The sequence below is a fragment of the Camellia sinensis genome, chromosome 3 (assembly GCF_055761805.1).
Source record: "Camellia sinensis isolate YWXY chromosome 3, ASM5576180v1, whole genome shotgun sequence".
Classification (NCBI taxonomy): domain Eukaryota; kingdom Viridiplantae; phylum Streptophyta; class Magnoliopsida; order Ericales; family Theaceae; genus Camellia; species Camellia sinensis.
In genome coordinates this window covers 211251524-211322603 of record NC_138963.1, presented here as the reverse complement: position 1 = coordinate 211322603, position 71080 = coordinate 211251524, and the positions used below count along the sequence as shown (strand labels likewise).

Below are 71080 nucleotides of genomic sequence, written 5' to 3'. Positions count from 1 at the left end.
CAACTCCTCCATGGAACAAGTCTTGAACCAGATTCAACAAGATTATCCTCTAAAATGGCCCCAACCGTCACGATCTCCTTCCAACCAGCAAGATCAGTCCAAATACTGCCGCTTTCATCAAGACCACGGCCATAATACGAAGGAGTGTGTTAACCTCAAAGACCAGGTCGAGGGCTTGATACGTCAAGGACATCTCAGTCGATTCATGGAAGCCCGTCCCCAGCAGAGGCAAAGGACTAAACCCATCAGAAACAATCGCTGCCGCACCCCTCCTCGACAACCCGCACAACCTAACCAAGGTCATGATCGCCCTCCACAACAACCCCGGGCACAAGTTAACCCCGCCCCCCTGTTGGAGAGATCAGAGTTATTGCTGGCGGGCTTGCTTGTGGAGGACCATCCCGCTCGGCTCAAGGAGTAGAACTCAGAAAAATAAGGCAGGGCTCGGATAAATAAGTTGTCACATTGAACCGCCCTTCCAAACAGTCCAAGCAGTGGATGTAGCCCATCACCTTTACGGAGGCCGACTGCACAGGCATTCGTTACCCCCATAACGACCCCCTTGTCATCTCTGCCCTCCTCTCCAATTACAAAGTCAGACGGGTTCTCGTTGACAACGGCAGTTCTTCAGACATCATCTTCCCAAATGTCTTTTGCCAGCTCAAGGTCGGGGAAGAAAGTATGTCCCCTCTCCAAACCTCATTGGTCAATTTTATTGGCTATCGGGTGACCTCCATCGGCTCCATCAATCTTCCCATCACAAACGGAGAATACCTGAGACAGACTACAAAGTTGCTCACTTTCATTGTCGTCGACTGTCCCTCTGCTTACAACATCATCCCCGGCCGCACCGCCCTAAATACTTTTCAAGCATCACATCCACTTTCCATCTTGCCGTCAAATTCCTCACCGACCTTAGGGTCGGCACGGTGAGGGGAGAGTAGACCATGGCCAGAGAATGTTACGTCGCTTCACTTAAAGAGGTCCAGCTAAAGGAGGCCGTGATCATTGAAGGGCTCGACGTTAGAGACGGGGATGAGCTTGTCAGAGGGGAACCAGTGGAAGAGCTTGTCGAGGTCCTCATCGATCCCACCAACCCGACAAAAACTGTCAAGATTGACAGCCAACTATCCTTCCAGGCCAAGGCCGACCTTACGGCCCTCATGATTGAGCACAACGACGTATTTGCCTGGACCCACTCCGACATGCCAAGTATTGACCCCTCCTTCATCACCCATCGTCTCAACATTGAGCCCCATTTCCGACCCTTCTGCCAGAAACAGCGCATCTTTCACCCGGAGCGCAATACTCTTATTGCTTCTGAAGTAGATAAGCTCCTTAAGGCATAGTTTTATCACAAACGTGGACTACCCCAGATGGTTGTCAAACGTGGCCCTGATCCGTAAAAACAACGGCAAATGGCGACTCTGTGTCGACTACTCCGACCTCAACCGAGCTTGCCCCAAAGACAATTATCCAATTTCCTCGCATAGATTTGCTTGTTGACGCCACGACCGGTCATCAAATGCTCAGCTTCATGGATGCCTTCTCTGGGTACAACCAAATTCTGATGCACCCATCTGACCAGGAACACACCTCATTCATCACTGACCGGGGAACCTACTATTATCATGGCATGCTATTTGGGTTGAAAAACGTCGGAGCCACTTACCAACGGTTGGTCAACGCCGTCTTTCATCATCAGATAGGCCGGAACATAGAAGTATATGTCGATGACATGCTAGTCAAAAGCAAACTCTCCACTGATCATTTGGCCGACTTGCGAGAGACCTTCGGCACCCTACGAAAGTATCAAATGAAGCTCAATCTGAAGAAATGCGCATTCGGCGTAGGATCTGGGAAGTTCTTGGGTTTTATGGTCAGTCAGCGACGCATCGAAGCTAACCCCGAAAAGATCAAGGCCTTGATAGAAATGTAGTCACCCAGAACGGTTAAGGAAGTTCAGACGCTTACTGGCAGAGTCGCCGCTCTCAACCGCTTCATTTCCTGCGCAACGGACAAGTGTCTCCCCTTCTTCAAAGTTCTTCGGCAAACTTTTAAGTGGACGACCGAGTCTGAAGAGGCTTTCCAACAATTGAAGCAGTGCATGGCCAACCCTTCCTTACTCTCCCAGGGACAGAACAGAACTACCCATTGCTAGAAAAAATGTCTTTGGCCCTAGTCACTGCCTCAAGACGACTCTGTCCTTACTTCCAAGCCCACTCCATCGTGGTCATCGCTGACCAACCTTTGAAGAAGATAATGCAACAACAAGAGCTGTCCGGCGGACTTATGCAATGGTCGGTCGAGCTCAGCCAATTTGACATCTCGTACTGACTTCGAACGGTGATCAAAGGGTAGGTTGTTGCCAATTTTTATCCTGGAATTCACCAATCCCACTCCAATCACGGCTCCCCTGCCCCCGCAATCCCATACTGAGGCAAAAGACCCCCACTCTTGGACTCTCAACGTCGACGGATCATCCCGCAAAGAAAGCAGTGGGGCTAGTCTCATCCTCACCGCCCTCGAGGGTGGCTATTTCAAGTGTGCTCTCCGTTTTTTGTTCGACGCAAGCAATAATGAGGCTGAATATGAGGCATTGATCGCAGGTCTCCGCCTCGCCAGAGACATTGGTGTCACCCATATCCAAGTGTTCAGCGGCTCCAAACTCATTGTCGGACAAATCACTGGGGAATCCGATACCAAGGAAGACACAATGCGGGCTTACAGGGATATTGCACTCCCCCTTGCTCGTCTCTTCAATAATTTCCACATCAAGCACATCCCTCGAACGGAAAACTCCAAGGCAGATGAAATGGCTCAGTTAGCTTCTGCTGACCAGTCAGACCTCAGCCATGGCGTTCGCCTTGAATAGCTGGCCCACTCGGCCATTTCCCCACCACAGCAGCAAGTACACTTCCTCCAAAATGAACCTATCACATGGGCGGTAGATATCCTGCTATTTTTGACAAATGGGAAACTGCCCGCCGACAAGCACCAGGCTGCCAAGGTCAGGGCCAGGTCGTCCAATTACATTCTCATCAGCGGCCTCTTGTACAAATGTGACTTTTTACGCTCATACCTACGATGCCTCAATCCTGCTCAAGCGGCCTACATGATGAGGGAAGTCCATGAGGGTATATGTGGCAATCATTTAGGTGCCAGGTCACTAGCCCACAAGATACTTCGCACTGGTTACTTCTGTCCTACTCTCAATCAAGATGCCACTAAATTCGTGCTTAAATGTGATAAGTGCCAACGCTTTGCCAACATTCCTCATGATCCTCCTACAGAACTGATCACACTCTGCAGTCCTTACCCATTCGCCAAATGGGGGATCGACTTAGTTGGCCCATTGCCCACGGGCCGCGACCAAACCAAATTTGCAATCATCGCCATTGATTACTTCACTAAATGGGTGAAGGCGGAACCCCTTGCCACAATTATCGAGCGGAACATAACCAGATTCATCTGGCAATCGATCGTGTGCCGATTCGGTATCCCTCAAGCCATCGTCTCTGACAATGGAAAACAATTTGACAATGCCAAGTTCAGGAAATTCTGTGCCGAACTTCAAATCCAGCCATGTTTCTCTTCCCTAGGTCATCCCCAAGCCAATGGCCAAGTTGAGGTTACCAACCATTCTCTTCTGAAGATCATCAAAACTAAGCTGGAAGCTGCTAAGGGACTCTGGGCTGAGGAATTACCAAACGTACTCTGGGCTTACCGCACTACCGCCCGAACCCTCACTGGGGATACCCCCTTTCACTTAACATACGGCGCTGAGACGGTCATCCCAGTGGAAATCAGTTTGCTTACCCCGAGGGTTCAACACCCAAATCCAGAACTAACTGAAGAACTGCGTCGGGCAGACTTGGATGTAATTGAAGAACTCTGAGAGACCACTGCTGTCAGGCGGGCCTCATATCAACAGAAAATGAAAACGTACTGCAACTGCAAAGTCCGACCGAGGGAATTCGCCGTGGGGGACCTTGTGTTGCGCGAAGCAACTCTTGCCACCAAAAATCCGGTTAAGGGCAAGCTGGCAACCAAGTGGGAGGGACCTTACGTTGATAAGGCCAAACCTCGTCCGGGTACTTACCAACTTCAGGACATGGAAGGTCGAGATCTCCCCCATCCGCGGAACGTCGAACACTTGAAGCGTTATTTTCAATAAAGCCCTATTTTTGTATTGATCAATTGTTGTATGTTCTTTTTGACAATTTACGCACTTGGATGTTTTTGTTCTTTTCTCACATGGTATAAATTTGTGATCAATGGACTCTACTTTAGATGACATCAATCTTATACCTCAGTTATCTGCATAGTATTTCAAATAACACCATGCTTAAAGCCTAGGCCAGACTGAGTTACTTAAAACCTCAGCCAGACTAAGCACAAAGAGCTCGGCAAGACTGAGTTACTTAAAGCCTCAGCTAAACTGAGCACGAAGAGCTCAACCAGACTGAGTTACTTAAAGTCTCAGCCAGATTGAGCATGAAAAGCTCAGCCAGACTGAGTTACTTAATTTTAATGATTTAATATTATAGCATGGTCGCCATACTTAGTCAAGATCCAACCCATTTGTGCAGTGTCTATATTTTTAATCTCACATTTTCCACATGGTTAAAATTCAGGTTCGTCGTTGTCTAAATCAATCTTACATCTTTCATTTTTTCACATTTTCATGTACCCCAATTTTTTAATGATTTTGGCATCATGACTCTCTCACAGGTTAGGCTAATCTGCACAAAAGTCTAAATTTCATACCCATTTTTCGTTGAATTACTCCCAACTTTACAGCTCAAAATAAATAAGGGCAACAATGATACAAAAGATTTGTTTTATTCCCAAACTTGTGCCTTACATACAACTTTCTACAGAAATTACACGATCAAAAAACAACAAAAATAACAACAACAAAAATTTTATTTGCAAACAACATGCACAAATTTTACTTCAGTCATTCATCCTCGCTCGAAGCAAGGTCTTCTTCGTCAACCCCTTCATCTAGGGAGGTCTAGGCTATGTCCTCTTCGTCTATTCTAACATTGCTGAAGTCCAAGTTTGGGAACAGCTTTTCTACTTTACGTTTAAACATCTTTCAGCTGCTGTCCCAGAACTCAACCATCTCATGTTTATAGAAGTTCGACCGTTGGAAGCTCTGGATCACTTCCTCTTCGCTCCTACTTCCAGCGGTCGCTCCCGACAGGCCAGCCCCCCTATCCTCCTCTCTTGCCAAGCTACTGGCGATTACGGCATCAATGGCCATCTGGAAGTCGGCGGACCCCTTGAACTGCTCTACTGCTATAACACACAGGTCAGGGTACGCCGCCCTCTCAGACGCCAACTTGGTCTTCTCCTCCTCCAAGGCTTTCTCTAGCCCTGCCTTCTCAGCCACCGACTTGGCCCTCTCGTCCGCCAGCGACCGCTCCAACTCAGCGATCTTCAGATATGCTTCTTCCTTTTCTTTGATCGAATGAGCGTACAGGTCTTCATTGCAGACCGTGGCCTCGTCCCACTTTTCGTTGGCGACGGTGCAGGCTTTCTGGGCCTCTTCCAGCTTTTTCTGCTCGCCAGCTAGTTGGAACTCGAGTGACACCACCGTGCGGCATTCCATCTTTAGTTCTAACTTGGTCGCGAGCAGCTCAGCATTGGCACGGTTAGCTGAATAGCCCTGCACCATCGCCAACACCTCCATCTTTTTGGCGTTTTGGGCATACTCCAGACCCCTCACCCACGCGTTCCGTGTGGCCTTCCTCCACCCCCTGGTCTTCTTCCTTAAATTTTCAAGCTGGGCCTTCACCTCCTCCAGATTTGCCTTCAGTGGCTCAACTTCGCCTTTAGCGAACGTCGTTTTCTTCAGTAAGGCACCTGCTAAGGTCGTCGCCTCCATTTGGGCCGAGCACAACCCCCTTAGCAGTTCGGCATCTGTGAAGCTCGCCAGCGAACGTACGGCCGCGTCCTCCACTACTCCCAAAAGTCAATCGGTAGCAGTCCTGGCTTCGCCTCCTTCTCCCTCCAGTCACCCGGATACTGCTGGAGCGTGGTAAATGGCGGTTTTCAACCTGACCTTCTCTCCTTCTCCTTGGGGCGCAGGACCCCCCTTGGATTGTTGCTCTGCTCCCTCCTCAGGGCCAGTCACCCCACCTTCCACTTGTTTTTCAGGGCCAGTCGCCCCACTCTCCACCCCATTCTCTGCCTCCGCCAACCCCACTTTGGGGGTCTCTTCTGCAATCATCTCCTTCATCCTCTTTAAGGCTGGTCCGTTCTCACTCTACCTTACTCTCTTCTTCTTCTTCTTCTTCTTCAACACAACCTCCACCTCATTGTTGCCCATTTTCTTCAATGGATCGACCGAGGGAGGTCGTGGCTCAAAACCGCCCAAGTCTTTTTCCCCTAGCGACTTGGGGCGCGGTCAAATTCTTTCTCTCGTGATCGGTTTTGGCAAACGGCCTAACTATGCTTCTTTGAATTTATTGACCTTGGCAAAAATTGTCTTATCCTCCGCCTCTTGCGCCTTTCTCTTCGCCTCTAGTTCCGCTGGTCCCAGATCTCCGCCGGTCGGCAGAGGGCCCAGTCTTAAGGCAAACAAGGCTGAGGGTTTCTCCCTCAATGCCTTCACTTTCTTCACCCTCTCCTCTGCCGTTGTCCCCAACCTTGGCTCCACCGATTTGGTTGGCACCCTCCACACAGTGCGTACTCTTACTCCCCTGTTAGCGGACACATAGAACCACCGCGGCCTCCACCCCTTAATTGATGATGGCAACCCCGCCACCAACCATTTTCCTGTCGCCGCTTGTAACGTGACCCAAGTCTCTTGCTGGCCTGAAGCTTTGTAGCATGCAAAAAACTCGTTCACCGTGATTGCAGCCCCCTCGTTCTCCCGCGGCCACGCTTTTGCACAGGCCAGTAAGATCTTCCATGTGTTGGGCATTAGTTGACCCGGCGCTACCTCCAATCGGTTTAGCACATCCACTACCACTTGCGGAAGCGGTAACCTCAACCCCCCCTTCAACGCCTCTTCGTAGAGGGCAAACTCCTCTGGTCGGGCGTCGGATGGCCTCTCCTTTAATATCTGCAGCTTTAACTCTATTTCTGCAGGAATCTAATATTTCTCGCGTATACCCTTCAACTCCTCCGCGGTAACGGTCGACTTGTCGGCCTTCATGTGCCAGTGATCTGGCTCAACCTAACTAATTGGCTTCGCAACCACTATCAGAGTCGACGAGCGGGGTCGCGCTGCCGTCTCCCCCTCACTCTGTGCTCGCTTCTCCGTCCTATATTGCTCCGCCAGGTCCATCGCGTTGTCGTCCCCCAAGGCATCTAGTCTCACGTTGGACACTTCCTCTCGAGCCATCTCTCTGGAATGCCTGCGTATCGCTTCAGATGCTGATACAAGGTAGTTCACAAAATGTTACAAAGGTGTATCACTCGACACAAAGGAGTTTACTCTTGGAATGTTTTGGTTTTTTGCAAAAAGATAGGTAAAGCGGATAATACCAAAAGCCCAAGGCTTGCCTGTATTCCAAGGGTCACGATTAAATTTTGCCAGCTTGAAAATTTTCAAAAAATTCGCCAAAACTGCCTTTTCAACACCCTATATTAACCTACTATTTTGTTTCTTGCCCAACGCCTAACCTCCCCCGTCATGGGATTCCGCCACGTGTATGACCACGATCCACTGCCCCTTTTCCCTACCTTGTCTTTTTCACTTCAAATCACCACGTGCCTTGCCACTCCTCGAGCCCCGCGCATCGCCACTTACCCCTCCTCTAGGCCACCCTTCGTGGTCGGCCCTCCTCATGGTCGGTCCCTTTACTCAGCCACCCATCGTGGTCGGCCCTCCTTATGGTCGGTCCCTCATCTCGGCCACCCTTCGCAATTGGCCCTCCTCATGGTTGGTCCCTCCACGCGGTCATCCTTCGCGGTAGGCCTTCCTCATGGTCGGTCCCTCCACTCGGCCACCCTTCGTAGTCGCCTCTCCTCATGGTTAGTCCCTCCACTGGGTCATCCTTCGCAGTCGGTCCTCCTCATGGTCGGTCCTTCCTCTTGGCCACCCTTCGCGGTCGGTCCTCCTCATGGTCGGTCCCTCCACTCGGTTAGCCTTCGCGGTTAGCCTTCGCTTGGCCACCCATCGCCGTCGGCCCCACCCCTCGGTCGATCTTCGCCCCGTCGATCTCTCACAACTACTATTTCCTTCTTTATTCCCCTCGTTGGGGGACTACTGACACGGGTAAGCCCACAAAGGATATAGCCCCCCACTTAGGGCCCAATACATAATTCAAATACTAAAGCCCAACGTGCTAGAGCTCAACATGGTATTAAGGACTAATGACATCTAAACATGTGGCAAGAAAATGACAAGCCGCATAAACAGATAAAGATCCTGCAAAGTTATTGGACTGCACATAAGCCATTAATGAAGTCCCTTACAACATTTATTGCAATAACCCCTCCCCGTCGAGACAAAACGGCCTCACCATGAACAAGGCAAGCTAGAGCATAGACTTTCGGCCAAGATGACAGGTCGGAAGGGACAACGAAATGATTACCAGAGGATATAAGCTGACGTCAAAGACAATAAGAAGGTTAAGCTTTCTATCACTAATCTATCTCTACATTCTATCTCTCTTTCTAACTTGCTCGTCGGAGGGTTCGTTGGGGGACTCCCAGTTCCCCGTTGAACTCTTGTGCAGGTCTCTCCATGGGTTTGGTACCTCAGGCTCCAGTTTGGGAAGTGTGGATCAGTCCGACCCGTTCTATCTGGAACACGCTGTATCATAAAAAATAATCTTATTGAGTCAAGTCGAGTCGAACTTGAGTCTAATTACTTATCGAACTAAGCTCGATAAGCAAACGAGCTGAGCACGAGCTTAACAAAGCTCAGCTCGGCTTGGTTCGTTTGCAGTTGTAAGGGGTGGTTTGGGATGATCTAAATAAGTGCACTTTTTGACTTTTTATGAAATATGGGTTGTATATGGGTTGGGTTTGAAATGATGTGGTAGAGATGTGATATGACTTAAATAAGATGATATGATTTTAAATAGGATAGTGATTTTTTGACTTTTTTAGGTTATGACAAACAAAACCTAATTGTAATGCAGATGTGCCTGTCATTATTGGGAGCAATTTTTATATGTGGATATGACATGTATCACGTAATACTTTTTATCATTGTGATTGGATTTGATAGTAGGGTCCATTATATTTATGTCATGTGTTTAGAGAACAATAAGAGACATATATTTGTGATTTGGTGGTGCCACATGCACCAATTAGTGCATATAAAATTATTCTTTGTGATTAGTAGAAGGTAATGTGACGTGATACTCTATTGACATATACAATTTTTTTCCATTATTAGCCACTCTAATAAGAATCCTTTTTACCTAAAATAAAAATTAATGATTTACTATTCACTATTATGAGTGTATTTTTAGTTATTTAAGGCCTCGTTTGTCATAACCTAAAAAAATCAAAAAGCCAAAAAGTCACAATCCTATTTAAATCACATCGTCTTATTTAAGTCATATCACCTCTCTACCACATCACTTCAAACCCAACCTATGAGGTTGTTTGGGGTGTCCTAAATAAGTGCATTTTTTTTTTTTGGACTAAAAAGTTGAGAGAAAAAATATGGATGTTTGGGTTAACTTTTTGATTTTTTACGGAAAATATGTATCAAAAAATTATATAAATTAGTATGTAGGAGAAGATAAGAATTATGAGTTGTATAGCCGTACCGTATGCGCAGGTTTGATTGATGTTAAGAAATGCTTGCCTACTTTTCGGGCATTGTATTAGACGGTGCTGTTCGGCCCGTGAGGGCCATCATGGGTCCCGTTTTAATAATTTGAACCGTTCAATGTGTAGAACTCGTCGAATACGATATGCCTTTCAAAAAACGCGTTGATCGGATATCGAGAGCTATCTGATCGGATTAGTTTTTTTTCCAACCGTTAACTATAACACCATTCTTTTTTTATACAAAACTGATTTGATCATATAGTTAGCAATATCTGATCAATGTAATTTTTTATAGACATATAGTACTCGACGATTTCTACACATTGAACGATTAAAATTATCAAAACGGGACCTGTGATGGGCCCCCACGGATCGAACAACACTGTCTTGTGTAAATTTGTTGTGCACCCGTGTGTAATTTGTACCGGGACAGACATCACTATGTCATACATTCATGACTTGTACTTTGCATCAATGTAAATTTATTTTTTTATATTTTTAATTTTGTGAATAGTGATAATTTTTAAACTTTTTAACCTTTTGTCTTTTTTAGGACATGCCAAACCAGCCTTATATTTCATAAAAAATCAAAAAGTGCACTTATTTAAATCATCCCAAACCACCCCATTATTCCTCATTGCGGATATAATGTTGGTTGATTTTGTACACAAATAATTATTCAATGTAATTTTGTTATAAATGTTATTTTATCGATTAAAAAAATATAGGGCAAATTTTACTTTACCTCCCATGGTTTGAGCTGGGTGCGGTTTACCCCCCTAACATTCAGATATCACTATATAACCCCCTTGTGGTTGATGGACTAAAACGCACACTAACTTCTGTTAACAGAAGTTGTAAATTGACAATTATACGCTCATATATATATATATATTATTTCAGGAAAAACCCAGTTCTTTATCTCTTCATCTTCATCTTCTTCTTCTTCTCTCTCTCTCTCTCTCTCTCTCTCACAATTTCTGGATTCAAATTCGAAAAATAGTGTGCACTTTATTTTTTACCTTGCATTTTATATTTTATTGTGTTCAACTTGGTCTCATAAATAATGTGCATCTGCAGCAACTTTTAAGAATTTTTGAGCCTATTTTGAAGAATGCCAATAAGGAACTTATTTAAGGAAGTCATACAAGATCTATCTCCATCTCAACTCCTTCAAATAGTGGCATAATGAAATTTGCTAAGAAGCAACTTAGTTTCATCGGCTATAAGGCTCTAATCAGATAGAGTTCAAATGCTATGTTGTTTCCATGTTTCGTTACTTCATGTGAGGACTAAATCCTTCCATTGTTTTTCTAATTTTTTTTTTATACTCCTCACTACTGTTAGATTTTTTTTTTTAAAATTGAAAAATAGCTTCAACAGACAAAGACTATAACGCTTCAGTGATTCCTATAATAATCACAAACATTTTTTGGGTTCTCTACTTTTTGGTTATGTTTTTGTGTGCGTATGTGTAAAATATAATTTTGGGGATGAATCAATTTGATGTGGGAGAAGGTTTAAGGATCACGTGTGAGGAGAGTGGCTGCAATGGTGGTGTGATTCCACACAAGCTATGGAGCTCATTCGAGATGGAGCAGCAACAAACTCACCTTACAGAGCTCATATTGAAGATGCACACTTTCTCCTATGTAGATGCCAGTGTTCCATTGAAGCCATACCCAGGAAAGCCAACACCAGTGCAGATGCTATGGCTAACTTGGGAGTTAACCAGCAAGAACATCTCACAGTCATAAAAGATCCACCTAGCTCCATCTCTGCTTTGTTAGTTGCTGACATGTTGCATGTTGGCTCTAGAAGGGCTTAATTGTTCAGGACCTTGGCCCTGTTTGGTAGGGCTTATTTCTAGTTTATTTCAGCTTTTAGCTTAATTTAAGTTATTTTGATGTGTTTAGTTCAGCTTAACAATACAACTTATAGCTTTTTGTAAGTCAAAAATCAACTTATTATTTGAGTGGGGAGGAGAAGCTTAATTTATAAATCAAAAATCAGCTTACGTTCACAATTATAAGCTATTAGCTGTTAGGCTATAAGTTATAATCATTTTCCCACGGCTCTACCAAACGGGGCCCTTATCTTGTTAAATTTTGCTCTGTTTCTTTATTTTCTGAATGAATAATAATAAAAAAAGGATATGGTTGGTGGTTTGAGGAGAGGAGAGAGAGAGAAAGAGATAGAATGACATATTTTATAAATTTGAAGAGATAGAAAATGTATTTTCGTCATAAAAACAGACTCACTCCCTACAGAGACATGCGACTTTCACATTATGTTATCTTAGACAGAAAAGTTAATTGTGCGTTTTAATTAATCAACCACAAGGGTTATGTAATGATATTTGAATATTAGGAAAGTAAACCGCACCTGACCTAAACCACAAGTAAAATGAAATTTGTCCAAAAATATAAAGTAGTATTTATTTATTTATTTTGTAAAAAATTTAGGAATCTTTTGAAAATTGAGTTATAATCTATTTTTTAAATTATAATTCACTTCCACTAAAAAAAAAAAAAAAAAAAAAAAAAAAAACCCTGATTATAACCTCTTCCTTTTGACTGCTGTTATTTCCACGCACCGACAAAAGCAGATCGCGTGGATATAGTTAACTTTTCAACTCGGAAACCTCAGTTTGACTGTTGGTCCTCTCCGGAGCTCGAGTTTGAAGAGTTGAGAGAGAGATAGAGAGGGGGAGAGAGAGAGAGAAGGCTATGGCGAAGTCGAGCGCAGACGACGAAGAGCTCAGGCGAGCTTGCGAGGCTGCGATCGAGGGCACCAAGCAGAAGATCGTAATATCGATCCGAGTCGCCAAAGGCCGCGGGATCTGGGGCAAAACCGGCAAATTGGGCCGCGGTCACATGGCTAAACCTAGGGTTCTTGCTATTTCGAGTACGCACTTCCCCCCCTCCCCCCCCCTCTCTCTCTCACACACACACACACACACGCAGAAGACCGATTTCTACTATTTATGCAAAATAAGTAAATTCCTGTTCCTTCAATAGGAACGATGATCCTGAGTTGTTTAATGCTATACTTTTTTCTGCATTAGATCTTGATTGTTATAACGAATTTATGTTTCTGTAAAAATCTTAAGCAAAATATCCCAAGTCGCGCTCCACGTAGAAAAGAGCTGTTGGCAATTGGTGTTTTTGGTCCCCAAAATCATAATTCCTACATGTTTTGTTGTGCTGTTAGTTGGAGCACTTTGCTATAGCAGTGGCTGTATGATCGATGCAGAGAATACTACTAAAGGTTTTAGAAAGATTTACTTGTGTTCACTTCACTTTAAAATCTGTGATCAGGCAAGCTAGAGCTGAGGGAAGTGGTTTACCCATTTACAAATGGATGATTAACGAACTAATGAGATGGGAATGGAATTAATATAGGTAGTAAACATGATGAGATTGCCGAGCAACTGTTTTTACCTTGAGAAGGCACCAGTAATTTGTCCAGAATTGGCATGAAACCCTCTTTTTAAATATTTTTTTTAAAGGAATCTGATGTCATTAAGGGCACTTGGGCGGAGGGACTTCTGTTACTAAGAATGTTCTGACCTTTGATTGTGTCAGTCAGGCAACAAGCTATGACCATCTTTCACACCTGGGTTTCGGAATTGTAGCTTGTGCTCAGAATTTAATTTCTTTAGGTTTTTGATAGCCAAGAGGATGCTTATACTGTTGTTGCAAGATCGTTACAAATATTCTTTGATCTTCAATAATGTCTAAAAGTGCTGAATTCAAAGCAAGTCAAATTGACTCTATGGCTGCTATGGGAGTGTGAAGGATCATTTGGTGATTCCTCTAACGGCCATTTCAGCATATCTTGTGAGTTAGGCTGTATTGCATGGACTTTTCTACTTCTTCCAGTGTAGGCATACCCCTTGGATATGACAAGGTTAAGGGTGTGGAATGTGTACTTAATTTAGATAGTTGAGTTTTGTAATTTTATATGACATTTGAAGAAGAAGACACTTACATTTGCTAGTAAAGAAACACTTCTAGCTTCTTGCACAAATGATACATATATTTCATATTTTTCTTAAAATCTCATTTAATTTGAATTTTGAAGAACATTTCTATTTTTGTTTACAACATCTAACTTAAGCATATTATACAATATGCAACATAAATAAGTGTTTTAAGATGTGTTCCTGTTCCCATACCCAACTTTTGAATGTATATTCAAATATTCTAAGATTTAGGAAGATCTGATGCTTGGACATGAACATGCACCCACTGCTGCACCTGATACTAAAAAACGAGCGCCTGTAATATAGGAGTTAGATAGACATTGAATTGTTCATTGTAATTATTACCATTGGGACGAGAAAATCTCCATCCAAGCAGAGTTTAGTATAACTCACAAGACATCCACTTCTTGTTTTGTTTGTAACTTGATGATCATTTACTTACTTCTGTATTTGCTGCCCTATAGTTGGTGTGAGCAAAAAAATGCTTTTGGTTGAATAAATGATAATTCCTCCAACCATTGTGTTGTTATCATTGTTTTGTCCTCCTTTTATGCAGCTGAATCAAATGGTCAACAGTCTAGAGCTTTTCTTCGTGTCTTAAAGTACTCGACTGGAGGAGTTCTTGAGGTGATTCCTGATTATTATCATCATCATCTTTGGTTGTTGGTTGCTCTTCTCATCTTGCATGCTGTTTATTCTATTTATATAAGGATTAAGAAGTGCTTTGTGAATTTTGAGATTCCTGAAAGTTAAATATAAATCTTGATTTGATGGTAACTGCATAATACCTATGACATCGCTTCATATTTAATAATTGATTTTCTTGAACTTCAATTCTACCTGTAGCCTGCAAAATTATACAAGCTGAGGCATCTTTCAAAGGTGGAGGTTGTAACTAATGACCCCAGTGGATGTACATTTATGCTGGTAATGTTTCTTCACATAAGTAACCATAGGAAAACTTTCCTTTCTATGATGATTTGAACCTCACCCAGGCATAGGATGACATGTATTAAACATATGTTTTGAGCAGTTTCCGTGAATTGATATTTCAGTTTCTTTCTTGAAAATTGTAATTCATGTGTTTCTCCCATCTTATTTCTCTAATCTTTGCTTTTGACTGAACTTTCTTTAGGGATTTGATAACCTTAGAAACCAGAGTGTTGCACCTCCTCAGTGGACGATGCGCAATATTGATGACAGGTAGCATTACAGGACACCTTTTACACATATGATATCTTGATGCTGTTTAGATTTATATATATATTCTACCTTATGAGGCGTCCACAATTTTTTTAATATTGTAGGAACCGTCTTCTACTTTGTATCTTAAACATCTGCAAAGACATTTTGGGTCATCTTCCCAAAGTTGTTGGTATAGACGTTGTGGAGATGGCTCTTTGGGCTAAGGTGCGTATGATAATTCCTTAATTTTTCTGCATTGAAATTTATACAGTTTCTGTCTCTTTGTATCATGTGTTTTACCAAACTTAAGTTCTTTGGAGTCTGTGTCATCTTAGAAGGTGCTAACTTCCGACAGCTGGGATTTTTTGGGGTGCCACTTTGGTTCTCTCTCTATATTACTGTATTTGCATACTCCTTGAGGAAAATAGTCATTGTCACCAGTCGTGCATGTAGTTTAAAGTCCATTACGAAGTGTTGGCCTGCCAATGTATACTGTTGAGAGGGGCAGGCTAGGTATAGACCTCACACCTTTGACATTATTGGCAAAAAATGAATGCTCGAAGATTTCAACCTAAGTTCACACTTGACGGCTTGAGGTTTGCATTGCATCGAGTACATGTCTGTGGTTCGTATAACACATAAGATTGAGGGAGCATGCTATTAAAAAGTGTTTTTATAACTTGATTTGCCCTTTGTTTTAGTTGTGAAATTAAGTACATGATGGCCAGACAATTTTTTATCTTTGAAAAGCCTATGAACCTACTTATTCATTTATTTACGCATTTAGCTTTCTAACTTCAACATAAAATCTGCATTCCAAGTTAGATGGACCATAGCGGTAGTTCATATGTTAGTTGGTTATATAATTTGTTAGCTGTAGTTCATAAGTTGGTTATATGATTTGTTAGCTGTCGTTCATATGTTGGTTATATAATCTGTAATACTACCTCGTTTATCATTTCAAAGTTCTCTGTGAAGTAGAAAGTTGTGGTGGGGGACTTGTTTTGCAATTTAATTTAATTAATTTGTTTTTTGTTTATAAGTTTGTTAAATGACTAGTACCCTTAGGTTGTTGTTTCCAGTTTGTAGTTTTTATTTACTTTTGTCTTTTGTAGGAAAATACTCCCACAGTCACTAATCAGAGGACTATTCAAGATGGGCCTGTTGCAGCTACTGTGACAGAAAGTGACTTGAAAGTGACTGTTGAAAAAGAACTTGTGTCTCAAGCTGAGGAGGAGGAGGACATGGAGGCTTTATTAGGCACGTATGTAATTTTTTTCCTTTGTCCAGAGATGGATTTGTTTACTTGTACATGTCTGTACAAGTTAATATTCATGTCTAAGAAAATAAACATATATGGCAGCAGATTTCTTCTATGGCATTCAACGCAAGAGTGAAAAATTGAGGAGGAAAAAAGAAGTAAATTAAATTTTATTGTTTTGAAAATCTGCTATGCTGAGGTCCTTGAAGCTCCTCAATTTGAAGTTTTTTGGATCAAGATCACGACACTTGTTACTAGCGTTTCGACTTCCCATGATTTATTTATTTATTTTTGTAACAAATAAAAATATTCACTTAGATGGGCCAAAGGGGTGTTACTCATGTATGCAGAAGTATACTAAAAAAGAAAAAAGCAAAACCCTTATAGTATCTTGTAACTGTATAATTTGCGTTCTTCACAAATCAAAAAAGATGTATTGTATGTCATATTAACTGTATCTTGTTGATTCTCCTTTTTCCTCAAGCTTTGCACATTATTTCCCAGACATCATATATATTTTTGAAGTTAATAAACCATATGAAGTTCTTTGTCTTCTTCTCTATTTATTTCTATCAATTACATAAGTAGGAGATTTGTTTCATGCTAGATCTTCTGAGGTATAAAACCTAGTCAAATTTTCTGAAAACCTTTTTGTGTCTTAATCTTTATGCAATTACTCTATGTTAAAGTCCCATTATATGGTTTATAAGTTTAATTCCACAATTATTATTGTGAATTTGTGTCACCTTATTTTTATAAATAGTAGCTACTAAAGTGAATTTTCTTTTTTTTATCAGATGTATTCCTAGTTTTAGAAATATTGTCAAATAAATTAATCAACTAAATTGCTCCATCACCATAACACTTTCAAGCCTAAACAGGAATTTCATTGTGTCCTACAATAAATTTTATTTTCATTTCCCCCCATTAATCAACTAAATGGTTCTTCCTTCACCTAAAATTTCACTCAACTTGATAGGCCAGCAGCAATTCCTTTTTCAAGCTTATACACACTGGTGTATGTATATATATATATATATATATTTTTTTTTTTCCTTCTAGAAAAAAATGCTTTAATTTAATTTTAATTATTTTCTCATCTTACTAGTGGGGAAGTTAGACCTAGAAGTTGAGTCAATTTTTCATAATCTTTCAAAAGGAATGGATTATTATCATTAATTTGTTGTTGTTTATTGTCCTCTGCCATTCCTTAGCTATCATTCTGGCTTTGTGTTTTGATTTTTTGCTAAATATTAGAGATGCCAATCAAATCTAACTACCCTCTGCTATGTTTCTCGTATTTGCTATTTGATCATCTTAATCCAGTGCTGGAGATTTAAGCATGGCATTGTTTGCAGGTATGTAATGGGTATTGGTGAAGCAGAGGCATTTTCTGAGCGGTTGAAGCGAGAACTTCAAGCTTTGGAAGCAGCAAATGTTCATGCCATACTGGAAAATGAGCCTTTGATTGATGAGGTAACCCTTGTGTCAGACGTGAAACTCATTGCTCATCTTGTATTTTTCCTTGATCAATCCGAGCCTTTTATGTCATGCTTGTGTTTCAGCTATATGGCATCAAATAAACATGTCATGCCTTGCCAGTTTCAGAATTTACTCACGAATCATTTACAAACCATTTGTCTGGTTTGGCATTTTTCTCATATGGAACCCTTGAATAATATTTGTACGCACAGGAGTTATGTTATGTGATGTTGCTTGAACCATTTTATAAGGATCAGCTATCTTCTTGGTTGGTGTTTTAAATGGAGAAAATTAATTTATTATTACTATTATTATCATTTGTCCTCTTTTTTGTTGTTATCTGTGATTTCCTTCAGTTTGGCTATTTAATTGTTAATTTGTCGGTTCTGCAGGTGTTGCAGGGACTTGAATCAGCCACAAATTGTGTTGAGGATATGGATGAATGGTTAGGAATTTTTAATGTGAAACTTAGACACATGAGAGAGGACATTGAGTCGGTAGGATCTCTGCGTACTCTTCTGCAAAAGTGGTGTTTCTTTTGTATTCCTGTTGGGCCCATGTTTGTTATTTATTTGCAGTTTTCATGATACATATATACTGCATGTACATAAAAATTATGTGTATAAATACATATTTATGTATATGCATGTATCCTCATATTTTCCATTCTCTGCTGCTTCTCTCTCCCTGTGTTTGAACATTGCCATTTTAATCATCCAACAAAAAGTGAATTTCATCTGTGTTTTTATTTTTATTTTTATTTTTTAAGTTTGTCTAAGATGTAATTGGTGCAAAGTATTTTCTGTTCCATATGAACCCTCTAACAAGGAGCTTGGCATGAGAGCTACTACATTCATTTCTTATTTACTGAACCGAAAACTAACTCATTTGCATGCTACTCACAGACATTCTTGGATTTCAACTTCATTTGTCCAAATGGTATATTATTAGAGTGATTGTTTTAGTCTCCACTTTATTCACATGGTTTTATGCTTCATGTTAGGAGATATTTATTATTACCAAGGCTACTAAATTGTTGACCTGCGATATATTATTGTGGTTTGCAGATAGAAACCCGCAATAACATGCTGGAAATGCAGTCTGTAAATAATAAAGCATTAATTGACGAACTTGATAAGCTTCTTGAAAGATTGCGCGTGCCTTCTGAGGTGCCCCTGCTTTTTTTAATTGTGAACATTCATGATGGATTTGAGTTTGGTCAACTTATTTGAATCGTTACCCCATTTAAACTTGTATTGTTTGGTGCAGTATGCAGCATGCCTCACAGGAGGTTCATTTGATGAGGCACGCATGCTTCAAAATGTTGAAGCATGCGAATGGTTAACTGGTGCTTTACGTGGGCTTCAAGTACCTAACTTGGATCCTAGCTGTTCAAATATGCGAGCTGTATGTCTTATCTGTCTCTCCTTTTCATTTCACCATTCTCTTTTTGGGTTGTCCTTTGGAAATCTCAGAACATTGACTACCTGATTATTATAGCTGCTAGCTGCTGAACTACCTGTTCCAGTAAATGGATTCTGGAGCCAAATCATATGTGCAGTCACATGCCTTTTTATTCTTTTCCTCTATTGTGGATCAGGAACTCCTTTTATTTATTTATTTATTTATTTTCTTTCTTCTTCTTCTCTCTCTCTTTTTTTTTTTTTAATTTTTTTTTTAATTTAATATATGTATATATATATATTTATAAGCATTGAGGATCAGGATCAGTTAGTGATGTGAACTTGAGAAGACCAATTTGTTATTGAGTTTTTCTTGACTGATCATGAAAGTTTGTTCTTGCCCCTGAATTGGATTGCAATTTTCCCTACCGTGGATGACAATTTTGAGATATCATCTCTTTCTAAAGGTGGCACATCAAACTCTCACAGGTTAAAGAGAAGAGGGCAGAACTTGAAAAATTAAAAACTACTTTTGTTCGGAGAGCGTCCGAGTTCTTGAAAAACTACTTTGCTAGTTTGGTGGATTTTATGATAAGTGACAAAAGTTACTTCTCTCAGGTATGTTCAAGGGATGTTGCTTTATTCTAGGAAATTGTCAATATGTATAACATGAATCTGAGCCCTGAGCTTTGCTTGTTGGATTAAACAGAGGGGACAATTGAAGAGGCCTGATCACGCTGATCTTCGGTATAAATGCAGGACATATGCTCGCCTTTTGCAACACTTGAAGGTTAAATTACATAGGAGCTGCCCAATTATCAATATGTATCTTTAGTCCTTCATTTTCTTATTTATTCTGTTTTTCTGAATGCCCGTGTTTCCTTTGCATTTGCAGAGTCTTGACAAGAACTGCTTGGGTCCATTGAGAAAAGCTTATTGTACCTCCCTTAATTTGCTTCTACGTCGTGAGGTCTGGGCAAATAAACCTCTATTAGCTTTACTTACAGTTACTCTGTTGTTATGTCTCATGTGCCAAGTTACATATTCCATCTTCGATTAGAGTTATTACTTGTATTAACGCATTCCATTTTTTATTGTAAATTTTTAAGCTTTAATGTTGGTTCACTGGTGGTGTGCCTTGACCTGAAGAAAATAACTATTGTGTATCTTCAGACTCTCTCGGGCATCGACATCTGTTTGGTGATACCTTTTTGTATTCTTTAAACTATTAGTTCAACCGTCTGTATACATTTTGAGATATTTAAAACTTCCCTGACTGTTTGCTAAGTTTAATCTAGCAATGTTCTATCTGTTCTCATGCTTTTGGTAAGATAGGAACCACAGTATTTACCTTCAAGCTCAACTCAATAGACTGGATAGTTGTCACTCTTAAATATAAGATGTATCAAAAAGATCACCTGTCAAATCATGAAAGGTGCTTTGTATAGTCTCTTAAGTCAGGATGCACCATCACTAGCTGCATGGTGAAACTAGATCTAGGAATTGAACTGAGAATTGGTTTATCAAGTTTGGTTGATTAAGTGGGCTGATACTTGGTGTTCTCTCTCTCTCTCTCTCTCTCACACACACACACACACACACACACACACACACGCGCAACTATTTGAGGCTGATTCTGTAGGTCTTCTTCTGCCTTCTGGCCTCTATATTGTGTTTCACCACACCTCCCCCCCCCCCCCCCCGTTTTTTTCTTTTTCCCACTATGTGCACATGCATCAAATGGCTTATAAATGTAAATCTAAAATTTGTAATATATTTCATAGACTGAGTCCATAAGCCTTTCAACCATTTACTCATACAATTCAGGATGAGTATGGTTCCACCATGCCATGCATTTGGTTTTACTAATACATATGGCATTCTATATTGAAATTCTATTTAATTTGTGAAGCTGAAATGGTGGAGTTCGAATTTTCCCACTTTCGTTCCCTCAATATCTAGTGTTTCGTTTTTCCTCTCTTAAAAACATGAAGACCATGTGCCAGTAATTTGCAGAATTGTATCTTCATCTGTCTTCCTTTTTTTATTGACCTCTTTTAAGGATCTCTGTTACTATCTTGTAATCCAAGATATGGATTGTCAAACCGTAGCTTTATACTGCCATTATGTTATTGTTGTATCTGAACTTCTCCTGATTATGGACTATACCAACTTCATATCATGTAACTGATGTTAGGTTGTTCAACTTTGCCCTCTATTGTGCATGGACTCGAGTACGAGTATTAGGTGCGAGTGCGTGTTCAAGCATCAATTCTTCCTAAACCTAAATTGTAGAATATTGGAATATGCATCCAAAAGTTGGGTATGGGTATGGGTATGGGGGCAAGTCTTAAAAAATCATTTATAATGCATATTGTATAATATTCTTAGATAGGATGTTGTAAATTTTTAAGAAATATATTTCAAATTAAATAAGATCTGAGAAAAATATGGAACGTATATCTCTCATTTGTGTGAGAAGCTAGAATTGTTTTTGTACCGGCAAAGGTGAGTGTTTTTATTCGAACTTCATATGAAATGTGTAAATAGGGTACCCTTACCCTCATCATATCCGATGGAGTACACTGAGGGAAGTAAAAAGTCTATATAACACAGCTTGCCCTATGGTGTCGTGTTGCTATTTAGGACTTGGTGAGAGTAAAATAGTATTTGTATTGTAGGAGTATGTTTTTTATGTAAGTAATGCATTGTCTGATTATTTAAGTCCTAGAAAAATTCTGATAGTGATTATATTGTTTATAACAATTAAGGAATTTGTTAAGTTTGAAAATATGGTGTTTTGAGAGTTGTCTTAATTGTCTACAGGCTCGTGAATTTGCGAATGAGCTTCGAGCTAGTACCAAAGCATCAAGAAATCCAACCGTGTGGCTTGAAGCTTCCACAGGAGCCAGCCAAAGTGCAAACAATGCAGACACTTCTACAGTTTCAGAGGCGTACGCCAAAATGCTTACTATTTTTATCCCACTCCTCGTAGATGAGGTTGTGATTTGTCTACTTATTTTTGGAAACACAACTAATATTTCTTTTTCTTTTTAGTGTTTAAACTTGAGTTCTTATTGCTTAAACTGCAGAGTTCTTTCTTTGCACATTTCATGTGCTTTGAGGTTCCTGCACTTGTACCACCTGGAGGTGTTGCCAATGGTAACAAAATTGGATTGAATGGTGATGATACTAATGATGATGATCTGGGTATCTTGGACATTGATGAAAATGACAGCAAGACTGGTAATTATTTTCTAAATATTCCTCAACATCATGTTCAGCCCTGTTAAAGTCTGTTCATCCCTGGTTATCAAATTTTGTAGGTAAAAATTCTGCAGAGCTGGCGGCACTAAATGAATCACTTCAGGAACTGCTTGACGGAATACAAGTAATGTTTAATTATTTTAATTTTTATTGGGCATTTAATAGTTACTAGATTATCCAATTGGCTCTTGTTATGTGATGAGCAAATGCCTCCTGAAAGAGGTTCCCATAAATTGGAATCATCACTAACCTTTGGTGATAAAAAAAAAAAGTTGGAATCATCAGATTGAGAAAAACTTTATTATAGAACTGCACCTCAGAAAAATTGGATGGCATTTGGTAATGTTGCCAAACAGGAAACATGATAATTTTGTTTTGTTTTGTTTTGTTTTGTTTTTTTTTAATGAAAAAACAAAAGCGAAAACAAGAAAAGCATGTTTGGTAGACAGTAGGCACATTGTTTTCAAAACACATAAAAACAAAAACAAGAATACATGTTTACAGAGAGCAGTGGCGACTCTGAGAATTTTTGTAAGTGGGATCATTTTAGAACTTAAATTTTGTAAGTCCTATAAAAATATTCACTTATCATATGCATCACTTATTTCTCATATATCAACAAACTAATGTAAATTTCTAAAATTGTAAACAAAAGAGAATTTTAATGCATTGACACTATTTTTTAATTTTTTTTAAAATATGATTATATATAGAGAAATGCTGTTTACGACTGGATTTATTTTATTTTCAAGGTGTATTCATGCAATAAAAGTCATGTACTATATTACCTAGAACATTGATCGTTTCGGTACATGAAACGGGAACATAGTACACCACATGCTCTAAAATGTGGTACGATAGGAGTAGACTTATATATTACACTGAGTAATTTTCTTTTAACTATTTGGTATCCAATATATATATATATTTTGTTAATGTAGCAAATCATTTCTATGAAAATTATGACCCATTTTTTATTTTGTCTTGTCAAAACTTAACTCACCTTAGAGTTTAGTTCATATATTTGATTTTTTTTTCCTCCTTGGGTAGCATTTAAGACAATATATTGGGAAAATTTTTTGGGATTGCTTTGGATCACTAAATTTACCGTTTTAGATCGAAAATGTACTATGTTTTGGAACGTGCATACCAATACGTAATTCGCTAGGGTATTAACGTTTTCTAGTAACATAGGTCGTGTATATGTGTAGAATTTGCTAAATTTAAAATAGTGGGACTCGCTAAGTATGCTTATTGGAGGGGCCCATGTATATAACTCATCATATATATACTCCTATTGGATTTATATCCTCTGGCCAGCAGTAGGGGTTCAAACCCTCCCTTCACAGTGCGTTCAAGTATGTTAACTTTTTCTTAAAACCACAATTTATGTGCAGTAAAATATATTTTTTCTTTAATCCATTGGTTAGTGAGTGTCGTCGCCTGTGGCTGAGAGTTGCCAAAGGTGTGGGCTGGCTGACGATGGTGAGGGAGAAGGGATTGAAAACAAGTGAAAATGCCTTTTTCTTGATTTCTAAAATTTATTTTATTTTTTAAAATTGTTGCCATTTTCTTGGAAACGAATATAGTTTCCAAATGTGTTTCTTTTCTAGTTTTCAAAATTTTTGAAAAAAACCAAAACAAAACGTTGCCAAATGAGTCCTCAATGTTTACTTGAAGTTTAGATGATGTTCTCAGGCCAATACTTAAACTTGTATATGCTAAAGGTGTATTAAGTTCATTATCATAATCTGAATGTACTATTCAATCAACTGGAGCTTAGAGGAGGAGGGAGAATTAAATATGCAACTGGAATAATTAAAATGAAGTCCTGATTATATCATTTTGTTGATGTTGAGGAATTTTTTTTTTAAGAGCAGGATTGAGATTCATGTAAGGTGGGGTTGGTACTATTGTCAGAATGATTATTTCAATTCCTGTTAGAGGGTTTCTTAAGTGTTTTTACTGTTGTTAGCATCAGGCATGGTAGGCTGTTTGCCAACTATAATTTAAATCATTAGAAGTTCCTACATTTTTGACATTTTTTTCCTGAATCTTTAGGAAGACTTTTATGCTGTGGTGGATTGGGCATACAAGATTGATCCTCTGCGCTGCATATCTATGCATGGGATTACAGAACGCTATATTTCTGGTCAAAAAGCTGACGCAGCAGGATTTGTGCGCATCTTGCTTGATGACCTCGAATCTAGAATTTCTGTGCAGTTCAGCCGTGTGAGTTGCATGTTTTATGCTGAATATTTATAACATTTGCATTTTAAGGTGATTCCATTCCCCGGCTTATGTTGTGCACTGTTGCAGTTTGTTGATGAAGCTTGTCACCAGATTGAAAGAAATGAGCGAAATGTGCGGCAAGTGGGTGTCTTGTCATATGTACCAAGGTGAACTTGGTCTCCTGGGTTATACTTTCATTCTTCTCATGATTTTGGCAATTCTCAATTTTGAGGCTTTTCCCATTTTGGTTAGCTGTACTAAAATAAGGGTGGACATATTTAAAGCATATAATGAGGAATGTCTATATGAGATTTCTATAAATCAAAGGATATTATATCAATTTGGCAGGTCTTGAAGAAAATAATGAGCTGTATCGAGAGTGTCACGATTGACATGTCCACTGATTAACATAGAGAATGTTATCTTTTTGCCTTTGTTTCTTACTCTTTTTCCATTCTTATGTTGTCTATTATCAAAAAGATATTTGAATCTGTGGATCTGTCCAAAATAGACAAGGTAAGGATGGAAAAAGATTTCATCCTTGTGTTATCTTTTACCAACTTTTTTGAACTCTGTCCAAATCTCTTATTTGTGAGCAAGAGGTATTATTGTGGGAAACAGAAAATGTCAAAAAAAAAATTCTTTGCATTTTTTTGGGTTTCTCTCCTTTAAGCCAAAATTTTTAAAAATAAAATAAAAGAATGGATTTGAAATTATTTTCTATTCTTCTCTTCATGTCTCATACCAAACTTGGCATTAAGCTCCGTTGCATTATGCTTCGTTGTTATTTGCTAGTTTATTCTTCCATGTTAATAGTTTCATTTTGGTTATACATCATTCCAAATATGGTTTCTATCACTATTGTATAGGTTTGCAACTCTTGCAACCCGTATGGAGCAGTACATCCAGGGACAATCAAGGGATTTGGTTGATCAAGCATACACTAAATTTGTGAGTGCTCTCATTGTCAAACATATTATTGTTTATAATAAGTTGTGTAACACTCCAACAATGTGAAATGATATTGTGAAGCCCAAGTACAGAGCCACAGTACAAGAAGTTGGGGCAAAGGCTTATTGAGTTGAATTTATTTATTCTTCTTCTTGCAAGATTCTGCAGTATGATATGTGAAACAATCTAATATCATTTTGATATTCCATGGACTACAAACACATCCCTCCTTGTGACATGATAGCGTACTTGACCATTACAGTGATTAAAATTGTATTTAATCTTCTGAAAACTTTCTCAAGCAATTCTTTTGAACTCATATCTACTACTGATGCAGGTTTATATTGGATGGTTTAAATTGGGTATTGCACCTGTTTAGTAGAAACCACGGAATCTACTTGGAAGGGTAGCCTACTCAAAACCTGGCCTTGTGCTATGGTGCTTGTTTTAAATTGAAATATTTCTATTATTTATCACCAAAAAAAAAAAAAAAATCACAATATTTCTTTTTCTTTAAGATACTTCATCTGGTGATGCTTATAATTTTTCCCTGAACATTAATGAGCCACCCTATGCGGCAGCATAACTATTTAAACCAGGAGCCTCCACTCAGTTCCTGAACAAGCTAGCATGATATTCTAAATCCTTACGATGGAATTTGTTTTAAATAATAACTCCCCACCAAAAAAAAAAAAAAAAAAAAAAAAATAAAAATTTTGATAAAGTATGAAATGTTATGAGCTTCTTTAAAGGAAAATAAATAATGCCAATGATTACCTTCCCGAGGGATTAGGGTGCCGTACAGCATAAGGCTATATCTTTTATTGCTTACATTGATAGGGAAGGACCTTGGTCTGGATATATTTGCATTTTAGGCCTCGTTTGGGAATAGGTTTTTTTAGTAACTCTTTAGCTTTTTGGCTAAAATATGATGTAAAAAAAAACTAGTATGTTTGGGATGACTTTTTGCTTTTTACGAAAAGATGTGCAAAAAATAGAGAGAAAAGGGAATCTTTGACTTTTTGGTATAGGTTGTTGGCTTTTTGATTTTTTTAGTGACTTTTTGGCTTTTTGGCTAAAATCACCACTTGCCAAACGAGGCTTCTCTTCTTTTGATTTATATTTTCACTTTAATACAATGTGAGTGGTGAGATAGCACATTCAGCTCTTTTTTCGGCTGGCATGATATTTTAAATCCTTATGAGGGAATTTGTTTTAAATAATAACTATCCACACACACACAAAATATATACATATATATATATATATATATATTGATGAAGTATGAAATGTTGTGAGCTTAAAGGAAAATAAATAATGCCAATGATTACCTTCCTGAGGGATTAGGGTGCCATACAGCATGGGGCTATATCTTTTATTGCTTTGCTTAATAATAGGGAAGGACCTTGGTCTGGATATATTTGCATTTTAATTATGTCTTCTTCTGATATGTATTTTCACTTTTAATACAATGTGAGTGGTGAGATAGCACATTCAGCTCTTTTTTTGTTTTTCTTTTTTTATTTGGCTGGGATATGTAACACCTACTTACACACATACCCAGCAAATAGCAAATTATCATTCAAGTTAGCAGCTGGCGGTAAGGAATATTTAGATGGATTAACTTATGTGAATGTTTGTTTGGCAGGTTACCATTATGTTTGCAACTTTGGAGAAAATTGCAGCCCAAGACCCAAAATATGCTGATATTTTGCTTTTAGAAAACTATGCTGCATTTCAGAATAGGTATTCATGAGAGCAGCATTTGTGTTCGTTAACCATTATCATCTTCAATATACTGATTAGAAGCAATTGCATGCAGTCTGTATGACCTAGCCAATGTTGTGCCCACTTTAGCAAAATTTTATCACCAAGCAAGTGAAAATTATGAACTAGCTTGCACACGTCATATCAGCGTGATAATATATTATGTAAGTAATCTGCCTTTGAAGTTAAAAGGGTTTTCATTTTATATGTTTTTTGATTAATGGCTTTTAATTTGTATCAAAAGCTTAACAAGTTTTCCTCTAATAGCATACCATAGTACACGTGTGTTTCTGAAGTTGCTCATTTTGATTGAATTTGTTTGCAGCAATTTGAACGGCTTTTCCAGTTTGCTCGAAGAATTGAGGATTTGATGTACACTATCACCCCAGAAGAGGTTAGTGTTCTTATTTTTGAACATAATTTCTTACTCCCCTTGAGTAATACAAATGTTCTGCCAGACGGGTAGAACATTCCTTGGCTCTTCGGCAATGATCCTGTTGTGCCACGGCTTAGCTTCTTGGAGTTTAGTTAGGATTAGCATTGATTTCAGTGGAACTTGTTTTAAGTGTTTTGGAAAAGAAAAATGCTACACAAAATAACACAACTCACAAACTTTTCTTACTTAAACATGTGGCATATAGTGATGACACTTTGGTGTCTATAAGGGGACCCACTAGAATAATATGTTAGGCACCACTCATATGAGTAACAGAAGTATGTAAATTTTGTTAATTTGTATAATACTCTTTGGAAAAATATGTGTGTTACTACATGCTTTTAACCACTGGTTAAATGCTTAACAGTAAATTTTACATTGCTAGAAATTTGCAGCAATTTTGATTGGGTAGAAACATTTCTAGAAGCACAAATAGTAAATTTGATGCTGCTGTGGTCATTTGGGGATTTATTTAGGCAGCTTAGATCTTGAAGTCCATTGAATATGTCATGGTTGTTATGCTTTTTGATCCTTCAGACATACACCTTCTGAATAAAAAAATAAAAAAAGTGACATGTATCTTTTTTATAATTAAAATCGACTCAATGAAAAGATGCTTATTAACTAGCATGTGAAACAGTTAAAGATGATCTCAATATACATCGTAAAATACTAATGAAATAGAGTTAATTAAGTAATTTTTATAAAATTAGTAGTTAACCTCATCATGCATGAACTGCATGGCTCCCCTCGGCCCCCATGTAGTTCTGCCCGTCCAAAATGATGTTCTTCTCTTTGTTGGCGACGTTCTTTTGTCTGTATTTCTGGTGATTGCTTGGATGCCATCAACAGAGCCAATGCCCTCTTTTCCCAGGCATTTACCAAGTCTCAACATTTTAAATTTGGGTAATGAATTTTTTGGAGATTGGATGGGTGTGGCACTTGTTTTGCACTAAACTCAGTATAAGTACTGCAGTAGTTGTTGATATGAGTATTTGCCTGAAGATTTTAATTCACTCTCTATTTATTAGGATTACATGCTGTGCCCATAGTTTGTTTTCTTTTGTAAAAATTGCAGATCCCATTCCAGCTTGGATTGTCAAAATTGGATCTACGGAAGGTGGTGAAATCCAGTTTATCTGGGGTAAGTCATTGTATAACCTATAGTATCTCCTGTCTTTATCAAAGATGGTTCAGTAACGCAAGACTAGTGTTGTTCAGGTTGACAAGTCCATCACTGCGATGTATAAGAAATTGCAAAAGAACTTAACCTCAGAGGAGCTATTGCCTTCTTTGTGGGATAAATGCAAGGTAAGCAAGCTCTTCTGTGAATGCATGTTCACACTCTTGTAAGGTTTACTATGTACCAATCAGTGGGAAGTTGGGAAAATATTTACCAAAAGGTTTACACAGCCAAAGCTGCACCTGATGTTTTTGTAAATAGTTTTGGTCAAATAAGCTGATATGTAGTTTCCCCAATTTATGTGACGGATTTTGTGTCTATGAAAGGAGACAGAAATTGGGAAAGCAAAAAATAAAAAATAAAATAAAATTACATCACCTATAGCAATATTTTGAACCTAAATTGTGAAAGGAAAATGTTATAGGTCCCAAATTTCTTATCAAATGAATGACCAAATGTCTCACATCGGTGGTGCTATATGCAAATGTGAAACAATCAATCATCTACATGCAAATGTGAAATCAATTCAACATCAAATAAATAAAAATAAATAAATAAAAACAACGAATTAAGCATAAATCAAGGGAAGTGGGTTTTGTACTCACAATATTTTTTTGAAGATCAAAGAGTTATTTGAAGAACTAATGGAGCCACCCAAACAAAACCCTAATATATTTTTCCCCTTTCCTCTTCTTCCATGCCATCTCTCTCTTCTCTCTCTCTCTCTCCTTTCCGCTGCGCCTCTTATTCCCTTTTTTTTTCTTCTTTAATTGATAACCTAATCACTTATTATATTATTTTATAACTTAATAGTTATTATATTATATAATATAAATACAAACTAATCACTTATTATATTATTATATAACCTAACAGTTATTATATTATATAATATAAAAACAACATAATTAAAACATAAATAAATATGATATATATTTTATCAATATATAAAATACTTTTTTTTTAAACAATATAAATATTTCAATATTCGGATTAATTACCTATAATTAAATAACACATTAAATTAATTAAATACTATATTAAATTCTCATGTAACCACACAATTAATAAAGTCAAAAATAAATAAAGTAATAATAATCATAATAATAATAAATAATGACTTACGAAAAATCCGAATCGCTACAATAACCATAGATGGACCATAGGATCCCCGGAACCATCAAACCGGTCTATATACGGCATTTTGAATCTGTCTGGCAAAGTCACTGCCGAATCAGTATAGCCATCCGCAATATCAGGGATTGAATTTACACCCTGTGCCCGCTTGAAGAGTTTTTCTAGCTTGCTGACCTTCAATGCGGTAGGGTCAACCTCGAATTCAAACGGCGCCTTTATCGGGTAAACCGGTGCCTTGGAGGTCTGAGGTGGGATGAGATTCCCCTGAATGCCCGTATTTTCTTGGACATTGATTGTGACCCCGGGTGCAGGAATTCCCGCTGGGGGTGGATGAGATGCAAAGGCTACTGCCGGTTGTGGCTGCTGTTGTTGAACCCTTTCTATTACCTCTGCTTGGCAGGCTACAACCTCGGCTTGGCGGGCTGTGGTCTCAGCTTGCTGGGCAGCATCTAGCTGCATGTTCTCAATAGTCTGTTGGAGTTGGCAAACCATATCTTCCATGTTGACTGGAGGACTTTGAATTGCCGGAACTAGTACTCTCTGTTTGGAGTAGAAGTAGAAGATTGGGCTTGACTAGGCATAGGCGAGGTAAAAGGTGACTGCTAAATTGGCAAATTTTGCCTAATCCTCCTTCGTCTGGTAACCGGCAAGAGTGAAACAAACACTAGCTGTCCCCTAACTAGATCCCCAGATCTGCAAATCCTTCTAACTCGAGTCCAGAGTGCTTGGGGGGTAACAAAATCGTCTGAAGCAATGGTGAAAGACTACCTTGCAAAAAGAAAATAAAGCAAAAGAACCAAAAATCAGAAACTGCACAGCACCTCGGCTCAGACAGAAACAACACGCAGTTGCAATCATAAGTTGGAAAACTGTACTCAAACACTGATTTCTATCCCAAAACTGATACTCAGACTTACAACTGATACATACATTCCTGCAGAGTTTCACTCCAAAAGCACATATCAAACAAGTGGGAGCCAAAACACCCTTATGATGAGGTAGGGTTTCCCTATCCTAATTTCGTCAAGAGCTAGGCGTTCACTATTCCAAACAAGTGGTTTCATTCAATTCCTGAATTCGGGTGAGCAACTTGTCCTAGTTTGGAATAGTCTCTATGGTTTCCGATATGCAACTAGGTCGATTGGTCAAAAAAGGTACCTCGGCAAGACTACCTAATATACCTCTCACACCTAACACCGAGAAATGAAAGGAAGATCAAACGGTACAGCAGTAGTCCAGATCTAAGGGTTGTGTTCCCATCATGGCAGAGCCCGCCACCGGTCAACCTTTTGGCAAGCTTTTTTAAGTGAGCCTCTGGCAAACCGTTCAGGAATAGCAAATGGCAAACACTGTGACTTAGGCGCACCAATGCAAACGCAAATGCAAAGGCAAAGAAACACATAAGTGTAGATAAAATGACATATCACGAGTTCGAGTTAAGTTCTCTAAATCCCCAGCAGAGTCGCCAGAAATTGTGGACTCGCCTTTTTTCGCAGCCCGCCTTTCGGAAAGTTTGAAATGAAGGCCTCACAGTTCGGACTCCCGCGGTTCTGAATCTAGTCTCACAAGTGCAATGTGAAACTAATAAACACCAAAGAGTCCAAATCTGGCACATCGTTTTGGAAAATCGATTTTAAATCAAATAATGCCAAAATTAGACTGCTTTTCCAGATACAGAGTCGCCACCTAAATATTTTGTTCTGGAAAAATTTAGGAAACCCTAATTCGTGCCAAAGGCCACGTGTCCATTATCACCAAAGCTACCATAGAGAAATTACACCTCGGTGCTCTTTTTCATTAGCTATCATAGAGAAATTACGCCTTGGTGCTGTTTTACTTTTTCTTTGTTTCTTCTTTGCTGGTATCTGTTCCATCGCCTTATAGGATGAAGTTTTGGTTAAAATGGAGAGAGATTTCTTTATTTGAGTATTGAAATTAGATATCTTGGGAAGTGACAATGAGAATAATCATGCTGTTGGGGCTTTGATTCATTGTAAATAATTTTTGATACACCATAAATAGACATAGAAAAGAATAAATTAAAGTTACTTCTTCGTTTGCAACACCTAACAAAGGATGTTTGAATTATTGACAGAAGGAATTCTTGGACAAGTATGATAGCTTTGCACAACTTGTTGCCAAGATATACCCAACTGAGAGCATTCCATCTGTAGCTGAAATGAGAGAACTTTTGGCATCCATGTAGAGAGAGTTGGCTTTTGTAAATCTTTCAAGTTCCCTTCTATGTTGTGTAGTGTCACTTTGTTGTAATCCATTTTCTGTTGTTTTGCCCACCTTTTTTGATTAATTGATGCATGCAGTATTTTAGGTATAACGAGTTGAATAAGCCTTTTGTTTCTATGATAATAGTTCGGAGGAAATTTATTTGGTAATCTGTCATTTGCTTCCTGACGCATCTTTCTTAGAAAACTGGAAAGACATTGCCTATTTTCTTTGCATCCTGGACATTTTTCGGAGGAAATTACCCTCAATCTTTAGATTTTGTGGATATCACAATATTTTATGGCCACGCAATATTGCCACGTTTCAGATACATTTTTTATTTTATTAAATAAAATGAATGTTTTGAAATTTATTTTTCAAATTATGTGAAAATATGGTGGTAAATCACATTTTTCTTCAAGTAGTGTACGTACACTAGATTTTAAGTACTATTACCAACATATTTAAAATCAAGATTTAATGACTGCTGATGTAATATTCGTGATTTAATGACTTCTGATGTAATATTCGTGATTTGGAGTTTTCAATAACAATTTATGAATTTTCAATTCATATTTTGTATTTTTAGTGATTTTTTTGAAAATATTTTAATTATTATTTTCAGAAATGATATATTCATCTAATTTAATTTAGGAGTTCTAAAAGAAAATTAATGATGTGGAAAATTAAAAAAAATAAAAATAAAATCAAGACTAAAACATCATATCACATGAGATTCAAACACTAATTAGAGCTCTTAATTTAGAGCTTTTAATCTTTTTTTTTATTATTTTCACTTTATAGATTTTTTTGATATGCTTAAAAATTATAAAATTTGTATAAAAATTTTTAGAAAGTCTACTGAATAAAATAAAATACGAAAATGTATTTACAAATAGAAGACTCGATTTAAAAAAAGAGGTAACCAACCAAACAGGTGAATGTTTTTAGAGTTGTGTTTGGTTTTAATTTTTTGAATTCAGTTTTTTAAAAATTGAGTTTTTTTGTTTTTTGTATTTTTTTTTTGTTTTTAGTGAATATTTTTTAAATTTTAAGTAATTTTTTTACTTTTTTAAATGTACTTTACTTAGATATATCTAAATAGTAAAATATTTGTGAAAAAATATTTTAAAAAATTAATAAATACACAAAAATACGGAGATATACTAAATTTTATTTTATTTTTTGTATTTTTTGGTATTTAGTATATTTTTTTAAATTTTTTTTCACAAATATTATACTTTTTAAGTGTGTTTATGTTAAGTGTGTCTAAAAATTAAAAAAATTTATTGAAAATATTAAAATATGAAAAATAAAAAAGTAAAATTTTTTTAAAAAATTCATTGAAAATATTAAAATATGAAAAATAAAAAAGTAAAATTTTCTAAAAACTAAAGCCAAACTTTTATTTTTTGGTTGCCAAGGCAGCACAAGAATAACCATCATCTGGGCCGGGTCAAGCCTGACTTCAATATATTGGACAAATTCCAGTAGCCTTACTCGGCCCATCAAGCCATTTTACCATACTGGACAAATTGTAGAAGCCCAACTCGGCCCATTTTATCATTTTACAACAATGGCACAAAGACAATCGTCCGAGCAATGAGCCCATCCAGAGTGGCCTCAAAATGGCCAGTAGACTATCCACACTTTGGATGACCCTATTTGCACCTAAAAAATAGTCTAGTACGCCCAACTTTTTTAATATTTTCTATTAAATTATTTAATTTTATAATTTATTCTCAATATATCCTACATTTTTTTTTTGGGGCTAAATTACACTTCAACATAATATAATAATTTGTGGTACACTTAAATAATAAATAAATCAATTAAATTTTTCCCCCCCCTCTCTCAATGCTGGGTATCTCTCTCCCCCATCTCCTCTCTTTATATATATTGTACGGGGGTGAAATATCCGTTGTTTTCCGTACTCCTTGAACTCAAGCTTCACGTAACGACGCCTGACCTGGAAACAGAGAAATGGTGAGCTGCCCGGCGGTGTGATGCCGGATAGACCCTCTGACGATTAAGTCAGACCACTTGAATAAGAAGAAGAGAGCACTTTTTTGAGAGAGAGAGAATTGTTCAGATTGCTTGAATTGCTTACCTTCAACGTTCCCCATTTCTCCTTTTTCTAAGTTGGCCATGCAGCCTCAGGGATTGTGCGCGCACTACCTCTGCTGTCCTTCCCAGGACAGGTGGCAATGCTCTCTTCTCACTACCTTACGCGTGTAAAGGCAAAAACCTCCAAGTGTGGAATTGCCAAACAGTATTGATGGGTGCCAGGAGTGGATTTCCCATCCATCACACCATTGGTCTAGGTGGCACACTCTACTGGGATATTATGACCGACCTATCCTTTGGGAAAGGAACACCGCCATGACCGAGATGTCCGAGCTATAAGAAGTTGGTCCATCTGAGCTGGCCGGTTGTGAAGGGTGCCGGCCTCCCGGTCCAGATTCCCCCCGAGCTGTGCTCGGCTCAGTCCAGATGCACCCCTGTGGATCTAATCCGAATATCTAGCTGAGTCATAGCTCGGTTGGGCACATGCACGCATTCACATTCCGATCAACAATGTAGCTCGACCAAACATAATACGCCGAGAGGCCGTTCTTTCTTAACTCGGTCGGAAGCGGTCCGGTCCTAGCAGGACCCGCCGTCATAACCCGCGACACCATAGCTCGGTGCAAATTCCCCTCTCAATTGCTCCTTAATCCCATCTGAGCTGAGCGTGATTTGGGATTATCATTCTGACCGGGTCATCCAAATTGGTCGATCGTCAGGGGTTGCGCTAGTAGTCTTGTCCTTGGTCATACAACCGTACTGACAGGGTCCTCTTTTCGATGCTACGTGGCTTCACACCATTGGCCCCGTGCAGCCCCACAACTGTCCACCTCACACGCAAAATTCAAACAGTTGCCGCCCTTTGGGTTTCCCCCTCTTTTTGTACACATGTGAGGGGTCCCTTATGCCCCTACTGTTCACCTTCCCTCTCAAGCCAAACCCTAACCTTCGAATCGTTAAGCTACTGCCACCGCCGCTGTTGCCGCCGTTCGTCTCATTTTCAACCATCTCCGTTCTCTCAGAGGCTGCATACAAGCTCGTGATCGACTGGCCTCTGCTTGGCATTCGAAATCAGTAAGTTTTTTTTTTGCCCCTCCTTGCATTTTCCAGTTAGTGTTCTTCGTGTCTGTTTTTCAAGTTCTTTGTTTGGGACTGTTGGTGCTCCACCAGTCCCCTCATTTTTTGCGTAAAACTTGTATACACTAGGGAAAACTAAAATTAAAGAAACAGAAGGGGCTTTCGTGCCCCTGGTTTCCCTTTGCTTCAACAAATGAACTTCATTTTTGGGATGAACAGAACAAGCCCTTGGTAAGACCGAGGAGAAGCCAACATTTAGATCTATAGATAGGGGTTCAGCCGAGCAAAAACTGGATTGAGGTCCTTTTCTGGGGCCTCGACCGAGCCGAAAGCCGGAACCGAACTAGGAAGGCCAAATCGGCCAGATAGTTGAGCCGAGGTAGGAGTCAGACCGGTTAAACGCCCTAGAAAACTTTTACCGAGCTAGGAACTCCACATAGAAGCCGTGCAATTTGTGCCGCGCTAATCCTTGGACTTATTTCTTAATAATACAGAACAAACTAGGACCGACCAGGCCCAACTTTTCACCGAGATACGACCTAAATCACCCCAATAAATAAAACCGAGATAGATGGAGAAATACCGGTTCATGGTGAGTTCTCTCGGGGCATTGGACGAGTTTCGTAGAGAGTACAACATTCCAGATGATGTTCACTTGGAGCTCACCAAGAAAGGAGACACTCCCTGGGGCGAGTTGGACAAATGCCCCTTCACGATGGTGTCCATTGTAGAAGGAGGCCTGCGCTTCTCAGTCCAACCGCTGATCTGCGAGTTTTTACGGCAGATTAGGCGTGCCCAACCCAAGTCTCCAACAATACATACAAAATAATAAACGGTGTGGCCGAGCTAAATAGAGTACTCGGTCTGAATCTCGGCCTTGCCGAGATATTTCATCAGTATAGTCTTAGCAAAAATAAAGGCGAGCTTTGCTGGTATTTGAAGGTCCGAAAAGGCCGAGCAAAACTCATCGAAGGTAATCCGGACACAGAAACCAATGATGACGACTTCTTGTGGGTGTTCGGTCACTATGAAGATACCGAGGCGCCCATATCGGGCTGGTACATTAGGAAAGATTTTGGGAGTGCCGGTGAGCATCTCGGCGAATCATATTATTTTCTTTCTAAATTGGTGTTTTTGTCGCCGATCTAACACTTGTCTTCTTATTGTAGATTATAAGCTTTTGGCCGACAATTATTCCCGTGCAAACCAGGAGGCCATCAGGGTTACGTTGCGGCATCTGGCCGAAGAAAGGGAATCACACAAGCTGCTTGGCTTTGAACCGAGCTATCGCTACACAGCACCGCACAAGAGCAGGGTGACCGACTTCCTACGTGCACCTTCTTGTCACGACCCAAACCCGGCCCCATGGGTTTAGCACCGTAACCGGCCAGTAATCCGAGATTACCGAAGGCCTGCAGAACAGTAATACAGTAAAACAGAGTACAGGGCCTGGCGGAAGCCAGTACAGTAAGTAAATAGTGTCCATTGAGTTGTGACAGTCTGTATGCAAAAAGGCTTTTCATGCATTCATACATAAACGGTACAGAACAGTAAGTACAATATTTACATCCATTCCAACTAGGGACTCAACCCTACAGAACAGTACAGAAAACATTCCGTCTGTACAAAACAGTACGGTCTATACAAAATTTACAGTCACACAGTACAGGGACCTAATCCCTGTATAACAGTACAGTAAACAGTCAGGCTATACAGAACAGTTAGACAGTACAGAAGACAGACGGGGAAAAACCAACAAAACACCCCCAAGCCATAGCATGGCAACTCGGAACCTCGCAGTGAGGCACAAAGGCTGGCTTGACAAAACTGGAGTAACCCTGACGCCTCTAGCTGCGGTCTGGTGCCTGTACACCTACATATATATATGAGCAGTGAGCTAAAGCCCAGTGAATAACATAAAGCGTAAAGAGGTTTAGAATGAATGTCCTTACAGTAATGAAAACAGTTCAATTCAATCAGTATTTCAGTCATTCAGTACAGTAAACAGTCATATGTGGTACATCCATTAGCATAACAGTAACAGTAGGTCTTGAAAGACCGAACAGTAATGATGGCCATCAGTCAGTAAACAGTAGTGGTTCCACGAGGGAACCGACAGAGATCTCTGTAACAGTAACAGTAACAGTAAACCGTAGGTACTAAGGATGCCACAGTACAGTTCAGAAATAAAGGACATACATTCATTCAGTAAATAATACCAGTTCAGTAAACAGTTCAGTAAACAGTTCAGTTCAGTATTCAAAAGATAATCAGTTGAACATATCTTTACACAATTGTTACTCACAGAGTTCTGGGCTACAGTATGCTAGAGCGTGTCTCCCCAGTTGCCAACCCTACACAGTTCACAGGTTGAACACACTAAGCTACACAGTTGGGAAATCTTATAACTTAATCCCTAATTTGCCTTGGTGTGTTCTACAACGATATCCTCATCAAGATGCCTTAAACTAGGCCTAAGAATGCCTAGGATGGAATGAGGATGCAAAAATACACTTAGAAAACATTTTGCAAACTTTGCTGAAAATAGGGGCTTCGCTCGAGCGAGACTTTCTACGCTCGAGCGTAAGTCCAAAATCAAAGGCTTCGCTCGAGCGAGGAATCCTTCGCTCGAGCGGTCTGCAAAACAGTAAAAGTACTGGATGCTGAAATTTTACGCGCGATCGTCGCTCGATGGTCGCTCGAGCGGAGCCCTGGACAAAGGTGCTCGCTCGAGCGGGGAATCCTTCGCTCGAGCGAGGAAGCCAAATCTGGAATTTCCAGATTTGCCTCCCAAGCTCAAACCAAGCATTCAACCACTCCAAACTAGACCTCTTGGGCTCAAATTCTGGAAAACACTACTAAATTCAATGTATAACAAGATTCAAAGCTCAATTCATGAATTCAAGCCCCAAAGGTGAGTCAATTAAAACCATATTCAAACCCATTTTCAAGAATAACATTCAAACATGTCATGTATGAGTTTTAAACCAAATTAAAGCTCCAAAGCTTGATCAAATGAGCTCATTTCTTTCCAAAACCAGATGAAAACATGGTCTATAACAACAATATGAGCATGCATGCACTAATGTCCATGTAATCAACCTCAAAATGCAACAATACTAACATGCATGCAAGAAATGAGCTTCAATCCACCATTAATGAACCAAATCATGACTTAGCTCTACAAATTAACATGAATCATGCAAGAATGAACTCAAGAACAGCAACAAGAAGATGGATGTCCTACCTTAGTCTTGTATTCAAGGTCTAGGAGCTCAAAGTAGCAATCACACTTCAATTCTCAAACAATTCCAAGCGATTCAAGATGAAAACCAACTCCTCAAGTCTCTCTCTCTCTAAGGTCGGTTGAGGCAAGAAGAGGAGAAGAAATGTTTGGTTTGATCACATACGTGGAGTGTAAAAGGCTCAAGTGTGTGTATATGAGATAGTGGCAAAATGGTAAATATGGCAAACTCTTTAATTGGCTTATTTTAATCTAATTTAATCATACCTAATCAGTTTTCAGATAAATATACCATAAAATCACATTAATTATGAGGGTCACGGAACATCAATCGGTTTCTAATTCGGCCGCCGATAAGGCCTTCAATTAGCAGTTTAAACATATAAACATGAACAGATAATCAGACAATCAAACAGATAGAATGCAATTAACTAACATATACTCAGTCAATTCAGTTTCAATTTTAGTCAGTCAGTTCAGTATTTCATTCAGTTCGATTATCAGTCAGTTATCAGTTCCGTTTAGCAGTAATCGGTGATTATCGGTAATCAATCAGTCCTTAATCAGTAAACAGTATGAGGGTTGTTACACTTCTCTAGAGCCAGATCGCAGCCTTCCACCGATCAAATTGGTGCCTTTGACAGCTGAACAAGAAATGGCCAAAATTCGGGCTATAAAGTCAATGATCACGGGGGAACCGAGCGACTCTCAGCCACCAGAGGCAGCGGGGTGAACTTCTTCCCCACCGGCTGCGTAGGAGAAAGGGACTGTGCTGGCCCTTGCTAGCGAACAAGTTGCAGGCCGGTCAAAGAAAAGGCCAAGAAGGAACCCCGCCGAACAACATTTGGCGGACGAGGAATCCACTGAGGGTGTTTCCGCCAACTTGGAGGGCTAGACTGAACAACCGAGCATCGAGCCATTGTCTCACTCCAGTGCCCACCTAGTTTGGTCGCCCGAGGTGACATACAAGGGCCGGGCAGTCTCTACGGCTGATTCAGTCTACGTGGATAAGGACTACTCGCTTGGTTTCAACATGACCAAGGGATTGCTCCTTCCTACCGACATGAAGAAGCATGACGAGTTGTCCGACTTGAAGGTCCTCCGTTTGGCCGCAAAGTCGATAATTTTGGTAAGTTGGATATCTCTCCCGTCATCAAGTTGTTACTCAGTTTTGCCGTCCTGACATTTTCGTTTTCTTTGCAGGCCACGCAAAAGAATTACTTGGCCCACGAGCGAAAGATCGTCGTGCGGAAAAGCCTGCAGGAAGCTATCGCCGACAATAAGACCAAGACAGCCGAGCTGTCGAAACTGAAGACCGCGCAAGAAGAAGCAGTGCTCGAGTGCGACAAGCTCTCCGAACGGTTGGCCCAGGCGGATGAGGAGAAGCAGAGAGCCCTGCAGGCGACCAAGGCTCGCTACATCGCTGAGCTGCGCAAACTGCACGATGCCAATAAAGCAGAGTTGGAGAAACAGGTCGAGGATGTAGAAGACCGTGGTTACGCTGAGGGTGAAAGAGCATACGAACGGCAAGTTCAAGGGACCAAGGACATCTTTTTCCAGTGTGGTTAGAAAGCTGCCGTGGAAAAACTTGGCCTTGGCCCGGATGCCGAGGTGTTTCAAAACCCTCATGCTGCCTTCATCTCGACCCATATGCAAGCTTATGCCAGCGCGGTGCAGAAGAGGCTCATCGAAGAGGCTAAATAGGCAGCTGAAGCAGAAGCCACCACTGTGCAGCCAGCTGAGCAAATTCCTCCTGAAGCTTCTGAAGGGCCAAAGATCAAGAGACCGAGCAGGAGGTTAACGCGGTGGTGGACGCTACAGCAGATGAGGCCGAGGAGGGACTAGCCGAGCAAACTATTGATGTAGATTTAGACCGATTCCCCCATTTTTTCCTCTTTTCTCTTTTTTTTTTGGAATGTAACCAGGCTTAGCCCCACTTTTGTAATCCCGCTTGCACAATCAATGGAAAGTTCTACTTTTTGCTCGCCTCGCATCTATTTTTGTGTGATTGTTATTTCCTCGGTTATAATGAGTAAATCTTCTTCGATTTGAAATGTTTGTCGAATACAAGTTCCAGCTCGGGCGAGTAAAATTAGCTAGACTACAAACTTGGGTGGTGTGGGCGAGCAAAATCAACTCGGCCCTTACACAAATTGGGGCAAAACGCTAACGTTTTCGTTCGGCGAGCAAAATTAGCTCGGCCCATAAGGAAGTTGGACAAAACTTTTATATTCAATTCGGGTAAGCAGAGCCAGCTCGGCCCTTCTGCAAGTTGGACAATATATCGATTTTTCACTTGGGCGAGTAGAGCTAGCTCGACGCTTTGCAAGTCGGGCAAAACGCTAACATTTCACTTGGGCGAGTAAGCTCAGCTCGCCCCTTTTGCAAGTTTGGCAAAACGTCAAAATTTTACACGGGCGAGCAAAGTCAGCTCGGCCTTATAAGTTGGACAAAATGCTAACATTTCATTTTGGGCGAGCAAAAATTAGCTTGGCCCTTGTGCAAGTTGGGAAAACACCAATTGTTTGTACGACTTGTCTCCACACCGGCAAGGAAAAGTCAGCTCGGCCCAGTGTAAGTTAGTCTTCTTGCCTCTGACATCCATAGTGGCCCAATACCCTTGTGATGTCATTGTGCAAAAACACATAATATAAGAGAAAAGGCTAAAGGTTAAAGGTTAAAACACATAATATAAGTATGGCTATCTCTCATTACATGCCGGTGATTTACATCAAATGCCAAAGGGCTAAAAGTTCAAAAGGCTAAGGAACAAAAACGATTACATTTCAAAAGTAAAATATCGTAAGATTAGCTGCATTCCATGGTCTGGGGATAGCTTTACCATCCATGTCTTTCAGATGGTATGCCCCCTTGCCTGCAAGGCCAGTTACCTTATATGGCCCTTCCCAATTTGTACCGAGTTTGCCTTCGCCAGGGATCACCGTGTTGCCCATTACCTTTCTCAAGACGCAGTCTCCGATCTTGAATAGCCTTGGGTGCACGGCCTTGTTTTATTTCCTGGAGAGTTCTTGCTGGTAGGTTACAATATGGATTAGCGCCCGTTCCCTCCTTTCTTCAGCTAGGTCAAGTTTCAAGGCCACTGCTTCATTGTTCAAGTTTGGCTGAAAACTTTCAGACCGGATGGTTGGCATGCCGATTTCCAGTGGGATGACAGCCTCCATGCTATAGGCCAAGGCGAATGGTGTTTCCCTGGTCGCACGTCTCGGCGTGGTGCGGTATGCCCAGAGCACGTTGGGGAGTTCTTCAACCCACTTCCCTTTGGCTTTCTCTAGCCACTTTTTCAGCCCGTCCAGGATGGTCTTGTTTGAGGCTTCTGCCTGACCATTTGACTGAGGGTAGGCCGGTGTTGAGTTGTAGAATTCGATCTTTAACTCCTTGCAAAATCCGCGAAAGAGTTTTCCATCGAACTGAGTGCCATTATCGGAGATGAGGGCCTTCGGTATACCGAAGTGAGTGATGACATTTTGCCAAATGAACTTCTTCACATCTTTTTCCTTTATGGTTGCCAATGGCTCGGCCTCAACCCACTTAGTGAAGTAGTCGGTAGAAGCGATGAAAAACTTGCGGTTGCTCGGGGCTATGGGGAGTGGTCCCATAATATCCAACCCCCAAAGCGCGAACGGCCAAGGACTTGTAAGAGGGAGCAACTCTCTGGCTGGCTGGTGGATTTGGTGAGCAAATTTTTGACATTTTTCACACCTGCGAACGTATTTCTGCGCGTCCGCCTGCATGTACGGTCACCAATAACCTTAGGAAATCGCTTGGTAAGCCAAAGACCTTCCCCTAATATGACTCCCGCAGATGCCTTCATGAATCTCATAGAGGAAAGCTTCCACCTTGTCGGGGTGGATGCACTTCAGGTACGGCCCAGTAAAAGACTTATTGTATAAGGCCCCAGATAGAGAGAGCCAAAATCGCTCTGATTTAGCCCGGATTTTGTTGGTTGCCTTCTTTTCTTCTGGTAGAATTTTATGTTTTAGGAAGGAGATGATGGGGTCCATCCAGGATGGTCCCAGGTCAACGCAGAGTACTTCGGACACTTTTGGTTCCTCAATGCTTGGCCGAGGTAGGAATTCTATCATCAAAGGATTGGGGAAAGTTGTTTGCATGGATGCAAGGCCGGCCAGTTCGTCAGCTGTGTTGTTTTCTTCGCGGTTGATTTGTTCCACTCTTATTGCGGTGAACTTTTTGATTTCTGCGCGTACCAGCACCTGATATTTGGCCATTCTTTCATCACTGGCTTCATACTCCCTAGAGACTTGATTGATCACCAGCTTGGAGTCGCTAAATACCATAAGGGCCGATGCTTTCATTCTTATGCACTTCTCAATCCGGCAATGAGGGCCTCATATTCCGTCTCATTGTTGGATGCCGGGAAGCCGAGCGTAACTGCTTGCACGATAACCAGCCCGTTCGGGGAAGTCAGCACGATACCCAGCCCGACGCCATGTCTGTTGGAGGCCCTGTCGACGAATAGCTTCCATATCTCACCGATAAACAACTTCCAGCAGTCGGAGGGGTTTTGGGAGCTCCTCAACTCTAAGGTACTGGTCGGTTCATTCTGGTCTCTTTTCATGTCGGCTTCTATTTGCCCTTCTTCCATTTGTGATTCGCCCCTTGTCCCAGTTGCCTGAACCATGGGCTGCACCAAATCCGCGCTAGCTAAATCAATCGGGCAAACAGGATGCATTCCAGGGGCAAATTCTGCCACAAAGTTGGCAAGAGCTTGAGCTTTGATTGCGGTACGCGGTTGGAACTTGATGTCGTATTGCCCCAATTCTACGGCCCATTTCAAAATTCTCCCGATAAAGTCTGCCTTTTCAAAGAGCACCTTAAGTAGAAACTCGGTTAGCACAACTATTGTGTGGGCATGAAAATAGTGCGCCAGTTTTTTTGGAGCCATCATCAGGGCCAGAGCCAATTTTTCTAGCGGCAGATATCATGATTCAGCCGGGAGCAAGGTCTTGCTTATGTAGAAGATGGGAAGGTGCTGGGTACCTTCAGCATAGACTAGGATGGCGCTCACCGCATGTTGAGAGACCGCCAAGTAGAGATACAGTTCTTCGTCTGGTCTCGGTGTCACTAGGATAGGTGTTGTGGAAAGGTATACTTTCAGATCCACCAGCTCACGGTCACATTCGTCATCCCAAAAGAACTTGGCCTTCAAAGTTTTGAAGAAGGGCCTGCAACGATCTGAAGACCGGCTTATAAATCTGTTCAGCGCGGCTGCCATCTCGGCAAGATGTTGCACGTCCTTCGTGGAGTTTGGGCGCTCCAGCTCTTGTATCGCCTTGATTTGGGAAGGGTCGGCTTCAATTCCCCGATTCATGACCAAAAAACCCAGAAACTTTCCGGCGCCAACTCTGAAGGCGCACTTAAAGGCATTCAAACGCAGCTTGTGATGTTTAAGTGTAGCAAACATCTCTGCTAGGTCACGCGAGGTGTTGAGACTTTTCCTTGCTCTTTACCATCATATTATCGATGTAAGCCTCCGTGGTGCGACCAAGAAGGAGAGCGAACATCTTGATTACCATCCTCTGAAAAGTTGCCCTGACGTTTTTCAGTCCGAACGGCATGACTTTGTAACAATACAAGCCTCTTGGAGTGGTGAATAAAGTGATTTCTCGGTCTGGTTCATACATGGCTATCTGGTGGTAGCCCCGATACGCATCCAGGAAACTAAACCTCTGGTGGCCAGCGGTTAAGTCTACCAGCTGGTCAATTCTTGGGAGGGGAAAGCTATCCTTTAGGCACGTACGGTTGACCGTCTTGTAATCAACGCACACCCACCATTTACCGTTTTTCTTCGGCACTACTACCGTGTTAGAGATCCACCTTGGGTACTGTACTTTTTCTATTGCATTCGCTTCTAGCAGGTTCTTGACCTCCTCCGCCACTATCTCGACATGGTGCAAGGCCGAGCGTCTTATCCTCTAGATGACCGGTCGTGCATTTGTGAAGATGTTCAACTGATAGCAAATGAAGCTAGGGTCGACGCCAGGTATATCGTAAGGCGTCCATGCAAAAGCTTCTATGTTGGAAACCAAGAAGTCGACATATTCGAGTCGCTCGGCGCTAGACAAGGATGATCCCAAAAGAAAGAACTTAGTTGGATCATTCTCATCGATACACACCTCCACCAAATCTTCGATCGATTTCTCCTTGGCCTTTCTTCCTACGTCTTCCAAGACTTCCTTTCCCACCGGGCCCTCTATCATTTGAACAAAGCCTTTGGCGGCTCGGCTGTCGTTCACCGCAACGAAGCACTGTTTTGCCATTACCTAGGCTCCCCAAACCTCTTCTACCTACTCCACTGTCCGTCGAACAGACTCTGGCGTGACGCCATCGACGACGGACAGTGGAGTTTCATCGTTGTGAGCCATGGAAACGGTCGAAAAAGCTTAAAGAGCAAGGTTTGTGTATCCAAGTTATTCCCACAGACGGCGCCAATTGTACGAGAGTGAAATATCCTTTACTTTTCGTACTCCTCGAACTCAAGCTTCACGTAACGACGCCTGACCTGGAAGCAGAGAAATGGTGAGCTGCCCGGCGGTGTGTTGCCGGATAGACCCTCAGACGATCAAGTCAGACCACTTGAAGAAGAAGAATAGAGCACTTTTTTGAGAGAGAGAGAATTGTTCAGATTGCGTGAATTGCTTACCTCCAACGTTCCCCACTTTTCCTTTTTCTAGGCTGGCCATGCAGCCTCAGGGATTGTGCGCGCACTACGTCTGCTGTCCTTCCCAAGACAGGTGACAGTGCTCTTCTCTCACTACCTTACGCGTGTAACGGCCAAAACCTCCAAACAGCATGTGTGGAACTGCCAAACAGTATTGACGGGTGCCAGGAGTGGATTTCCCATTCATCACACTATTGGTCTAGGTGGCACACTCAACCGAGATATTATGACCGACCTATCCCTTGGGAAAGGAACACCGCCATGACCGAGATGTCCGAACTATAAGAAGTTGGTCCATCTGAGCTGGCCGGTTGTCAAGGGTGCTAGCCTCCCGGTCCAGATTCACCCTGAGCTGTGCTCGGCTCGGTCCAGACGCACCCCTGCGGATCTAATCCGAATATCTAGCTGAGTCACAACTCTGTTGGGCACATGCACGCATTCACATTCCGATTAGCAATGTAGCTCGGCCAAACATAATATGCCGAGAGGCCGTTCTTTCTTAACTCGGTCGGAAGCGGTCCGGTCCTAGCAGCACCCGCCGTCATAACCCGCGACACCATAGCTCGGCGCAAATCCCGTTCTCATATATATATGCATGTATGTATATATGTATATATCATATATGGATCTCAGTTAAATCTTATGAACTTTGTTGAGTAAGGTTTGTTTTCCATCAAAAACTGTGCACTCTATCTACAGGTGGGAACTTTTTTCTCTCTATTGGATTTTTTTGGTTTTTTTTCTTCTAATGATGATTCTAATACTTTCAATGGTTTCACAGTTTCTAGATTGATGTTCTGTGAAGTGGGTTTGACATTAAGATATTGACACAATTTACTCCTCTAAAAATCTCATCACAAAGATCAAGGAATGATTGACAAAATTGTTTTACACCAAAACTTAATTACTACTCTTAGACTTTCGTGCAAGATCCAGGGTTCCTTTTTACTTGATGATAGTGGTGAATTTTAATAGAATGGATTAGAGTTTTGATGAAAGGAAGAAGATAAAGTGAAAATAATTGAATTTTAGAGAAGATAATGACACTTAATATCGGGGAGGCAGGTACACATTGGTTAAAACAGTGCTAAGCGGAATTCCAATTTATTTCATGTCTGTGTTTAAGATTCCAGTCAAGGTAGCAAAATTTATAGAGAAATTATTTAGGGATTTCCTTTGGGAAGGGAAAGATGAAGGACGGAAGGATCATTTGGTGAAGTGGGAAACGGTGTCCTTATGCAAGGAAAATGGGGGTTTGGCCATTGGTAATATAGTGGCTAGAAACACGGCTCTGCTGGGCAAGTGGTTATGGAGATTTTCCGCTGAGTGTGATTCATTATGGCATGCGGTTATTAAAAGTAAATATGGGATTCAGGTTAATGGTAGGGATTCTCAGGTGGTCTCGAGAGGTAGCGGGCGTGCTCCTTGGAAGTCCATTTCCCAGATTTATCCCGTTTGGTCCCAATTCATTTCTGTGAGGGTGGGTAATGGGGAAAAGGTCAATTTCTGGGAGGATGTTTGGGTGGGTTCCTCGTCTTTGGCGGAGATCTATCCACTATTGTACAGCGTTTCTCAGTCTCATTATGTTTCTGTTGTGTCTGTGGCGGGTTCTTTGGTGGCTCCTTTTTCTTGGAATTTTAATTTTCGCCGGAATCTTCATGATAGGGAAGTTCCGGAATTGGTATATCTTTTGTCAAGACTTGAAAATGTTTCTTTGGTTCCATTATTGAAGGATAAGTTGGTTTGGAATATCCATTCTTCGGGTTCTTTTACTTGTAAATCTTTTCTTGATAAAATTATTAATTCATTTCATGTACCTCAGTTTCTATTTCATAAAAAGATTTGGAAGGCATGTGCTCCTCTTAAGGTGAAAGTGTTCATGTGGATCTTGGTTCATGGGGGCACTTTGACAAATGATTCATTGCAAAGGAGGAGACCCTTGCGATATCTTAATCCTCAATGGTGCATTATGTGGTGTAAGAGTGGAGAGTCTCTGGATCATCTCTTTTTGCACTGCTCGGTGGCTAGGCAGTTGTGGCATATGGTGTTTGGTTTGGGTAATGTGGTGTGGGTGGCCCCAAAAGGATGTGCTCAAATGCTATTATTTGATTTTCGAACTTTTGGAAGGTCGAAGAGGGCTAAGGTGCTTTGGAGTGGAGTCATCTCTGCAATCTTTTGGGTCGTTTGGATGGAAAGAAATGCGCGTATTTTTGGAGGAGTTATCCGGGATATAGACTATTTATGGGATAGGGTGAGATATTTGGCGTCTTTTTGGGCCTCAGCGAGCTCGATATTCCGAGAGATTCCGCTTTTTTTGATTGCGACAAACTGGGTGTCAGTTTGTACTGTGTAATTTTAGTTTGTTTCATCTTTTTGTATTTTCTTTTGTTAAGTTTTGGTTTTTGTTTTCTATTTTCCTTGTAGAGGATGCCTTATCCTCTTTTTTCTTGGCCTTGTGCCTTAATAAATTTTTTTGTTTGTTGCTGATCAAAAAAAAAATAATGACACTTAATATGAAAAATATGTATAAGTTATTAGAGTGTATCATGAAAAAAAAAATATTTTAAGATTTAATATGAATTATCCTTATTAATAAATTTATATTAGAATATAATACTAATTAAAATTTTAATTAAACGTATTGAATTATTGTTTTGGTGCAAATAGAATCCTCCCCACACTTTAGTCTGGGCCTGGCTGTAGGGATGCAATCAGTTCGATACGGTTGGGTATTTAGGTAAAAAATTACACCGAACTGATAATGTCGATTTTATTATTTTAAACACCGATACAGACCGTTTCTCCCATCAAACCACACCAAACCAAACTGATTGAAACGGTTCGGTCAGTTTGGTTTGGTGCGGTTTAATCGGTTTAAAATTTTTCAAACTTGAGCCACTTTTAAATATAATCATTAATCTATATAAAAATATTAAATTAGTTATTTGTCTACCATTTCACACGTATCTAATCCGTCCATTTAATACATACTTTTTAATTCCTAAATTAACAAAAATCCAAAAAAAAAAAAAAAAATTTAAAAAATACTAAGGTTTCAAGAATAATGAGTTAGAGTTAAGATTATATATAATAAGAGTTTACAAACTTAGATTATAAAGATGATAAGGTTAATTAATTAAGGTTAATAATTTATTATACTTATTAATATCATTATAATTAGATTATATATATATATATATATATATATATATTATAAATACAATATATGTTGAAACGGTCTGTTTTGGTTTAGATCAGTGCATAAGGTGCTTAAACCGATATCGAACCGAAAACTGAAAAAAATCAAATTTTAAAACCGCACAGACCAATTCTTGTTAAAAAACAGACCAAATATAACCAGTTTGGTCCTGTTCAATGGATTTGGTCGATTTTTTTGATTTTTCTTACATCCCTACCTAGCTGCAAGTACTTTCCAGGGTTGGCTGGCCACCTACAACAAATGCACTCAACATTTGCGCACGCACAAGGCCCTTAACCATATTAATAAATTCATATTAGGATACATTAAGAATTAAAATTTATGAATTTAAATTGGACGTACTGAGACATATTTTGGATTCAAAGAAAATCCCCGACAAATTACAAGCCATTAATAGGCCCAAAACGTGCAAAAATGGGCCGTGCAATGAGCCCATTCTGTGGGCTAAACATGGCTACTTGACTACCCACACTTTGGTCTGGGCCTAGTGACAAGCACTTTCCCGGGCTAACTGCAAACAACACACTCTTGACATTTGCGCACGCACAGGCTCCAATTGTGGATCCAAAATATGGACCCACAAGTCCAAAATATTGATACTGTTTGGTGTAACTGTTAAAACAGATTATAGATTATAACTTAACAGATTATAGATTATGACTTTAATCAGAAGCTGTTAATCTATTTGGTATAATTGTTGGATTATAGATTTAAATTGCTAAATAGTGTCTGTTAAATAAGCCGTGAAGTAATTTTTTTAATTAATTTTTATTTTTTATTATTCACTATTTGTCTACATTTTTCATAAAAAATAATAATAATATTTTATAGTCCATTTAAATCTTTTTCTATTTTTAAAAAAATAAAAAATAAAAAAATCTAAGAATATAACCGTGAATTAACATGTCCACAACAGAAGCTGATAATCAAAAGCAAGAAGTGAGCAGCTTCTCAGAATCAATTTTTTTGAATTAAAATAAATTATTAGAATCAGAAGCTGTTTGAAATAAGTTTAACCAAACAGTCCAAAATAACTTTTTAAAAGCCAGAAGCCATAAGCTGACTCAAAAAAACCTCACCAAACACCCCCATTGCAAATGAATCTAGGCCTTGCCAAGTTTGGCCCAGTTTGACCTGCATGCCCACAGAATGGGCCTTATATAAGATTTCTGGGCTGGTCATTTCAGATTGACCTATCCCACTGGCCTGACGGCCAACCCTATGATCTTCTGTGGAAGTGATGAAATTAGCATAATCACATCAAACACTTCTGATAGCATATTTACATGCATGCATAGTCAATGAATAGTTCCATGGTGGGCCTCACAAGGCCCAACAGCATCTCCAGACTTAGTGGTCTTGATAGAAGCCCATCCCTTCTAAAAAAAACCTAGAGTCTCGCGTGCAGCAACATGTGGTTCATACAAGTCACAAAACTAGCTAATTGGAAGCAGTCGAGAGCACAATAAAAAACAGATTTTAGGCCTAATCACTAAAATCAATAATTTTGTCATCACCAATAGAAAAACAAATGATATTTTCTACTTTTACAATCCTACAAGGTTGTACCTCCACCCTCTGACATAAGAGATGCAGCGGCAGCAGCAGCAGTAGGAACAACCCCAGTTGAAACACCCGGTTTTGACAAATGGAGCAGCCTGAGAAATGTTAACAGCTAGGTTTATTAGTCACTATAAATTATGTTTCAGAGGTTTAGTACTTATTTTTACACAATTCCAGAAACAGAAGGACTCAATTGTATGGATGTGCAAAATAAAAGTTCAGAGGGGGCAGAGAACTCTTTCAAATCTTTAAACAGCCACCCTACAATATGAGATAAAATGCCAAAAATCGATTCTCCTAAACTAATTGTGTCAATTGGCCTTGTGAAGGATAGCAATGCAATTTGATGATCTCTATTCACTATCAATTCTGCGGCTGATAGATCTCACCTTTCCCAAAACTAAAGTTGCATTGAAATATTGGCCACCCAACAAAACCTTTTCAACATTCATATTACCATATGGTCCACAGCACTTCATGTGCAATGCGTACATCAACAGTGGCAATCCGTTGAATTTACATGTAGCAAGATTCAGTTATGCATGCAGGAATTTTATATGCAACTTTAATGCAAAACAAAAATTAGAGAGCAAAATAAAAATTAAATAAAGTCCTTACGGCGCAAGATATTCACAAAAGGATGACACAGAAGCAGCAACTTCAGTGTAGTTTTCAGATGATGCAGGAGCTGTTACTTCAACCAGCTGAATTCCTGGTGTCACGGGCATTGCCTCATCGGTTCCATGCATTTTTAGCATCTTATTAATTGAAGAGACGGTAACAGTTATCTGAGCACCTCTTTGGAAATGAAAGGCAAATCCTACTCTTAACTGTTCATAATCTAACTTGTAGCCCAGTGCATAAAATAAGCGAAGCACATTCTTGCTTACTTTACTTTCCACCATGGTCCTAACTAGCACTGAAATTTGTTCAGCACCGGCACCTCTCATTGCACCCCCAACATGTCGAACAGTCCTACATGTTAAAATTTCCTTGAGTACAACCACATACACCCAAAAGTAATGCCATTGACAAGAGAAGCCCCATATTTACCAAGTAGGTTCAGGCTGCTCAAGATCACATAAGAGCCGAACCTCTGAAGCTACAACCCCTGAGAAAAGAGCATCAACCTCATTTTTATCTACACAACCATCAAATAAACAAATAAATAATTGTTTTGCTATTTTTACTATATGCGCACTGGTGGTTGGCAATATCCTCAGAAGGCCAGGAAATGCTGACAAGATTTGGAATAGATGGTGCTCATACTACGTACATGATTCTGCATGTGACCTTTATCTATTCAAAATCTAATGTCACATGCATATGCTATAAAGATTGTCAGACTAGGGAGAAACCTCAAACAAATCAATGTAGCCATCAACAAACTAATTAGGTGATCAAGGGGGGCACAACGGAAGTCACCTTGCCCAAGATATACATATATCTAAACAAGTGAGCGAATATGGTTCATCCTTGGTCCACAGTCCAACATTTTGCGGGGAAAAATACTTACCAAGATTTGGGGCACTTTTAAGACACAATTCATGGATCCGTAAACGTTCTTTATGAACACCACAAAGACCTTGAAGAAGAATCTCAAGGGCCTCAACATGCTACAAGAAAAAAACAGCTAATGTTAAAACAACACCCCACCACCCTCCTCCCTTAAACGTTCTCTGTTTCCCAAAAGGCTTCACTAATGAGTAATAAGGAAAAGAACAGTTGATATAGGCAAAACATTTAAAATTAGAAGTCATCAAAAGCAATTGTGCATATAAAAGAAGGTCCACCTGGGAATGGGATGGATAAGCCAGGACAAAATAGGTATTTTGAAATGACTTGATACTTACAACTAATTTTAACATAGTGCAAGGTTTTTGGGGCAAATATATTGAGATGTAAACTAACATTTAAAAATAAATTTTTGTTTTGTTTTTTTTTTGTGTGGCTAAAATTCCAAATGAATAGTCAGTCTACTACTAGTTGTACCGAAATTATCACTAGTGCTATAAGTTTTTCCAAAAACAAAAGCTGCTTAAGATCGATAAATTAAAATCTCCAATTGAAAGAAAACTATGTCCCCTTAACAATCTGACTCACAGTTGACTTTTAAAAACTTCTGCAGTGCCCATGAAGGTGTGTATAAGGACCTCACGTGCAAGAACTTTTGCAGTGGAATATTACACCAAAAAGAGAACATCATGTGCAAACCTAAGTTTTGAATTACATTTGCAAATTCCTAAATGCAAAGTTCAAATAGAATATATCGATTATATATGTAACTTAATTATTTATTAATGAGATTCAGACAGATGCAGATATTGAACTTGATACATTAAATTGCTGATTAACTTCTATCTACTACTTTAGCTTCTTATTAGGTAAACTGCTCCTGGCTACAACTTAGGAGGCATCATGTTTATTTTCAATGCCACTCCCCCAAACCCCCCTTCCCCTCTCTTCCAATGCCGATGGATAACTTATATACTCCCAGATACAAGGTGTGCATACAACCACCATAAAGTTGTTGAGTGGTCAATCACTTCCAACAAACTGTAGAACTTAACAACAGTTGACCCTATGATGTAGGATTGAAACATTGTTGTTTCTCCAAAAAGTTGAAAAACTATGCAACTATTCTATGCTGCTATACTTCTACTAGTTAATATACATGCCTTAAAATTGTGATATAGATCATCATTGTTTATTTATTTGATTTGATTTTGTGTTTTATTTTTATTTTTTTGATAAGTAAGATATACATGCCAATGTTCCAATTAGTAGGTAGGAGTTGAATCCACACCTCCTTCAGGGTATACAAAGCATTTGAGGTTCACTTCATATAAGTAACTGGGGACGCTTTCGGTAGTTACTTAAAAACATAAAAACCCTATGAAAAACATGGTACAGTCATTCCCAGACAGCAAGTTTAGCATCTGAAAATATTTCCCCATCACGCAAGTCATGTTGCTTCTTTATAAGAATAGAACAAACCTATAAAATTAGAAATAATAATTTTTAAAAAAATGTTTATGGAAGAAACTATATGTTTTTGGAATTTTTATTCAAATTTTACAGATCTCTTCAAGGAAAAAAAATATATCATTAACCATCATCACTAGTTGAAGAAAACCACTCCTCAATCAATAATGCCTAACATATTCTATTGACGAAATCTAAACCCTTATCATATCACATTCCAAAAGTATACAGTGTGCCATTTTCAAGTGCACGTTTCAGTCCCGTTCCTCATACCAGAACAATCTGCATACCAGGTAATGTAAGCCTCTTATTTATATTCATATCATGATACACCTAGGCAGCTAGCATCAGTGAATTTTTGTAGTATCTTTTGAGGCAAGGTAAATGCAGATCTTGGGTAACTAATAGAGAGATGTTATAATTTTTCTGCAAAACTCTATAGAACTCTTCTGACCAAGTTTTTGACGCCTGCACTATTATGAGATAAAGTACTGTTCGATATAATAGAATTGCCAAATCATCATATACCACATGGATCATATCTTGTATTAAAAAGAGAAGAATAACTAACAACAACTTAGCACTTTTGAGGTTTACCGGTGTCTCTATAATTCCCTGAACCACACACTCCATCGATAGTTTATTTTAATTCGTCTCCAATATTCTTCTATACCTGGATTAATCAACCAAATAGAGAGACCAAAAAAAAAAAATGAACCAAGTTTATTGTGACAAAAGTGAGAATTCAAAATTCAAAGATAGAAATCAATGAGACGAAATATGAAAGGACAGTATGAATCAGTATGAATGTTCATCATTAAGAAAATACATACATATTTAATAACTTATGTGTGTATATAATAGTATTATAGTCTATAGATTCTAACACATAGAATATTGGAAAATAAAATTAATGACAATTGAATACAAAGCCAGCCAGAGGGTGCTTTAGTAGTACCCATATTAAATTCAATATATATTAGATATACAGTAACAGTACCCAAGGAAAATGAGTTGAATTGAAACACTTTTTGGAGTCCTAATCAATTCAATTGACCCAACTAAGAGGTCAAAGCTTCTTCTTAGAGAAAGCGAGGGTGAGGAATTTAATTCTCAGTGGAGAGCATTGATTAGGTGAAAAAGAGCCAGAGGACGGATTTGGAAGCAAAAGGCGATTGGTTACTCTTTGATCCAGGACCAGCGTTTAGTTTGGGTGCAAAGCCAAGAATGACATATACTTCTTTCTCACCATGTGGCAAGATCTGATTATCTGCCTACCAAATCATATCCCTTTTCAAAACCTGGTTGGTAGGCCAGTTAGATGAACCATGTTACTTGAGATATGTACGAATACTAATATAATTCCTCCAAATCTTTCAAGAAATTAATCTACAATTCTACAGCTCAATCATCAGTACCAGAGTCCATAAATTTTAAAGTGACATTGTAGATCAAGTAGTTCTCAAATGGTCTCTTAAATTGTGGTTGGGAACCTAGATTTGGATTTGAGATGGGATTTTAAATTCTTGGAGTTTAAATGCCTAGACTGCAAATCAATGGGGTTAATAATCATCTGTTTGTACCAAAAAATATATAAATGCAATGTTTAGATATCAAAGATTTTACAGCCTACTTAACAAACCACTATTATATACATCTTCTATTTGAATAAATAATGAGTTGCATATAAAACAACACAGACGGTTCTATTTCACAAAATTTAAATAAAAAATAAAAAATTAAAACTCACCGGCATTGTTTATGCAAATTACACAATGTACAGTACATCCAAAAAAAACTTGAGCTAATGAAAAACCAAATATTAAACTCAAATTGATGTTTTGAATTTCTTTTCGATAAAAGAGGAATTTTAGGTTGTAATCAAATAAACAATGAATATGGAACCTGAAAGGAAACAGAGTAATGAAATACCTAGAGATGTTATGCAAAAAGAGCGAGCGAGAGAGATCTTCATTCAAAATTTGTGCACAAATCAACAATATGGAAAAGTAAAACTGGATGAGTGAAATGTTATTTACCTCAGCGAGTTACGCAGATGAACAATCAGTCGTCAAACACTCCAAAAATCGATAGAATTGGAGAGCTTGGCTAGGTTTTTTTATTTTTTTTGGGGGGGGGGGGGGGGGGGGGGGGGGGGGGAGGAGGGATCGAGAATCTGAGGAGCTTGTACCGGGAAAACTGAAAGGAACACCTAAAATCTACAAGGGACGTGAATGTTATATCTAATCCGGGTCTTGGGTATAAAAGGGAAAATGTTTGAAACATTAAAAAAAAATATTGCATGTTTTTCAATTTAGATTTTTAGATTTTAATTGTAATAATTAAAATTTTGATATTATTTTTGTATCATAATTTAATCTCTTCATCTATCTCCGTCTCATTCAGCTAACAAAAGCTTGAGTAAATTTTTACGGTTCAAACCCCACCTATTCAAATTCTCAGATCTCTTTCATCGTAATTCTGTTTCACTTCATTTTCATGTCGTTAAATTTATCTCATAATCTAATTTTCATTCCACCCCTCATATACCTTATTTTATCTCTTTTTGCTTAATTTTTATTCCACTCCTCATATGTTTTATTCTATTTCTTTTTATGTCATCGAAATTCTAAAAGTCGATTAAAAATAATATTTTAATTACACATTTAATAATAATAATATAATAGAGCATGCGTTAACTTTTAATTTATTACATATTTAATAATAATAAATCTAACTCTTATATTACATTATTGTAAATATAAATATAAGTATGTGAGCCCCTAATCTTACTCGTATGAAAAACCGAGGGTCCATTGCCCATATCCGTATGTTTTTTCGCTGTTGATAGGCTTGAGCATCAAAGCATGGTTGGGTTTAGGAGTAAATTATCACCAAATCATCACTTACTAATATAATAAATTTTGGAATTAAAACAAATAGTAATAATAAAACGCAGGTTGAAATCACAATTCTTAAAAACCATTGCTCACAATCTGCTCAAATATCAAATAATATTATTATTTTAATAAAATTTAGTTAAATTTTTTTCATTGGACTCTTATTTATAAAAATAATAATTTAATTTATTTTGTTTCATAATCCCCTTAAAAAGAGACACATAATTGAGCAAAAACAGAGTAAGTTTTTTTCTTGGACAATATTATCCACATATATATATATATATATATCTCACAAAACTTTTTGGCGAGGAACACTTTTATTTTATTTTATACAAGTTTAAAAATGTTATATATGTGTATTTTTAATTGGTTCATCTAGTATGTATTCTATTTTTTATAATAGTAAAATGCTACTGTAAACCAGAAAATATTATTATTTACATCAATTTTGACGATATTTTTTATATTTTTTAGAATTTTATAATTAATATGAATCTTATTTGATAAATCTTAATAAGAGGATTTTAAAAATATTAATTTTATTAAAAATTGATATTTAAAAAAAAATTATATTATTTTAAAATTTAAAATATTAAATTACTCACTAAATATATTTTTGTAATAGTAATATGTGTTGAATTTTTTAATTTTTTTTATACTTATCATTAATATATTAAAATTTTATTACGATGGAATTTTAACTAAATTTCCTATTATTTTATAAACAACAATAATTTAGATAATTTAAATCCCCAAGCTTCTGATGGTGTTGCTGCCAAAAGTGGTGCTTCAATACGAAGCGATCTTTATCTCATCGCTCCACTCCGTTTTTCTTTTTCAACATTTGCCAATTGACTCCATTTTCACCCTTGATGTGCTGTCAAGCACTTTGGTCGAGCACTTGGTGAGCGAAATTGATTCTGACGTTATTCAAGAAAATTGAGATTTCTCATACCACAGCAAAACTGAAAACAAGAATACAACTTATTTATCAAATGGGTTGACAGACGCTATAAGAAATCGTACTTTTATCGACTAAAAATTTAATCGGTAAAAGTTTATTTTTAGTTAGTAAAAATTATTCGTGATCAATTTTTTTGATCCTCATTTTGGTCATCAATTGAGGGTCAATAAAAGTAATTAGCCGCCAAAACTTTTGTTAGTCGGGAAAAAGTTGAATTTATCGACTAAATTTTTGGTCACTAAATATATTATTATTGCGACTAATCCACTTAGTCGCTAAAACACTTTAGTCGCGAAAAGTGACATATTTTCGACCAAATATGTTAGTCGCCAATTGTCACATTCCACAACCAAACATGTTAGTCGTCAAAAGTCACATTCCACGACCAAACATTTTAGTCGCCAAAAGTAATGTTTGTGCGACTACAAGTTTAGTCGGCAATGGACCTATTTGCGACCAAACTCTTTGGTTGTCAAAAGTTTACCGACTAATTATTTAGTCGCCAAATGTATCATTTTACCTACCAACATTTTGGTCGGCAAAATCACAATTTAGTCGTCAATATCTAACAAAATAAACCTGTAATTGAAGACAAATATTCCGTCCAATCTATTCAATATAATCTGTAATTAAAAAGAATTATTCATACTAACAAAGTATCTCAATCATGAACATTCAATGAAATACATAAATCATCAAATCCTGAACCTGCTTAATAAAACTCAGCAACTATTATAAGTTTCCATCTACAAATAATTCCAAAGTACATGTGGCCAAGGTGGCACTAAAGTGCTAGCCAAAGTGTCACGTGTCCTTGACTTGATGCCGAGATAATCTCGGTTAGGCCGAGGTTATCTGCGGAGAAACCGGAATTCGAGATGAGCGGATAAGTTACAAGAGTCCTAGAATGAAGGAGGACTTCAGTCTGGATAAGGATAAAGCTCGTAAGGAGTTTATCTTTATCTATTTGGGAGTCCTGGATAGGCATTGAGCCAGAGTCCATTGAAGCAAGGCTTCTACAAGGATCAGATCAGTGTTGGCTATAAAAGTAAGGCACCATCGTAGGTCTAAGGTATGCTTTTTGTATTCTGAATAGTGAGTAAAACACTTTTGCTATCTTTGAGAGATAACTGACTTGATCGTTGGAGTGCCCCTGGGTGGACGAACCACCGCCGGAGTCTTTTTCTTTTTGTTACAGGTCGTTCGGGCGTAATCCATTCTGCCAGTGTTCTCCAGCTGAGTACCCGTTTGGCAGTGTGGTCAGAAAACAGCACACACAATTTGGCGCCGTTTGTGGGAAAGAAAGGAGAATAGATGGACAACAATAGACAGAAAGAAAAGGTTGGGGACGACATCCCTACTGGGAGTGGTAAGAACATTGACCTTAGTGTGGAAGAGGATAACTGCAACGAAGAAACTTGGGATCAGAATCCCGGAAAGAAAGACGTCGGCAAAGAGGGTGACGTGCGAAAGAAGTCCGACCGAGGTGGGTACTATAACGAGGACGATCTCCAGGTATGGAGAGATAGATGCCTGTGGAGGGACGACGAGATGAAGAGAATGGCGAACAAATTGGCGGGCCTACAATCGGTCGTCAACTTTATGATGCAGAACAACGTCATGCAACCACCATTTTCATTACAAGATACGCTGATTCCAGCGGCCAAAAAAGATGCCCAGACAGGACGGCAGAGGACAATTCCTACAGTTCCTTGGCACGATAGGACCAAGGAGCATTCTCACTGACCTTCAAGGGAGGTTGGGCGAGGAGAGTCGATAAAGGGAGATTCTCGAAAGACGCAGACTTGACGTCGAGGTTATCTGCGGAGAAACCGAAATCCGAGATGAGCGGATAAGTTACAAGAGTCCTAGAATGAAGGAGGACTTCAGTCTGAGTAAGGATAAAACTCTTAGGGAGTTTATCTTTATCTATTTGAGAGTCCTGGATAGGCATTGAGCCAGAGTCCATTGAAGCAAGGCTTCTACAAGGATCTGGTCAGTGTTGGTTATAAAAGTAAGTCACCCTCGTGGGTCTAAGGTACGCTTTTTGTATTTTGAATAGTGAGTAAAGCACTTTTGCTATATTTGAGAGATAACTGACTTGATCGTTGGAGTGCCCCAGGGTGGACGAACCACCGCCGGAGTCTTTTTCTTTCTGTTATAGGTCGTTCGGTTGCAATCTATTCTGCCAGTGTTCTCCAGTTGAGTACCCGTTTGGCAGTGTGGTCAGAAAATAGCACACACAGTACATATTCCTCCAATTTAAAATTTTATCCATGCGCATCTATCAAAAAATATAACTAGTCTACCCAAATATTTTCCATATGCACCCATCAAAAAATATAACTACTAGTCTATCCAAAAATATAACTACTAGTCTATCGAAATATTTTCCATACACATCTATCCAAAAATATATAATACTTCCAAAAATGATTATAGTGCTAATTAGTCCTGTACAATTTTGCTTTATGCACAAGTTCATCCATCTGTACCAAAGAAAAAGAAAAAGAATGTCAAGAATTGAATAAGGTATATAATTTAAGTAAAACTTGTAAAGCTGAACTTACCTGAATAATAGACAAAGCAATTCTGTACAACATGACATCGATGTTATTTTCACGAGCAATTTGCACTTGCTCGCCAAGGATCCTAAACAAATAAACAGCAGCAGGTGTATATAACTCCCATCTTCTATTTTCTTTGGTGGTTGTGCTTTATCAGCTTCAAGGATATTCAAGTACCATTTCTAGAAAATAGTGACAGCAAATGGCAAAGGAAAGACATGTGATCTGAGCAATGTTATAAACCAAGTAACAAACCAATAAAGCTATCATAAAAATTATGATTACCGTTGTTATAGCTTGCATTCTTTCAACATATGCATTCATAAGGGGATCCATTGCACCACTCTCTAAACAAACTTGAGCCAAGGACTCATCAACACCAAGGCTTACCAAATTATCTTGGTATTCAACCACCCAACCAGTCACCTAATTGAAATAGATGAGAACAAGCAACGTAATGAAATTACAACTAGAAAAGACAATAACATAGTGAAATGAAGCTCACAACACCACAAAATAATGAACCGTTATAGAAGAAAAAAAACACATTAGATAGGATGATAAAGAAGATAAATCATTAATATAATAAGATGAAACAAAGGATCATTAAATAAATTAAAACTCATGACACCACAAATGCGTAGTAAAATGGAAACTTCTAAATAAGGAATACTTAATCCTTGCTTAAAAAGAATTGCTATCCAATGAGTAATTAAAATTGTTTTCCACAATAACAATTTGATAGGATTTTTTTTTTCTTAAAGAGAAATTCTCTACAAGAAAAAGGCTTGGACTTATTGATGATCAAGATGCCCTGCGTCCTTTGCATTAACTAAAACAAGTAAAAAACCAAAGGTATGATAATGTTGAGAAACTGCTAAGCAGAGAGAAAGAAAAGAAAGCAAAATAGCTCAAAGATCAATTCGGGGAAAAAATGAAGCTCAAGAATGCTTTAAAATATCAACGATCCATATAGTCAAATTAAGACACAATATATATAAATTCATTTTAAACTCTTATCGATAATAGTTAGGTGCTAAACAGTAAAAATTCACAAGCCCAAGCATACAAGCCACACTAGCAGCATGATTATGGGCAAAATAAAATCTTAAGCTATGAACAATAAAGTGATTTCTAGACACATCAAAAAGATTTTATTACAAAATTACATAATCCAAAGTCATCATGATCCACAATGTTAAGGTGTTCATAGGGAGCTAATTAACTACTTCCCTTTGATTGTATCGGTAAAAGCACAGAAATATTTTCCTTATGCAATCAACTTTCAAAACTAGTAGTGAATCAAATACGCCCAAATTTTGACATAGAAATTCAATATTCATCAAAATTGATTTGAAATGAAACAATTTGGGAAAGTCTATCTTTGGATGAAAAATCACAAGAAATTTGCAACTCTTTAGGAATCAAAATCCACAATTCAATGCTGATTATGAACTGAAACAAATGTTGAACATACTCTCAATATTACATAATAAAAATAAAAAATAAAAAATAAATTTGAAAGAGAGAGAGAGAGAGAGAGAGAGGAAAACATAAACCTTGCTTGCTTATTAAGAAATTGTGCTGAAACAAAATTCAATGAATATGAACTGAGTTTATAATCCCTTTGCATAACTTGCATAATCAAAGAGTGATAGTATAAATATTAGGTTTTGATAAATTCTTCATGAATATACCACCATGAACCAATCTAAGAGAGCATAGAAAACAATCCCAATGAGCATAACCTGAAGCAAATAAAATTGAGCTCTCCCTTCCACTGTAACTTCTTTGCTCTCCCTTATTCCATACGGCCTGTAATCCCACAAATATCAATAAGTTATATAGAAGGTAACTCTGAAAGAATTCACTAGCCAAGTAATATTCCATTCAGATGCCTGAAGACAAAATGCATGTAATGTACAACAAATTGTATTGAAGTCCACAACTTACTATGAGAAAGACAATCTCCAAAGTCCACTAAGAGCTGCATCCAGTTCAACCGTCTTGATGGCTATAGCACCAGCTTCATCCTATTTAAACAGTGTTGAAATGGCCTAATTATAATATTGCAAGATACTGTATAGAGGTTAAAATTTTATTAAATAATAGAAGTTTATCTGACTGGTATCTTTACGAAGCCAATAATGGATATCATGACGTAATGTGCCACTTTTAAAGTAGTTGTCTGCAGAAAGGAAAGTAAGAAATCTGGGATATTATTAAAATTAATGAAAATGGGTAGTTCCAAACATACAAAGTGAATAAAGATTAAGAAACATACCTCCCATTTCACTAAAAAATATGATGTATGGATAAACTACATAATCTTATTTATCAAATAAGTGGCAGTATATGTTTTCTATAACAATAGCAGATACCAAAATTTGAGCAAAACGACAAGATGTAAAATTGTGTAGCCAACCTGAAGTAGCATGAGCAAATGCCATTTGGGATTTGACATAAATACAAAATATAAAGTTCTCCAAGCTGTGTAGATATTAGGGGGTCATAAACCAATGTCTTTACTGTAGATATTAACTGAGGGATTATATGGTTTGTCCAAGTTTTGTTTAAGAAATTATGCATATAAGTTACTTCTTATGTCTCTCCCTCAGATAACCATGTTCCCTAGTACTTGGGAATCAACCAGATTATATATGGTGAAAAAAATTAAAGTTCTCAAGTTTAAAAGTTCATTCCATCATGGTTTCTACAATCAATACCTACAGACAGTTCCATTGATTTTCTCACTCTAAGATCTCCCAAGCTGGATGAGGAGGCACTACAAGAATCTGCACTTTTCGCGACCACTTTTCGCGACCAATGTAAAAGTTGGTAGCTAAAAGTTATCTTTTGGCGACCAAATATTAATTAGTCGCAAATGATCATTATTTTTGGCGACCAAATATTATTGGTCGCAGAAGGTTATATTTTGGCGACCAAAAAATGACATGGTTGCAGAAAGTGATATGTTTTTGCCGACCAACTACAAATTTGGTCACGGAAGGTCACATATTTTTTGGCGACCAAAAATTTGGTCGCGAAAAACTTATTTTTAGCAACCAAAAAAAATTAGTCGCCAAATTAATACTTTTAGCGACTAATATTTTAGTCGCCATTGATTGAGATTTGGCGACTAAAATATTTTGGTCGGCGAAGGTACCTTTTCTGCGGCTAATATGGTCTTTTGGTCGCCAAAAGTTTGGGAGAGAAATTTGATTTTTAGTGGGGTGGGAATTGAAATTTTTTTGCGACAAATAAATTTGGTCGCCAATTTTAAAACGACGTCGTTTTGTACCATGAAAGCAGAGAAAAAAAAAAAAAACCCTAATCACCATCGTCTCTATCTTGCTATGTCTCGGTCCGCCTCTCCCTCTCTGTGTTCTTTCTCTCAATCGGTGCCCACTCTCTCTAGCTCACCGAAGTCCCTCGCCACCGTTGCTCACATCCATCGCACATCGCCACCGCCGCAAATCGCCGTCGCCCTCTGTCTTTCTCTCACACAGAGGGAGCGATTGCTGGGTATTCGCTGCTGTGGTTGTTCACTACAACAAAAAGTGTCTTTGGAGACGAAAACTAATGACGAAAATAAATTTTGTCACGAAAGACGTACCTTTTAGTAAAGAAAATAAATTTTCATTTCCAAATGTACCAATTTTAGAGACAAAAATAAAATTTCGTCACCAATCTGCATATATAATAAAAAAATTAGGTGACGAAATTATTTTTCGTCATTATTTATATTTTTTTTGTGCGCTAATTTTTCGGATGGTGCCAAAATTTTCAGACTTTTGGTGAGGAAAAAATTGGTCACCAATAATAAAATTATTAATGACGAATATATTTTCGTCACCAATAATTTTTTATAATTTAATATTATTTAATGAAAAAACTATTTTCGTGGCTAATAATTTTATTTTTAGTGAGAAAATAATTCTGTCACCAAATAAATGATTTAATTGCTAAAGATTTTTAGAGGGAAATGAATATATTGGCGCCTTTAGATATATCTGTTCCTCTCATACACAGATTCCAAACCTCACCCTACATGACCTCACCTCCCTCTTTCTCTTCTCTCACGCCTCACGCCTCACGCCTCTGTGTCTCTTCTCTCTCACGCCTCACGCCTCACGCTGCCCTCCTCTCTGTTACTAGAGCATCACCGCAAGGGTTAGATGAGCACAATGCAAGGGTTAGGTGAGCACACCGTAAGGGTTAGCACCACCGTCGCTTTGTCTCGGGTAGGTATGTCCTCTATTTCGCCCTTCTCTCTTTCTCTCTTTGTGCGTGTGTGTGTGTCTCTCTGTCTTCCTCTCTTTGTCTCCTTCGATTTGGGGCTAATTATTTTCTTCATTTTGCTCACTATTTGACATTAAACAGGGGAATTTGGGGCTTTATTGGCATCAAACTGGAAAGGGTATGACCCTCTTCTAATTTCTTTTTCTCATGTTTTTTCTATTACTTAAGGGGATCGAAAAGGCATTGGTAGCATTATGTAATGGGTTTTTATTGGACTAGGATATGATTTTGAATATTGGTATATTAATTTGGGATTTGATTCCACAGTTTCTTTCTCTTCTGATCTTTTGGTGCTACATCAAGTTTTTTTTTGACCTTTGATAATGATCCTTTTGATATGTTTCCTCATTCTCACATATATTGGGTTATCCACTGGTTCATTGGTCAAAATTTTGGTCAAATACTGTGGCAATTTGTTGAATTGATTAATTAATTTTTCTTTTTAGTTAATGAAATCTTAGTTTCAAATTCACACCAATTCAGGGTATTCGAATTCAAGGCTTGAGGGTTTTGATTAAGAATTGGATTGAAGGCTCGAACCAGGTTCTAAAATTAGAGCTAAAGCTCATTTACTGTGTCAACTTTTCCCCTTCCTTTTGTACCTTACCAAGAAGGGAAAAAAATCTAGAAAGAAGAGAGAATTGTTTTGTACTATGCCTTGTTACTCATGCCTTGTGTTTGTCTTTGTTTATATGTTTAGAAGAGAGAATTATTTCAAGATTTGGATCCACTGTTGTCGAACACTTTTGGTACTATCGCTGCCCTCTTGCAGGTATGCTTTATATTGTTCATAATAATATTTTGTAATCAGTTTTTGGCCCCACAATTGATGTTTGCTGCAGTGTTCTACATTAATCACTGGCTAATCTGCCTCTCAAAGAACCTACCTTAATTTTCTTTTCCATTCATAATTTATTTTACTAGAAAATGCTGTTCGTCTTAGCTTTTCTTTTGTCTATCAGACATAGATTATGTTCCTTTATAGAGCACAGCAAACAAGGGGTATATGTTCCACTCTGTCTTGTGGCAGCAAATCGATGGTTCGTGCTATCGCAGCATTAATTATACTGGTGACCTGTGCATTTATTGTTTATATATCTACTGCTGTGCACACGTTTTTGCATTGATCGTGCAAATTCTGAGTTCTACTTGTGTGTTACTTGATTATAAGATATGACTAAGAGGTTGAAGTAGTATGTGAACTTGGTGGTGTTGATTTGGTGAAAATTGACGGCCTGATTCCTATAAAAAAATTATTTTTTGGGGCTAATTATGATGATTTGGTAAGTATTTACTGTTGCAAATTATGCTTATTTGGATATGTTTAATTTACAATTGGATGAATTTGCTTATTGAGCTAACAGAATTAAGTTGAAACACTTCTAACTTGGATGCACTATATGCACATTGTTATGTATTTTTTTTAGTCGTGGAAATTTTTAAATCATATTTTGTTTATAATCAATCATTGAATTTTGAAAGGAAAACAAAATCCTACAGAACATGATGTTGTTTTGTTAGAGAATGCACTGAAGTAATGGAAAAGAAACATTGACTTGACTTCAAACTGCTTTTTTCATAGATGACAACACACCACACAATGATAGGAGAATCCATGCCGATGCCCCCACAATATCTTGGTCCTCTTGGTTTCTCTTTGTAGCAAATAGGCAAGTTGACACTCTATTTTGTTGAAAAAAATTTGCTCGGAAAAAGTTACTTTTAACTATGAAGATAATTTATTTTAGCAATCCCCTCAAACCTAATTAAAGAAACATACTAATTTTTTTCTTCAAGGTGCAAGGAAATTTACTTGTATATATGAATGAAGTAGTGTTGTTAATTATGGCTTCATTTTTTGTAGGCTTCTTCAGAGATTATGGAGTAGATGGTTCTTGGACGGTTGAAAACTTATGGAGTTGGGTTGGTTTTGTTGCGTGTTAGGGTGATATTTCTTTGATAACCAGCATCTCTAATTTGTGCTTTTCGACTTTGTTTGGATTGCTTTTCAATAGAATGCTATTTACATACATATTGACTGTCTTAATCTTGTTTTGCTGATGGGAGGAAAGAAAAAGTGAGCTTTGTTGGTATCATCTCTTGCTTCATATTGCATTTTAGACTCCATTGACAACTTGATTTTGTGTAAAATATTTTTTGCGCCTAAAGAAGCTGTTAAGCTTTCCCGTCTCTCAAGAAGCTTTTGATTTTATCTTTGCAGCCTTATTCTAGTTTAATCGTGTTTATGATTAGTTACATGTTACTTTATTAAAACTGAAGTTCTTTTATTTCTATATATATTTATGAATAGAATAGGATTTTTTATTTTTATTTTTATGATGCTATCTTTAGAAACACCTAACCCTTGTGAGAGCATATAATCTGTTAGTACACTTCTCCATATCTAATTTTCTTGCAGCTCACATCTCACTTATCCCTTTTACAATCTTGTTGACATCAATTAAGAACATATCTATTTAGCTATACAGAGAAAAGATAGAAACACAGGATCACATAAACATGATGTGCACAACATCAAACTAGTTAGATCTTTTCTTCAAGAAATGTGTCTGTTTTTATAGAATGAATGTCTTTGGAGAGATTTGAAAGGGCAGGTACAATCTCAACCAAATTCATAGACACACATATCTCACCTCATCTGTCTTGTTGTCCCGAAATATTCATAGCAATTAGATCATGGCTTCAGGTCATCAAATGATCAAACGGTTGGGATTGTTTTGAGGTAGAACAACAAAGGGGTTCTTCGTCCATCAAAGGAGGGATATGATATGTGTGAAAAGGACTACAATTCAAGCAATGATGTATTTGTCTATCAATATGTAGGAAACAATAGAAAGAACCACATGAAGAAGATACATTAACTTGTGGTTGTGCACTAGGTCAAACTTGTTGGATCCTTCTTCAACAATGGTCTCCAATTTAGGAACATTGGATGAAGGTTTTTGGGGAGAGAAGAGAGGAGATGGAAACTCAGGAATGACTGTGTATTTAATAATGGGCAGCCTTCTTGTGTTGAGATGGGTGAAATAGTGAAGGTTAGGGTGGCTGTGTGATCTCATTAAAGTGAGAATGGCTATTTGGTATCCTTGTGTGTGATACAGATCAGCCACAGCAGCGAGCCATAGCCAAGGCCACAGCAGTCAAGGCAGTGAAAACTAGATAGCTGCAGCCAAGGCCACAGTGATATGGCAGAGCAGTTAAGGCCACAGTCCAGCAACCAAGGCCACACCTTAGCAGCTAGCAGCCATAGCGAAGGCTGCAGCTTAGAACAGACAGAGCTGCTAATGCTACAGTAGCTGCAGCCTCAGCTGCAGCCCTCTCTCATCAGCTGAAGTCTCTCTCTCATTTCAAGAACGTGTGAATTGCAAAGCAAGTGGCAAATTAGCTGTTAGTTTGTTAAAGGTTAACTATATGGTTTAGTTAGACAGTTATAGTCAAGTTAGGTAGTTATGGTTATGGTTCATTGTTTTTCCCTCAACAATTTTAGCTTCTTTTTTCTATTGACAAATTCGCAGCTGGGGTTCTTCTCTCTCTTTGCCCTATAAATTGCAATTTATGTGCCCTAATTGATTTTTCCTTGCCAAATGCATTTTTGTTCTTTCCAGATTTCTATTTTAGTGTTAATTCCTCTATTTGTTTCATCCACTAGATCTGTCAATTTAGTTCTGGATTGAAAATCTGGAAAATATTTCAGAAATGAAATGACATTTTAAAAACTGCATTTTTTCACTTAAATTAATGAAACTAATAGAAGCCACTTTAATCATGATTTTGTTAGCTTTCTGCAACAAATTAAGCATTCAATGATCATATTGAGAATTCTTAGCAATAAGAATTAGTCCCTTGAGGTAATGGACATTGCTTGTACCTGTCATCGTATTCTTGTTCCAAAAACCTTTACTGGTTTTTCTTTTGTGTCTCAAAAGGAAGAAGGAAAGAGAAAACTTTCACTACTCTGGCCTTTAGTGATGGAACATCCCTCTCGGTGGGTTCACCAAAAACAAAGAAAACAGGAGCTGAAATGAGAGAAGAACTGTTGAATAGCTTGTTATCAAGGACGAACACATTATCTGCTACAGAACAAAGGACTCTTCCATATGCGAATGTAAGATCACCATCATGGATTTATCTAATTTCTTGTTTGTACAATTTTCCTGTGCCTCCATCTATTAAATTTAGGTGTGAACTTGACTTACATTTTGTGAGATTAAATTTAGGTTTATTCCTGGAACTGTGAGGTAGACTTACACTTTGTGATAATTCAACATCTTAACCTTTCACCTAGATTTCTTAAAGCTAGCGCCATTTTTTGTTAAAATAGAATGGTCATTGACCTGTAGTATTGTAATAGGGAGGAGTTTCACAACCCCCGAGAATCCCATCTCAACCTCACACACAGCAGGGGTCCTCTTTTACACTTCAGCTGTTTCAACGCACTCTTGAAGAAACTCTTGGTGCCTTCCAGAAATCCATTCATGAAGATATGAGGAACCTCCATATTGAAATTTTAAGGCAGTTTCATATGCAGGAGGTATATATATATATATAATATTCAAGTTCATTCCTTTGCTTTTGTTGTTCTTTATCTAGCTTCCACTCACTGTATCACTCTACAGATGGAAATGTCTGGTGTGATGAGCTCAATCCTGGAAAATCAAGCTGAGATTATGAAAGAAGTTCAGTCACTTCGTAAAGAAACTCAGTAGCTTTGGCAATTACTTTAACCATTGGCAGAGACTTCACTTTTCAATTCAAATATGTCTCTGATACATGTGTGAGTTCTTTTGAACCAGCAATTTATTCACTAGTCTCTGGTATGCACTTGAATGACAGAACAACAGGTTATGCATTTATGCAGTTTGTTTACCCGTATGGCAAGTATAAGCAACAAGCTTTCATGGTGACAAAGAGAACAACATTTGTTATGAGAATAATATTTTAAATATGCGTTTGAATGAATTCATATATAATGACAAGTCCCACTCAATTTTGCCTTTTAACTGTTGACAGAATGGGTGTTCTCTTCTTTTTTTAATTTTATAATATGACGAGGAATGTTGGACTGAATTTCTGGGCAGCCCCGTTTTTCTCAATCTGAGCCCTAATTTCAATGTCATCTTGTGAATTAATTTGAGCAGGGTTTTTAATAACAATGAACTCAGTGGCAAGATTCCTTCAACGCTAGGACTACTGCAGACTTTGGAGATATTGTGAGTATCTCTATCACATACCCAATTAAAATCATAATAAGATGCTAGCTGTGAATACCTATTAAATTTTTTGAATTGAGTATACAGTGTTGGCAATGGATTTTCCTGGATATGTAAGAATGTATTTCTATTTACCCACTTGCTAGCTGCTTCATTTTTGCAATATTTTCAGCCATTGATTTAGCTATTTCTTGAGATGCTCAAAGTTTGATAAATGGGTTATCCACCTTTTCTGGCATTCTTTAAGTTTTTTGATCAGTTTGTGATTCTTAGTACCATTCTACTTGGTAGCTGCTAGAAATTGTTCTTATTTGTATTTTATTTTTTATTTGTTTAATTTTTTTTTAAAGTCTATGTTCTTTATTGATCGTTTCATGGCAAAAGCATTACAATGTATGTATGAGTCTATTTCCTGTTATCCTCTTGCTATTAGTTTCATTTTTGTAATATTTTTCAACCATAGATTTACTTATTTGTTTTTATTACTTGAAAAGCTCAAATTTTGATAAATGAGATATCTATCTTTTTCTGGCATTATTAAAGATTAGTTTTAGTTGATGATTGTTGCATTGCTTTTCAATCAACATTCTACTTGGTTGAAATTGCCCCTTTTTTTTCCAGCATAAATGGACTTTTCATTTGTGGGGAATGTCGTACAGCATTCATCTGTGTAGTAGTTTCAATTTTGAAGGTAACCACTTATTTGTTGATTGCTGTGCATGGATAACAAATAGTTATGTTTCAAATTGTTATGCTAGATGGATGTGACTTGTGAATGAAAACTTAGAATAGTTGTATTGTGTCGAATGTTAATGAATTATGTATTGTGTCGAATGTTAATGATTCAGTTAATTTGAATGATGCTTTAAAATTATAAGTTTATTATGGATTGAATGAATTATTAGGAATTACAAGTGTATTGTTTTCCTGCTTTAGCGACCAATTTATTAGTCGCGACATCCAAAATAAATTTTTTTCGCAAAAAATGACAATTGCCGACCAAGAGTTTTGGTCTCAAAAAATACATATATTGCCGACCAAAACAGCTCTTGGTCGTGGAAACTCACTTTTGCCGACCAAAAGTTTTGGTCGCGAAAAGTAACAAATGGCGACCAAATTTTTTGGTCGTGGAATGTCACAATTGGCGACCAAACTTTTTGGTCGTTAAATGTGATAATTAGCGACCAACCTTGTTGGTCGCGAAATGTGTCAATTGGCGACTAAGATATTTGGTCGGGAAAATATCACTTTTCGCGACCAAAGTGTTTTAGCGACAAAATGAATTAGTCGCGGTAATTAAATATTTAGCGACCAAAAATTTAGTCGGCAAATCCAACTTTTGCCGACCAACTAAAATTTTGGTCGCGAATTACTTTTGCCGACCCTCAATTGGCGACCAAAATGGCGACCAAAAAAATTGGTCGCGGATAACTTTTGCCGACCAAAAATAGACTATTAGCGACCAATTTTTTTGTTGCCAAAAGTGTTAATTCTTGTAGTGAGGGTGGGGGGAAGTATAAAGCAATAGAAAGCAAAATATTATTCAATTATAAATGCTACTTTTGTAATGATGCTGCCTAGAATAAAGGTTTGGATCTTTATATTCTACATAAAACTCAATGGAGCCACTCATTCCATGGGATGAGTGCAACATCCTTCACACACACACATATATATATATATATGTGTGTGTGTGTGTGTGTGTGTGTTGCAATGCTGCTCAATATGACCTAGTGGTTTTGTATACAAAATCAACATTTTAGAATAAGGACACAATAAATTAATATATGAGAGGAGACTTTTAGACGAAGGAATGAAAAATAGAAAAAATTAGAAATTAAAAATTTCAATTTAATGTGGAACCAACATGTAAAATCCAAAGTTTTGGAAAGCTAACCATTAAGTACTTGCCTAATATATCACCAGAATTTTCCCTTGAACCAATAACCAATTTGTAATAGATCATGAAAGAAAAAAACAATAGGTTAAATA

The 71080-nt window shown here is 38.4% G+C and overlaps 4 protein-coding genes across 14 annotated transcripts; 3 read left to right on the top strand and 1 right to left on the bottom strand.

Annotated features, from left to right (window-relative positions):
- Nucleotides 1–12334: 12334 nt before the first annotated feature.
- Nucleotides 12335–32435, top strand: LOC114308708 (exocyst complex component SEC3A). Its single transcript, XM_028254358.2, has 25 exons — nt 12335–12657; nt 14295–14365; nt 14585–14665; nt 14874–14941; nt 15046–15148; nt 16039–16187; nt 17543–17660; nt 18059–18163; nt 18734–18835; nt 18936–19073; nt 19559–19687; nt 19779–19859; nt 19965–20039; nt 21896–22069; nt 22162–22315; nt 22396–22460; nt 24398–24568; nt 24656–24735; nt 25438–25519; nt 27168–27265; nt 27342–27450; nt 27612–27680; nt 28801–28866; nt 28944–29033; nt 32138–32435. The coding sequence occupies exons 1-25, from the start codon at nt 12480–12482 to the stop codon at nt 32246–32248; spliced, it is 2667 nt and encodes an 888-aa protein (XP_028110159.2). The 5' UTR covers nt 12335–12479; the 3' UTR covers nt 32249–32435.
- Nucleotides 32436–36960: 4525 nt separating this feature from the next.
- On the bottom strand, nt 36961–55380 carry LOC114308707 (mediator of RNA polymerase II transcription subunit). Of its 3 annotated transcripts, none has more exons than XM_082922132.1 (8): nt 55161–55380; nt 53719–53794; nt 51653–51752; nt 51190–51277; nt 50755–51111; nt 50143–50231; nt 37715–37763; nt 36961–37282 (listed from the first exon to the last, which is right to left on the bottom strand). In XM_082922132.1, exons 2-7 carry the CDS (start codon nt 53752–53754, stop codon nt 37726–37728), a joined length of 708 nt encoding a protein of 235 aa, XP_082778258.1. In that variant the 5' UTR covers nt 53755–53794; nt 55161–55380; the 3' UTR covers nt 36961–37282; nt 37715–37725. The 3 variants fall into 3 exon arrangements, with proteins under 3 accessions (XP_082778258.1, XP_082778260.1, XP_082778259.1); XM_082922134.1 differs by having other exon boundaries at nt 51190–51247; XM_082922133.1 differs by lacking the exon at nt 37715–37763.
- Nucleotides 55381–63595: 8215 nt separating this feature from the next.
- LOC145823081 (uncharacterized) lies at nt 63596–66106 on the top strand. Of its 9 annotated transcripts, XR_014365192.1 has the most exons (6): nt 63596–63803; nt 63939–63975; nt 64341–64400; nt 64558–64606; nt 65440–65527; nt 65722–65871. XR_014365192.1 is itself a non-coding variant. In XM_082922129.1 (5 exons), exons 1-5 carry the CDS (start codon nt 63734–63736, stop codon nt 65762–65764), a joined length of 306 nt encoding a protein of 101 aa, XP_082778255.1. In that variant the 5' UTR covers nt 63596–63733; the 3' UTR covers nt 65765–65871. The 9 variants fall into 9 exon arrangements, 2 of the variants coding, with proteins under 2 accessions (XP_082778255.1, XP_082778257.1); XR_014365193.1 differs by lacking the exon at nt 65440–65527 and having other exon boundaries at nt 64558–64629; nt 65722–66106; XR_014365189.1 differs by having other exon boundaries at nt 63596–63799; nt 64558–64629; nt 65440–65862.
- Nucleotides 66107–66785: 679 nt separating this feature from the next.
- LOC145788715 (protein NEDD1-like) lies at nt 66786–69758 on the top strand. The gene is made up of 6 exons (XM_082918809.1): nt 66786–66816; nt 67805–67983; nt 68230–68409; nt 68495–68652; nt 69017–69088; nt 69710–69758. Exons 1-4 carry the CDS (start codon nt 66786–66788, stop codon nt 68582–68584), a joined length of 480 nt encoding a protein of 159 aa, XP_082774935.1. The 3' UTR covers nt 68585–68652; nt 69017–69088; nt 69710–69758.
- The last annotated feature ends 1322 nt before the right edge of the window (nt 69759–71080 follow it).

What these genes read in the sequence shown, in the direction of transcription:
- LOC114308708 (XM_028254358.2), top strand. Translation starts at nt 12,480, where the DNA reads ATGGCGAAGTCGAGCGCAGACGACGAAGAGCTCAGGCGAGCTTGCGAG. An exon ending in GCTGTTCAAATATGCGAGCT is followed by an intron (nt 19,074 to 19,558) that starts GTATGTCTTATC and finishes AAACTCTCACAG; the next exon opens with GTTAAAGAGAAGAGGGCAGA. An exon ending in TGAAATCCAGTTTATCTGGG is followed by an intron (nt 28,867 to 28,943) that starts GTAAGTCATTGT and finishes AGTGTTGTTCAG; the next exon opens with GTTGACAAGTCCATCACTGC.
- LOC114308707 (XM_082922132.1), bottom strand. Translation starts at nt 53,754, where the DNA reads ATGGAGTGTGTGGTTCAGGGAATTATAGAGACACCG. An exon ending in AGGGAATTATAGAGACACCG is followed by an intron (nt 51,753 to 53,718) that starts GTAAACCTCAAA and finishes TTTTTCTTGTAG; the next exon opens with CATGTTGAGGCCCTTGAGAT. An exon ending in TCTTATGTCAGAGGGTGGAG is followed by an intron (nt 37,764 to 50,142) that starts GTACAACCTTGT and finishes TGAACTGTGTAG; the next exon opens with GGTTGGCAACTGGGGAGACA.
- LOC145823081 (XM_082922129.1), top strand. Translation starts at nt 63,734, where the DNA reads ATGAGCACAATGCAAGGGTTAGGTGAGCACACCGTAAGGGTTAGCACC. An exon ending in TTGGCATCAAACTGGAAAGG is followed by an intron (nt 63,976 to 64,557) that starts GTATGACCCTCT and finishes TTATATGTTTAG; the next exon opens with AAGAGAGAATTATTTCAAGA. An exon ending in CTATCGCTGCCCTCTTGCAG is followed by an intron (nt 64,630 to 65,439) that starts GTATGCTTTATA and finishes CTTTTTTCATAG; the next exon opens with ATGACAACACACCACACAAT.
- LOC145788715 (XM_082918809.1), top strand. Translation starts at nt 66,786, where the DNA reads ATGGTCTCCAATTTAGGAACATTGGATGAAG. An exon ending in TTTAGGAACATTGGATGAAG is followed by an intron (nt 66,817 to 67,804) that starts GTTTTTGGGGAG and finishes GTGTCTCAAAAG; the next exon opens with GAAGAAGGAAAGAGAAAACT. An exon ending in GGACTCTTCCATATGCGAAT is followed by an intron (nt 67,984 to 68,229) that starts GTAAGATCACCA and finishes GTATTGTAATAG; the next exon opens with GGAGGAGTTTCACAACCCCC.